This window comes from Musa acuminata, chromosome BXJ1-8 (genome assembly GCF_036884655.1).
Source record: "Musa acuminata AAA Group cultivar baxijiao chromosome BXJ1-8, Cavendish_Baxijiao_AAA, whole genome shotgun sequence".
In the NCBI taxonomy this organism is placed as follows: Eukaryota; Viridiplantae; Streptophyta; class Magnoliopsida; order Zingiberales; family Musaceae; genus Musa; species Musa acuminata.
The window spans coordinates 41,258,506-41,329,032 of record NC_088334.1 but is presented as its reverse complement, the minus strand read 5'-3'; the positions used below and the strand labels follow the sequence as shown (position 1 = coordinate 41,329,032).

At 37.4% G+C, this 70,527-nt stretch overlaps 9 protein-coding genes across 11 annotated transcripts in view; 6 read left to right on the top strand and 3 right to left on the bottom strand.

The window, feature by feature from the left end:
- Nucleotides 1–3,756, top strand: part of LOC135587860 (primary amine oxidase 1-like) — an 8,759-nt gene extending 5,003 nt beyond the window's left edge. The window contains exons 4-5 of the mRNA XM_065079676.1: nucleotides 2,768–3,309; nucleotides 3,386–3,756. Coding sequence (XP_064935748.1) covers nucleotides 2,768–3,309; nucleotides 3,386–3,590 — 747 coding nt within the window. The 3' untranslated portion in view covers nucleotides 3,591–3,756. The remainder of the gene's footprint in view (nucleotides 1–2,767; nucleotides 3,310–3,385) is intronic.
- Nucleotides 3,757–3,933: 177 nt separating this feature from the next.
- On the top strand, nucleotides 3,934–7,454 carry LOC103994656 (fatty-acid-binding protein 1). The gene is made up of 4 exons (XM_009415056.3): nucleotides 3,934–4,361; nucleotides 5,020–5,266; nucleotides 5,905–5,996; nucleotides 7,152–7,454. The coding sequence occupies exons 1-4, from the start codon at nucleotides 4,004–4,006 to the stop codon at nucleotides 7,298–7,300; spliced, it is 846 nt and encodes a 281-aa protein (XP_009413331.2). The 5' UTR covers nucleotides 3,934–4,003; the 3' UTR covers nucleotides 7,301–7,454.
- A 1,701-nt stretch (nucleotides 7,455–9,155) lies between these two features.
- LOC135680344 (uncharacterized) lies at nucleotides 9,156–14,907 on the top strand. The gene is made up of 2 exons (XM_065194224.1): nucleotides 9,156–9,230; nucleotides 14,563–14,907. The coding sequence occupies exons 1-2, from the start codon at nucleotides 9,156–9,158 to the stop codon at nucleotides 14,905–14,907; spliced, it is 420 nt and encodes a 139-aa protein (XP_065050296.1).
- A 1,309-nt stretch (nucleotides 14,908–16,216) lies between these two features.
- On the bottom strand, nucleotides 16,217–20,784 carry LOC135587859 (uncharacterized). Its single transcript, XM_065079674.1, has 3 exons — nucleotides 20,063–20,784; nucleotides 16,543–16,614; nucleotides 16,217–16,454 (listed from the first exon to the last, which is right to left on the bottom strand). The coding sequence occupies exons 1-3, from the start codon at nucleotides 20,726–20,728 to the stop codon at nucleotides 16,452–16,454; spliced, it is 741 nt and encodes a 246-aa protein (XP_064935746.1). The 5' UTR covers nucleotides 20,729–20,784; the 3' UTR covers nucleotides 16,217–16,451.
- A 776-nt stretch (nucleotides 20,785–21,560) lies between these two features.
- On the bottom strand, nucleotides 21,561–25,052 carry LOC103994658 (AP-1 complex subunit sigma-2). Its single transcript, XM_009415058.3, has 7 exons — nucleotides 24,968–25,052; nucleotides 24,219–24,305; nucleotides 23,149–23,240; nucleotides 22,912–23,020; nucleotides 22,792–22,827; nucleotides 22,612–22,698; nucleotides 21,561–21,830 (listed from the first exon to the last, which is right to left on the bottom strand). Exons 1-7 carry the CDS (start codon nucleotides 24,968–24,970, stop codon nucleotides 21,762–21,764), a joined length of 483 nt encoding a protein of 160 aa, XP_009413333.2. The 5' UTR covers nucleotides 24,971–25,052; the 3' UTR covers nucleotides 21,561–21,761.
- Nucleotides 25,053–35,353: 10,301 nt separating this feature from the next.
- LOC135587858 (xyloglucan endotransglucosylase/hydrolase protein 22-like) lies at nucleotides 35,354–36,902 on the top strand. Its single transcript, XM_065079673.1, has 3 exons — nucleotides 35,354–35,964; nucleotides 36,048–36,241; nucleotides 36,342–36,902. Exons 1-3 carry the CDS (start codon nucleotides 35,704–35,706, stop codon nucleotides 36,727–36,729), a joined length of 843 nt encoding a protein of 280 aa, XP_064935745.1. The 5' UTR covers nucleotides 35,354–35,703; the 3' UTR covers nucleotides 36,730–36,902.
- Nucleotides 36,903–51,299: 14,397 nt separating this feature from the next.
- On the bottom strand, nucleotides 51,300–53,112 carry LOC135587856 (probable isoaspartyl peptidase/L-asparaginase 2). The gene is made up of 3 exons (XM_065079672.1): nucleotides 52,555–53,112; nucleotides 52,014–52,100; nucleotides 51,300–51,940 (listed from the first exon to the last, which is right to left on the bottom strand). Exons 1-3 carry the CDS (start codon nucleotides 52,948–52,950, stop codon nucleotides 51,425–51,427), a joined length of 999 nt encoding a protein of 332 aa, XP_064935744.1. The 5' UTR covers nucleotides 52,951–53,112; the 3' UTR covers nucleotides 51,300–51,424.
- A 4,073-nt stretch (nucleotides 53,113–57,185) lies between these two features.
- Nucleotides 57,186–60,781, top strand: LOC135587855 (F-box protein At1g47056-like). 2 transcript variants are annotated; one of them, XM_065079670.1, is made up of 2 exons: nucleotides 57,186–58,993; nucleotides 60,489–60,781. In XM_065079670.1, exon 1 carries the CDS (start codon nucleotides 57,287–57,289, stop codon nucleotides 58,676–58,678), a length of 1,392 nt encoding a protein of 463 aa, XP_064935742.1. In that variant the 5' UTR covers nucleotides 57,186–57,286; the 3' UTR covers nucleotides 58,679–58,993; nucleotides 60,489–60,781. The 2 variants fall into 2 exon arrangements, with proteins under 2 accessions (XP_064935742.1, XP_064935743.1); XM_065079671.1 differs by having other exon boundaries at nucleotides 57,186–59,136.
- A 2,350-nt stretch (nucleotides 60,782–63,131) lies between these two features.
- Nucleotides 63,132–66,147, top strand: LOC135587854 (probable beta-1,4-xylosyltransferase IRX14). Of its 2 annotated transcripts, XM_065079669.1 has the most exons (4): nucleotides 63,132–64,059; nucleotides 64,168–64,725; nucleotides 65,752–65,997; nucleotides 66,085–66,147. In XM_065079669.1, exons 1-3 carry the CDS (start codon nucleotides 63,230–63,232, stop codon nucleotides 65,963–65,965), a joined length of 1,602 nt encoding a protein of 533 aa, XP_064935741.1. In that variant the 5' UTR covers nucleotides 63,132–63,229; the 3' UTR covers nucleotides 65,966–65,997; nucleotides 66,085–66,147. The 2 variants fall into 2 exon arrangements, with proteins under 2 accessions (XP_064935741.1, XP_064935740.1); XM_065079668.1 differs by having other exon boundaries at nucleotides 63,133–64,059; nucleotides 65,752–66,147.
- The last annotated feature ends 4,380 nt before the right edge of the window (nucleotides 66,148–70,527 follow it).

Sequence of the window (70,527 nt, the reverse complement as noted above, 5' to 3'; positions counted from 1 at the left end):
TCTTTTGGTGATAGTAAACTTAGTATACTTTATGATTAAGTAAAAGTTAGTTTTGAAATTCTATACGAAGGTTTATATAAAATTAGTTTAAAATTTGAGTTTGTAAAGACATTGATGATAAGAAATCTTGTATCTTGCAATAGAGAAGTTTGGGGCATATCTCTAAGAAAAAAATTAAAAGATTCTTGAAGGATGATATTTTGAAAGATTTAGACTTTATTGATTTTGATGTCTTATTCAAATATAAAGAAAAATACTATAAGAAGTAAAGAACTATATGAGATATTTACGGACCACTTCATGTTTTCTATTTTAGTGAAGAGAGATATTTTATCATATTTATAGATGACCTAATAAGACATGACTATGTATATCTAATATATAAAAAGTCTTAGGCTATATCGCTAAAGGTTTTTTTAAAAAAGAAGACATTAATTATAATGAAACAGCTTTTTCGGTTTCTAGAAAGGACTCATTGAGGATCGTTATGACATTTGTAGCCCATTATGATCTTGAGTTATATCAAATAAATATAAAAATAATATTTTTTAATGAGAATTTAGATGAGAAAATATACATAGAATAACATAAAGAATTTATAAAGAAGGGAATGGAATGTTCGGCTTACAAATTTAGGAAATTTATTTATGGCCTTAAACAAACTTTCGAATAATGATATATATAATTTTATAATATAATTACTTTCTTCATATTTAAGAAAATATTATTGATTAACATATATATCTGAAGGTTAGTGGAAGCAAATTTATTATATTAGTCTTATATGTGAATAATATTTTACTAGTAAATTTATTGCATGAAATCAAGATATTTCTTGCCAAGAATTTTAAGATGATTGATATGAATAAGACAACTTATGTTATTAGTATTGAAATATTCAGATATATATCTCAAGGATTGTTAAGACTATCTTAAAAAAGATGTATTGACCGAGTCTTAGAGAAATTTAATATGCGACTTTGTTCATCTAATAATATAATATTACTAAAGGTGAAATTCAATCAAAACTAGTATCCTAAGAATGACTTAGAAAAGATTCACATGAAAGATATTCCTTATATATGCATAGTTAAACATATATTATATACTCAAATTATTGGGGGACCATATATCAATTGAAATGTTAGATAGATACTCGAGCAATCTAGGAATAAAACATTAAAAATCTGTAAAAAAAAGTAATGAGATATCTATACAGGATAAAAGATTACATACTCATATATAAGAGATTAGGTCAACTTAAATTAATAAAATATTTAAATATTAAATTTATAAATTATCTCGATAATAAGAAATCTACTTAAGGATTTATATTTATATTAGCTAAAGAGGTAATTTCTTAGAAAATTATAAAGCAATCATTTATTGTATCATCAATAATATAAGCTAAATTTATAATATTCTTTGAGGTCACGAATCAAGTTTTATGGTTATAAAATTTTATCTACAAATTTGGTGTGATAGACTCAATTGTCAAGCCAATAAAAATATTTTTTGATAATATTATAGTAGTTTTATTCTCTAATAATAGTAAGTATTTTAGTGGTTCTAACTATATTAAGATAAAATACTTTGCTGTTATATAAAGAGTCCAAAAATAACAAGTATAGAACCTTAATATCACTATGATGATTGATGATTTATTTACTAAAGCATAAGGAACATATTCTTGTAATGAGGCTTATAAGCAATTTATAAATATATGATGATATATATTTAAGTGAATATATATTTTTCTTTGTTTACTTAGTTAAAGTTATTTATTTTTATTATCTTGTCTATATTTATGTATATGCATATTACGAATATGATAATATGATTGTTTAATAAGATAAATTATAAAGATCATTATGGATTATATTAGAAAAAATATATAAAGATCATTGTGATATATAGAAGAAAGTATAATATTGATGACATATAATTATTATATTTATTAAATTTATTGTTTTGTTGTATAAAATTCATGCACATATGTAAAATATTTTTTAAAACTTTTAGAATCTAATTTAGATAAATTAATTTAAATAAAATTTTATTTTATTTATTTTAACTTTATTTTTTTATATCTTAAAAATTAATAGATCAGAGAATGTTAGACTGTATGATCATGTTTAATTGAGTAAGATATATTATAGATTTAATTATATTCTAATTATGGTTATTAGTTAATAAAAATAAATTTAATTATAGTAGGATTTCTTATGAGATGATCTTAATAGAAGGGATTTTTTCTAATTACTCAAAGTAAGATTTCTTATGAGATTATCTTGATGAAAAAAAAATTTCTAATTACTTATCTTAGGTTTTTTGCTCTTGTTTATAAATAGATAAAATAAGACTATATATGATACGTTATCTATTTTCAATTTCTCATTATCCTTATTCCATCCAGATCTATTTTCAATAGGTCTTATCTCGTTACTATTATCATGTAAAAGATAGGAAGAAAAAAAAATATTAATCTAAGTCTTTTTATAGATAAATATCGTTGTAGCTTTTGGATCAAGTCTAGTTCCGTTATAGATTAATATAACTGTAATTTTTAATCAGATGATAATTCATCTATTTATAAATCAATTAATTTTTTTTTGAATAACATCTAGAGATAGATACATCTAAGTTTTTATATATGATTATTTGATTTTAATTTTTAATATTAAATTTTTTTTACAAAAATATGATTATAAATTTTATGCTCATATAATTTTTTTAATCAACACACGTGGCATCTCTATGCATACAGGTGTCACTGACGGGCATCCTGGAAATGAAGGGCACGCAGTACACCCACGCAGACCAAATAAGTGGCGACCAGCACGGTACACTGCTGGCGGCAAACACCATGGGCGTCTACCACGACCATTTCGTCACCTTCCACCTCGACCTCGACGTCGACGGTCCGGACAACTCCTTCGTCAAATCGAAGCTCAAGACCGTGAGGGTGACCGACGACAGCTCGCCGAGGAGGAGTTACTGGACGGTGGCGAAGGAGACGGCGAGGACCGAGGCCGACGCCCTGGTGGAGCTCGGCGCCGAGCCGGCGGAACTGCTGGTGGTGAACCCGAGCAAGAAGACGAAGATGGGGAACGACGTGGGTTATCGTCTGATCAGCCACGGTGCGACGGCGGCCTCTCTGCTCTCCGACGACGATTACCCTCAGATCAGGGCGAGCTACAGCAAGAAGCAGGTGCGGGTGACGGCCTACAACAAGTCCGAGAAGTGGGCGGCAGGGCTTTACGCCGACGAGAGCAGGGGAGACGACAACTTGGCTGCATGGACCGCGAGGTACGTCCTTTCACTACTAAATTCTATGGAGGATTGGCGAAAGCTCGAAGACGAACCATTTGTGCGTTATTTGCAGGAATCGAGTGATAGAGAACACAGACATCGTGCTGTGGTACACAGTAGGCGTTCATCACGTACCATATCAAGAAGACTTTCCGGTGATGCCGCTATTGAGCGGCGGCTTCGAGCTACGGCCTGCCAACTTCTTTGAGAGCAATCCATTGATCAAGACTCCAGCTTACAAGCAAGTGCATCTGCCCAACTGTTCCAGGAATTCGTAGAAGCGGGCAGAGCGACCATGAACACCGTGGAACTTGGCATCAACGTTGTACGTATGATGAAGTTATCTTCACCTAATGACTAAAATACCCTCACCCACGAATGCGGACTCAATTATCATATTTTATATGAATAATTTTTAGAAATGCAATTTCCCAATTAAACTCATAGCGTTTACTATTGGATACAATTTATGGGTACACGTGAGGATAAAATAGCATTTTGACTCGGCAATAGAGCTTTTTGACATGGTTTTATATCTGAAATTAAATATAGGGGTATTTTGGTAAGGAAAATAATCGACAGGGGTATTGGTGTTATTTGGTAGATTAGTTAGGGTAGTTATAATCGGAAAAAGCAAAGAAACCTTCTCACCTACAGCTCCTGCTCCTCCCAAATCCCACGCGCACTAGCGATGGGCTCCCTCCGCTTCCCGTTCTCGCTGCCTCGGCCCCCGAAGCCACCGCGCGGGTCCACGGGTGCGACCTCGTTCCGCCTAGCCGCGGCGGCCATCGGTGCCGGAATAGGCTTTGCCGTGGGCTTCTACCTCGAATCGGCCGCAGACACGTCCGGATCCCGCCGGAAGCCGTGGAGCCACGCCTCCCCCATTTGGGCCTCCCTCTCCCTCGCTGATGGCCCCACGGGGACCTCCGTGGAGCCGAGGACTGGCGCGGCCTTCCCCACCGTTTTGGACGGCGGCCGGCGCCTCACCGGGATCGGGCTGCGCAAGACCAGTGTCTTGGGGCTCAAGAACATTGATGTCTATGCATTTGGTAATTTTTCTGAAGAATCTGTCGGTTAATTTTGGAAATGTGCATAGTTTTGGGATCGCAATTGAGGTTTGTTTGTTGATCTAGATTTCTTCGCCTCCTCTTGAATGTTTAGCTTTCAAAGTTTGTCCTGTTTCTTCTCTTGGCGACTTCAATAAAAATTGTACCTTTCTGGGCTTCTTCTTATATTTTATGACTCCTTCTGAACTGGAAATCGCCCTTGTTTCTTTGTCGTTCTTCGCTTGTGATGTGTAATGGAGTTCATGGAGGCCTTGGCATTTCAGTTTCAATGCTCGACGACTTATTTCAGTTCCATTTGGTTAAACAAAAAAAAAAAGAACTTTTTATGGAATTGGGTTGAACAGGTTCGAAATATTATTATTAGGCTGCTAAATTGGCGATTAATGTCTTTAGCAATCTTTTTTGGTTTGTAATTCCCAATATCTACCTCAAGCCACCGATGTTATGCATCTATCAGACACACCACACTAGTAGGACACTTCTTCATCAAATTAGATCTTCATCATCCAGAAGCTTCTCCATTGCAATGATTTATGTCATGAGTTGCATGACAATTCACCGGCCAATTCGTTTGAGTTGCAGTGGGTGCTGTATCTGATCAGAATGTAGCAGTGAATTGTCGATTCTCTAATTCATGCAGGAGTTTATGCTGACGACAGTGATATGAAAGGATTGCGTGAGAAATATGGCACATTTTCAGTTTCTGAACTGAAGGAAAATAAGGAGTTTATTTCAGATGTCCTGGATCAGGATTTACGCATGACAGTTAGGCTTCAAATAGTATACAACAGACTGAGCATAGGCTCTGTGCGGAATGCATTTGCAAAGACAGTAGGAAGTAGGATGCAAAAGTTCAGTGGATCAGACAACATAGAATTGCTTCAAAGGTACTCTTTTTCTGCTTGTTTCATCGAACTCATTATATTTTTTGTATTATGAAATTTGGTATGGGAGACAATTATGAGATAGACCCATCAGTTTCTTAAATCATTAGATTTAACTTTTTATGATTGTAGTAATTTACATCCTGCAAGAAACCAACTGTCATTAGTCAAGTGATTTATATTAGAAAAATACAAATGGATGATATGATAGGTTTATTTATCTAGAAGATATGAGGCAAATTTTATCTTCTGGAAACTAAGAAGACATTAGGATATGAAGCTGGACACTGAAACATTCTTTCTGTCTTGCTGTAATTTTTGCTTATTCTGCTGTACTATTGCATTCCTTCCAAATTTAGTATTTAAATACATACTTTTTACTTTGACTTCGTGCTATCTATCCATTCAGCGACAACTTCATTTAATATTTTCTTTTCTGTTCATGTTGTAAAGGAGGTGAACATTGTAAAAAAATGTCCTGCATTAAGTAATTTTGTTGTAAACTAGAACTACGGAACATAGTTATATTGGACAATGACCTGAATATAAACCAGTTAATGAGATTCAATGTTTTATTTGAGAATAACTGTTATAAGTTGCTTTATATCTCTCTGTTGATCATTAAAATTCACCTGTTGCAGGTTTACTTCTTTATTTAAAGATGAATATAAGCTCCCAAGGGGTTCTGTGATAGATCTTTCAAGGGAACAAGGTTACGTTCTTCAAATAAAAAGTAAGTTGTATTATTATCAGTAAAAAATTGATATTTGTTGGTCTATTACTAATGTCTCCTATCAAGAATGAAATAAGCTATTATTTATATGTTCCAAGACAATATGGGATGATTGCTGTTTATTGTTTTAATGGGTGAAATCAATGAATATACAGCATATTTTTAGTCATCAAATGCTTTAGTCGAGTAATAGAGCTAAATTTCAGTACCTATTGATGTAGATTGGATTGGCTACCTTCTCTTATACTGGGTTCCATAAGTGCTGTGGTTAATTTATTATAATACCATTATTTTTTTGTAGGTTTCTTCACACTTGTTTAGCTTTCTCTAGGAAATTCATTTAAGTTGGAGTATATCAATTGGTTTTTGCATTGCACAATGGACTTTTTTCACTTTTTTATTAGATCAAAGGAGAATAAGTCAAATGTCTTGTACCTTTGGATCTACTCTTGAATATGTAATATTTGCAGTCTTTATTTCACTTCCTCACTTCCTGTTGCGTCAGTTGCATTCTTATATTTGGTAGAATTCTCCTGTTAATGGGCACTATTCAATACGACTTCCTTGAAACTGACCACATTTGTTGCATCCTTGTTATATTTTTTATTTTCCTAAAAAGATTTTCAGTTCTGAAAAATTGGTTTGAAGTAATTCCTGCAAGACAAACAACCAATGTCCTCCATAGTCCATATAATTTGCATCTGACTGGTCTGTTCAGTTCCTTTTTACATTTTGCATGTTACCTTTCCTTTCAGAGGCTTAATCCTTATATGACATTTAACCGAGTTGGTTTACATGGCAATCCTGATCTCTTACATCATATAATGTACATTATCTTGTTTAAGGTCAATATTATCTCGGTTAACACATAGATGTTTCTAGCTGTGCTGCAGATAAAATTTGTGGATAATTGGTTTTTTTTGTGCACAAATATTTGATTTTATGTATAGTCAAAGGACTAAGAAGTTCACTTCATGTATATCCAGAAATAAAGCCCTGTCCAACTTTTTAGTACTTATTTAGTGATACTACTTGAGCACTGAAAACATTCACATGAGGAACACATTATATATTACTTTCAAGTGCATACATGTTATTTGCCCATAGGATTATTGTGTTTTTTAGTTTTTAAGCTTATGATACTTGTCTTTGCAGTTGGTGGGAAGGAAGTGGGGGAAATCCAGAGCAAGCTTTTGTGTAAGTCAGTGTTGGATCTATACTTTGGCGAGGATCCATTCGACAAACGAGCTAAAGAGGATATTCAGTCTGGTCTGGCTTCCATTCTGCAGGAGAGATGTGATTAACAGCATTTTCTTCAACAAAGATCTCAAATATTGAATACAGTCCTTTTGTTGTCTACAGTCGATTTTTGTATGAGAAGTAATTTACCTAATTCCCAACAATCAAACATGCTTCAAACCTTCTTTGACGTGCGTTATCGATTATCGTTACTTCTGACATGCCATTGTCTCAGGCCATGAACTTAACGTACCTTCGTTAACCATATGTTATGGTTAAAGTGTGGTTACATATACAGCAGGGTGCATACAGTGATACAATGTGACTCGCTTGTACATGTCTTCACAATGCTCTGTCATTGGCAGCAAACATGAACTGGTGACCAACTTCCAAGTATTCTCTTTTTGATGATTTATGTAAGATTCTTTTGGGATATGTTCCTGCCACCTGATCCAGTTGGATTTACTCTGGCTCTGCATAAATTTCCATCAGGTTTTACATGAAGCAACTTAATCTTATGGATGTTCTTGAGAGGGTAGAAACTACCGTACTGTTGATTTTCTGTTTTCTGATAGCTTTCTGTGAATTTGTGCAGGAGGAAAGAATTATTTCTACTTGGATCATCCATTGTTGCATGGCTGCTGCATGACCAAAGTTGCACATGAACTGCAGGTAAACCATGGTCTCATTTAATATGCAATCACACACAGAACATGTGATGTTTTAATGATCATTAAAGCTTATGTGATACATCATGATAAAATCTTCGAAAAAGTTTATCATGGCAAAGATGATCGATAACCATGATTGAATTACAATAAAATCTTTGAAAAAATTGTCATGATGATCTATATAGGCTTGGCTGATAGGCCACAGGATCAAATTTCTTTCTCTATCTATTTTTTTCCTTCTACCTTACAAAATTCTTGTGATGATAATAATACTGTCTTTTACTAGATTTTATAATATATGGAAAATGTTACTCTGTTAAAATTCAAGGTTTGGTCCCTTTTTTTTTCTACAGGATTTGGCTGAACTTGGTTAGGGTTTCGGAACCCAAATCAAAGTTGAGATTTGGTGCAGGTTGAACCCAAATGCCAAAGTGGTAGACCTAGAAGAATTATAGTAGTAATAAACTTGATAGATTGATCTCTTTCACATGTGATTGAGGTCCCAAAATGTTGTCAGATCCCATTTGTTTGGTGTGACCCTAAGATACAACATGAAGTAGGTGTTCTCCATAAGACAGGATGAACAACCCTGTGTGCCCCATGGGTGTTCTACAAAAGAGAGACAAAAAGTTACACCTTGACTGGGAAGAGACTACCCTAATTGAAGTTGGTAATTACTTTGAACTTTCGCATAATAAGCCCAAATCTACAAGCCTCATGTGTAATTAGTATGATAGTGGTGTAGTGTTGTTTAAAATCTTTATTAACAATAAAGTAATAAAATATAGTCTTCACCAGTATTTACTCTGCATGAAACATTGAGAGGTCATATTCTTTTATTTTTCTGGTCTTTCTCCTTTTTTTTGTGTTTTAACAGGAGGATTAAATCATTGAAAGGTGTCTCCCCCAAATTGTTCTACAATGTGAAATCATCTAACATAGGAATTAAAAAATTACATACTCTAATTCAGAATCATAATAAAGGAAGATTATATATATATATATATATATATATATATATATATATATATATATATATATATATATATATATATATATATATATATATATATATATATATATATATATATATATATATATATATATATATATATATATATATATATATATATATATATATATATATATATATATATAACGGTGTGGGTGTTACTTAGTAGTATAAAGCGCTGCACTACCTCTCGCCGTCAAAAGAGAGTACTAATAGCCACAAGTGTGGAGAAGGCCAATGGCGATGGCAGCGGCGTTGGTGGTGTTCCTGCTCGCCGCCGGCGTTGGGCGGTCGGAGAGTGCGGTTTACAAGGTGGGGGATGCCGTGGGGTGGACCATCCTGGGGATTTCTTGATCTTTGGTGTTTGGTGTATCTTTAACACCATCCTTTTGGAAATCTTTGAAACTTCCAACCGGGAGAACACCATTGGGTAATTTTTGTTTTCGGTTCTTTACCCTTTCTTTTTTCTATAATTCTTGATCCTTGTTTGATGTGGCTACAACTCAGTTTATTTTGGGAAATGCTTCAGTGAGATCTTTGTGATTTATTATGAACAACAAAGAATGGGGTCAATCTAAGATGATGAACCAGTTGTTGGAAGTAAACTTGTTCAAGTATCAGTTCATTTCATCAAAAGAAATATTCATTGCATTAAGAGAGAGATTCAAGAAGAAAAAATAAATTAAAAATCTATAAAAGGATAAATCAAATTGATTATTGGTTTTTGAAATAGTTTCTTAAAAAAGTGATTCATCTTGAATATAATTAATGTAATATATCTTTGGGGACTATATAAACCCCATATATTGGGTCACGAGAGAAAGAGAGTTTCTGAAATTATAAAGTATTTTTTTTTAGAGAAATATAAAATATCGAAGCTTGTCCTACTCTTCTTCTGTTTCATAACTCCATCCCCTCTTCCTATCAACATCAACATTTGGTATCAGAGCATAGGTTAAGCTATGACCTCTTCATCAAGTGTTATCTAACTCCAGATCCCCTGATTGACAAAAGAAAATTATGACATATGGTGCATCCAAATGAAGGTTCTTCTAGGCTCTCAAGATTATAAGAGTTTGTAGAAGATGAATTTGCTGAACTAAGTCCAGCAGAAGAAGGAGCAATAAATGCAGAAGGAAGAAAACAACTCAAAGAAAGAAGGAAGAAGGAGAAAAAAACTTTGTTCACAATCTACCAAAGGCATGATGATACAATGTTCGAGATCATCGCTCCAGCAAATACTTCAAAGGAGGCTTGGGAAATGCTTCAAAAAGCATTCGGTGGTATTGATAAGGTAAAGATACTTGTAGACGAAGTTTCTTTACCTTAAAGCCGAGTTTGAAAAATTACAACAAGGTACTTCTAAAACTATTTCTGATTACTTCTTAAAAATCATTTCTATTGTTCATCAAATGAGACGAAATGGTGTTGCGAAATTTGATTTTAGAGTAATAGAAAAAATATTGAGATATCTAGATCCGAAATTTGATTTTATTGTTGTTGCGATCGAAGAATCTAAAGATTTGAAAAAAATGTCTTTAGAACTTATGGGTTTCCTTCAAGTTCATGAACAAAGGATTACAAAAAGAGGAGAAGACAAAACTATGGAGCAAGCACTACAAGCTAAGTTTGCTCTTGAAAATAAAGAAGAATCAAATTCTCAAAGAGGAAGAGGACGAGGACAAAGAGGAAGAGGAGACAGAAATCATACCAATCAAGAATATCCAAATAATGAAGATGCTAGAGAAAATTCTAGCCAAAGAGGCCAAGGTTATGACCGAGGCCGTGGACGTGGCAGAAACTCTAAAAGGTCTGAAATACAATGTTATGTTTGTAAAAGGTATAGACATTACTCTATGAATGTTATTATAATCCTAACAATCAAGGTGATAAGGCAAATTTTGTTGAGGAAGAAAAGAACGAAAATCAAGTTTTGCTAATGAGTTATGATAGTTTGAAAGAGGATCGGTCTATGATATGATATCTAAATACAAGAGCCTCAAATCACATGTGTAGTATCAAAGAGTTATTTTCAGAAATGGATACAAGTTATTCCGAGAACATTACATTTGGTGATTTGTTTCAAAGACAAGTAAGAGGTAAATATAAAATTCTCCTTGAACTTAATAATGACAAGGAATTATGCATTTCAGATGTTTATTATGTTCCTGATATGAAAAATAATATTCTAAGCTTGGGACAATTACTTGAAAAAGGTTCTTATATTGAGATGAAAGATATGACTCTCTCAATTTGTGACAAGAATAAAACATTGATATCATATGTGAAAATGGCAAAGAATAGAATGTTTCCTCTGTATTTAAGTATTTTTGATCAATTAAATTATTTTAAAGCTGATATTGAGGATATTTCTACATTTTGGCATCTTAGATATGCTCACTTAAATTTTGAGGTTTTGAAACTTCTAGAGAAGTATAATATGGTGACAGGAATGCAAAAAATTGATTACCCAGCAAAATTGTGTGAAGTATGTGTCATGGGTAAGCAAGAAAGAAAACATTTCAAAGTGAGAAAGACAAAAAGAGCATGTAATCGACTTAATCTGGTGCACTCAGATGTTTGTGGCCCTATCAATCTAGTATCACTTGGAGGAAGCAGGTATTTTCTTACCTTTACTGATGATCATAGTGGAAAAACTTGGGTTTATATGTTAAAAGAAAAGAAAGAAGTTTTAAGTAAATTCAAAGAATTTAAGGATTTGGTTGAAAGACAAAATTGTTGTAAGATTAAATGTTTAAGAACAGATAGGGGTGGTGAATATATATCAAATGAATTTAAAAGTTTTTGTAGAAATAATGAAATTTTACATCAATTCACCATGCCATACACACCTCAACAAAATGGTATCTCAAAAAGGAAAAATAGGACTATCCTTAATATGGTCCAATGCATGTTAAAGGAAAGAAAAATTCCTAAAGAATTTTGGGGTGATGCTGTTGCTTATGCAGTTTATTTGCTTAACAGGTTTTCGACAAAGTGAATTGGTAATATGATACCAGAAGAAGCATGGAGCTTACAAAAATCAAGAGTTGATCATTTGAGTATTTTTGGAAGTGTTGCATTTGCTAAGATACCAGAAGAAAAGATAACAAAATTGGAGGATAAAAGTCAGAAATGCATTTTGCTAGGTTATCCAAAGAATTCTAGTGGTTACAAACTCTACAATCCTATTACAAATAAAGTTGTGATGTCAAGAGATGTTGAGTTTGATGAACAACATATTTGGAACTGGAAAAGTGATGAGTAACATAAGAAAACTATAGCTGAAGAAGAAGATATAATATAAGCAAGCACCAAAATGGCTTTACCGGAATCATCACCTAGATCAGCTAGGTCGCATGATTCAAGAAGTCCAATTATAAGAAGGACAAGACCAATTCAGGAGTTATATGATGCGACTCGAATGATTGATACTAACAATGATGAACTTTCTTTATTTTGTCTTTTTGCAGGATATGATCCATTAACCTTCGAAGAAGCTTATAGAGATGAAAAATGGCGACAAGCTATGAATGAAGAGATTCATGCCATTAACAAAAATAATACATGGGAGCTTACTACACTTCCAAAAGACCACAAAGCTATCTGTGTTAAGTGGATCTTCAAAACAGAAAAAAAAGCAAAAGGAGAGGTGGAGAAATACAAGGCTAGATTGGTTGCGAAGGGATATAAACAACAATATGGGATTGATTATGAAGAAGTATTTGCGCCAGTTGCTCGATTGGAGACAGTAAGATTACTTATCTCTCTAGCAGCTCAAATAAAATGGAAAATTTTATAAATGAATGTCAAATCAGCATTTCTTAATGGAGTTCTTGAAGAAGAGGTATATATTCAACAACCCTCTGGTTTTATTATTCATGAACAAGAAGACAAAGTATACAAGTTAAAGAGAGCTCTTTATGGGCTTAAACAAGCCCCACGAGCATGGAATTCTCGAATAGATGCTTATTTTATTCAAAATAGTTTTTCTAAATGTGCACATGAACATGCTCTCTATAGAAAATCTAACTCTAATGGAGATATCTTATTTGTATGCCTGTACGTAGATGATTTAATATTTACAGGCAATAGTAGCTCTATGATTAAAGATTTTAAGCACTCTATGAAAAAGAAGTTTGAGATGATTGACTTGGGCTCAATGACTTATTTCCTTGGTATCGAAGTTATACAAGATAATGGAGGAATTTTTATCTCACAAGAAAATTATGCAAAGGAGGTTTTAAAGAAGTTTTCTATGGAAGATTGTCATCCTACAAATACACATATTGAATATGGCACTAAGTTGACTAAGGAAGGTGAAGGTAAATACATTAATCTAACTTATTATAAAAGTCTAGTTGGATGTTTAAGGTATTTGACATGCACTCGACCTGATATACTATTTGGAGTTGGTTTAATAAGTAGATATATGAAAGTTCCTAAGACATCTCATTTAAATATAGCTAAAAGAATTTTACGATATATTAAAGGAATAATTAGAGTATGGAATGTTCTATCCATCATCTATAAAGTTAGAGCTTATTGGATATAATGATAGTGATTGGGCCGAAGCTATGATGATCGGAAGAGTACAATTGGATTTGTATTTTTTTTTGATAAAGCTACATTCACTTGATCTTCAAAAAACAATGAATCGTTGCTCTATCAAGTTGTAAAGCAGAATATATAGTAGCTTCTTCTAGTGTTTGTCATGCAATCTGGCTAAGAAGATTACTCCAAGAACTTCATATGCTACAGGAGAAGTCAACTAAGATTTATGTTGATAACAAGTCAACTATTGCCTTAGCCAAGAATCCAGTCTATCATGAAAGATCGAAGCATATCGATACAAGATTTCATAAGAGATTATATCAAAAATAAAGAAGTGGAGCTACATCATGTCAAGACAAGTGAACAAGTGGCTGATATACTTACAAAACCTCTCAAATTTGAAATATTTCAACAACTTCGAAAGAAACTTGGCATGCTAAATGGAACAAGTTTAAGGGGGGAGAATGTTGGAAGTAAACTTGTTCAAGTATCATAAAGAGGTTCATTTCATCAAAAGAAAGGTTCATTGCATCAAGAGGGAGATTCATTACATCAAGAAGAAAAAATGAGTTAAAAGTCTATAGAAGGATAAGTCAAATTGATTATTGGTTCTTGAAAGGGTTTCTTGAAAGAGAATAATTTATCTTGAATATAATTAATGTAATGTATCTTTGGGGACTATATAAACCCCATATGTTGGGTCATAAGAGAAAGAAAGTTTCTGAAATTATAAAATATTTTTTTGAGAGAAATATAGAAGACTGAAGCTTGTCTTACTCTGTTTGATAACTCCATCCCCTCTTCCTATCAACATCAACACCGGTCATAGTAGACTCTCTCCAAGAGGCTCATACATGCAGACCGATAAAGAAGGTGAAATGTACATACAGCATCAACCCAATCCACATGGAAGGAAAGGAAAGGCTATGCATGATGAGCAAACCAAAGACTTGTTTCGAATCTGTCGCAGAATGTTTCTATCAATTCTTTGCTCTCATTTACAGTAACGATCGATCTTGATATAACTAGAAAAGCCAAGTAAGCAGATGCAAAAATCTCTGATTGCCTCTGCAAAAAATCCATGTCTCAGCAACGCATTGTGTGTCTGTCGGCAGTGTTCGACTACAGCAAGAACATCCATAACGTGCTTGAGGTGAGCAAGGCGGACTACGATGCATGCACCGCTACGTCTCCGATGGCCACATACACCTCCGGCAATGACTCCATCGCCATGAAGACCAAAGGCCACCGCTACTTCATCCATCTGTGGCATCCCGGGCCACTGCAGCGCCGGCCAGAGGGTGGACATCCAAGTCTCCAAGCCATCATCATCTGCTGCCCCTTCCACCTCCACCTCCGCCCCTGCTTACCCTCCTTCCCGTGTCGGCAGCAGCAGCGGAGGCATCTCCACGCCGGCAGCTGCCCCTCGGTCTAGCAGTGGCCCAAGGTGTGTTGCCAAGGTGTTCGTTATCGGTCTTGCTGTGTTTTCCTTTGCTGCGGTGTGTCTGGTGGCCTTGTTAGGCAGTAGTTGTAGTAGCGGTGGGTGCCAATGTGAGGAACAATCAAGAAAGAAATGTTCATCTTAACGGGGCTGATGTGGTAAATCTTTCTCTGGAATTAGAATAATGACTTAAGTTGGTAATGTCAAATTTTCTCCTACTGAATGCTGGTTGGTAATCTTGACGTCGAATATAAGATAAAGAGTGTTTAGTCATAATGATAGCGTCCAACACACACCCGAGAGAGAGAGAGAGGGCAGCTGTGGGAATATAAACGTACAACGCGAACGCAGTGTTCACCTGAATACGATGAAGATGCCGCAAGGCAATTCTAATCATCCCGCCACAGCGGTTCTTCCGGCCGTTCCATCGCCACTCCACCTGTAGAGGTCGCGGTGATGGTGCCTGCAACGGAAGGATCGGGGATGGTCCGTCGGAGAGCAGATGCACCGCTTCGCCGACGGAGGCCGCGACGAAGCCGCCTCCGTTGCCGCCGTCGGCGGCGTATGGCCCCGCTGCCGCCCCATGGCGTAGCTGCAGGAAACCAGGGGATGACACATGCCTCGCTGCCGGTGGCGGTGCACGAGAAGGAGAAAGAGAGAGAATGGAAGTTGTGGGGGTGGGGAGAAGAGGATAAGAAGCGCTTGCTTGGGTTTGGATGTTGCGTAATTCGCTGGGGGGGGAAGAGAGGACTCGCCATGGGGTTTATGGTTGCGTTTTGGCTTTGTGTTACTTTTGCCTCTTATTCTTGCCTTTCTCCCTCTCAGGGCATGAGGACACATCACTTTAGCTTTCTTCCTTGGTTGGCTTTGGATGACCTCCTAAATGATGCTTTCATGCTGCACGTAAACAATCAAAAGGAAAACTAAGAACACAATCGAACATCACAATTAGAATAAGACAATGAATTAAATATGCCTGCAAAGAACTCCATTACTATCCATCCCAAACGCAACGATCCTAATTCAAATTAAGTAGATCGAATAGACAAGTAATATATAAAAGAAATCCGATCCACTGTTACAACTCTAAATCCAATTATCAGATATACTAATCAGGCTTAAACAGATCAAATAGGCATGGATATCCCTAATCACAATACCAGTTGCGAAGTGCATGGATATGAATTGAGACCAACTGCGAACAGGGATGTGTTTGTTTTCCCTGCAAGTTTGTGCATGATAACAGATATACTTTTTGTTCTTGCAAGTGGCCTGACCATGGTAATATGATAGATACCAAAGGGGATAGAATGGAGGCTAAGCCATTCAATAAACATTCAAACACACAATCAAATCCTCCATGCTAACGTGATAATAATAGTTGATGATCACCTGTCCCAATAGCTACATGCACCGATTAATTTACAATGATTTCCTTTGTAGGAATTCTAGCTTACAAAGATGCTCTGTTTCCCTTCATATTATGTATACTTTCATGAAGTGTCCACTGGAATCCCCTCTGCTGCGAGCAACAGACATCACTGAACAAGGAAATTTGGATCCATGTGGCATCAGAAGTCTATGGTAGATTAAGTCCTCAAAGTAGATGATGCTTGTAAAATTACTTACCTCAGGGTAGCAGTCTTGACTAATGACTTCCTGGGTGTTTGGATTAACAGTCACTGCACAGGAAATCTTTCCCTGCAAAAATGTACATAATAGCAGGTAATTACCCGATGCTTAAACAGAGAACACATAGTGAATCGATAGTTACTCTAAAGTGCCCGAAGAAGAAAATGATTAGATTGAGCAGCACAATTTTGGGAGAATATGAAATGTAAAGGCCACAATTTCTTGTGACACCTTTGATGGGATGACTCATGACCTAAAAGATCGATATATTTTCACATGATACGTGATTCTTCTTTTCCCATCAAGGATAACTAGATACTTAAATGTGTTCAGCACATTTTATTAGCAAAGTGTATTATTTGAAAAGAGATGGGCTCTTCTGTAAATGGTTTGCTCTCTTTCTCCTCTTTTTTACTTTCTTTCCTCTAAATTCTACTTCTCTCTCGTTCTAAAATCACTTCAAATTCTGAGAATGAAAAATCCTTTGTTACGCGCATTCACCCTCCAATGGCTCGCCTGTTGCTACTACTTGATAAGGATCTATTCAATCAGATAGCAAAGAAAGCAACAAAGTTGTCACCTGGTTGCTCAACTGCCAACAATCTCACAAGCATGTTGCAACAGAGTCTTAAGGATTAAGCCTCAGGGAGAGAATATTCTTTTGAAAAGGTTAATACTTAGGAGGCACACCTTGAGTCGGCAAGAAGATATTGAGATGATGTAACGCTAAAGCTCTCAAGGCGTTCAATTATGTACAAAGATGATATAAATTTTAGGTTATGCATGTAAAATAGTGGCCTTGTTTCTCATTGACGATGTTTCATTTACACATCCCGGGTATGAGCTTAAATTTGCCTTTTTGTTTAACTACTCAAAACATATATACATATATATTTGGTTGAATGTAAGACACATTTCCAGAATGAAGCTTAGCCCCCAACTTATCCATCTTTTGTTTTGCTGTCTTGTATGCTTGCTACTTCAATTTGGAAACAATCTAAAGTCCAACTTTAACCATCCAAATTAATCCAAAGCCTATCATCTGTGAATTTGGGGTGAGGCTTGGTGCCATGGTAAGATTGCTCCTTTGAAACTTGAGTTACCAGTTACGAAAACTGCTTGCAAGGATATGGCAGCATATATTAACCAGGAAGCTTGTGCACTGATCACCCTTATTGCCTACATATTACCCAGTCAATTTCTCCAATTATGCCCTAGTAGGCATTCTTATTCCTACTGCAATGGCAGGGGCCAATGCAGCAATCATCCAAACATTAGTCTCACAGAGAGAGTTGCTCTTTCAATCTCACCAAATCCTCCATCAATGACACTAGAAAATTTTGTTGCTTCAAAGTCCTGCACAGGGCATTAATTCCTTCAATTTCGCTCCATGTTCACAGCCAAACAGAAGATGTTAACCTGATGCCAGGCAACAAAAGCAGCACGTACAATCCCTGATTGCTTTGGTTTCACCTCTCACTAATTCTAATCCTAGAATAAGTCTTACAATCCTCACATGACTCATTACTGATTGAGAAAAGAGACAGGGGACAGTTCTAATAAGATGATCCAGATCCCAACTTCTGAGAAGCTTATCATCTTAATTTTTATTTGAAGGTTAATATTCAATAAAAGAACCCTTTCAAAATCCATAGAGAGTGTCCATATTTAAAATGATGCAACAGTGGCATGAACTGTACAGCACAACTAAGGAAAACTAAAAGATATAATGGTCTAGGACAAGAGCAAGGAGGTAACGTAAGAGCAAGGAGGGGTTCTTGGAGTAAAGAAACTGTATTTCGTTTTTAAAGATTTAATAATGTTGGATGTGAAAAGAGGAAGGAAAAAAAAAAAAAAAACCCGCACCCACTCTGGTTACAAGGCACCACCAACAACTAGGGATGATAATCTCAAAACTGATGCACCTCATGAATAGATGATAGAAATACACCATTAAGGGATAAATATCAGATTCAATCAGGCTACAGGAATTACTCAGGATAAAGGCCTAATACCTCCTTGGCAACTAATGTGAAAAGGATGAAATTTCATTATAGAATAACATCTTCATTAGTTTACCCTTTTTCTCCTTGTTGATTTTTAGTAAGTGAAATATGTGAGATGAGCTAATGCCAATAAAAAAATTCAAATCTTCTTTTAGCTAAGCTTAAGTTGGGTATGCTCATAATAAGTAGCTAAAATTTTCAAATCTTCTTTTAAGCTATATTTAGATTAGGTATGTCCATAATAAGTTGGTGCCAATAGCTTGACATTATGCGCTGAAGGAAGCACTGGGTTTTGTCTTTTGAGGATCAAAAAGTTACTGTTTTGAATAGGATCACATGTTGTGGATGAGTAAAGGAAGTCTTTCCATCTTAAATGTTAGCAAAGAGATCAGAAAACTGATGACATTCTAGTTTCTGCCATCAGAAAATTACTTTCGAAGATCCCTTGACTAAGATATTAAGATATCATCATCACGATGAAATATTGGTTAGTAGAACAAACTACTCGAACAGTGTTAAGAACCTAGAACACTTTATGACTCAGAATGGTTGCATAAATTTTTGAAATCACATGACTGATGCTTATTAGAGACTATGAGGTCACAAACAGTTAAAGTGCATCTGCTTTCTAAGTAAGAGGAAAAGCATATTGAATAAGATGTTCCAGCAGTAAACTAGGAGTGATGTAATCAGTAATTCACAAAGTTGCTCATTAAACAGTGGGAGGTAATTATTACATTTCTGTATTGAATTAATGTATCATATCTATGTTATTCTATGAAATTGGGCTATGACAATGAGATATTGTTTCTTATCTAAGAAGTCTCAAGCAATCATAGAACATGACGAACAAAGAATGGAGGGTAATTATTAAATTCTGTATCGAAGTAATGAATCATCTCCATATTATTCTATAAAATTGGGCCATGACAATGAGATATTGTTTCTTATCTAAGAAGTCTCAAGCAATCATTAAACATGACGAACATAGATTAAGACCATTGTCCTCAAACTTTTATGAACTTGATTGATTGGAACCCATCCTTCTGCTAAGGATATCTACCAATGGGGACAAAAAGATTAAACATGCGTTTGTTTTGAGTTAGAAATATAACAATGAATTAGATGACCAAAAAAACCCTTTCTCAAAGCAACAAAATATCTCCTCAGAAATAAAAGCCTGCTTGTCTTTTAACTCCTATCCTCCAAATTTTAGCTTGTCTGATGCTATAGTTGCTGGTCTTACACCACCACAATGAAAATTTGCTCATATGACTGAAAAATGACAATTCTTTAAAAGGATCATTAGCTCTGGCAACCCAATATATCTAATGTTATAATTAGGTTAATTTCTTTTCCTTCAATTCAACTACAAGAAACAAGAATCGGATGTCATTGGGTCATTATGGCACAATAATTTCATAGAAAGATAGAATATAGAGGAAAAGATAACTAGCAAATCAAACAATTGAGATGAAAATGAACAAAGAAGAAGTATTCGCAAAGTTTACCTGAACGGGGACGTCGATGAAGAAGAGCCGCATCCTGCCATCAACCTCGGTGACCGTGTTCAAGGGCAATGATCCCCTCGCGAGATCCTCGATCAGAGAGATGGCATCATTCAACACGCGGATCCCATCGAGCTTGAGCTTGGCGCGAACGTAGGAGACCCCCCGCGCCCTAATGTGACCACCTTCGGCCGTGACGGAGCCGAGGGGCCTCCCGCGGTACCCGATCGTGACAACGATGGAGCGGTAGTCGAGGGCGAAAAAGTCCGGGTTGCGGACCCTGAGGTCGACGCCCAGGGAAATGTCGAAAGCCGCTTCTGGCGGAGGTGTGATGTGGATGTCGTCAAGACGGAGGCGTGCAACGGTGAGCTCCGGATCGGAGGGCCAGAGGAAGAAGGCGGCGGAGAGGAGTAGAACGAGGAGGAAGGCGGCGGAAAGGAGGGTGGAGGAGGATAGGAACGAGCCGCAGCAGCGGAAACATCCGCAGCGGCGCCGGCGGCGACGGGAATAGACAGGGAGGACGACGAACGCCGGGGATTCCGGGAAGTAGGGTTCCTGGAAGGCGGCAGAGGCAGCGACAGGCACGCCGTAGCACGGCGGCGTCGGAGACGGAGGAGGTGGATTAGGGAGGAGTGGCGCCGCCGGTCCTCCGGTTTTCTCCATGCCCATCGTGTGAAAGGTGCGGTTCTCCTCCCGACTCACTTCGACCTCCTCCTCTTCCAACCAATTATATGTCTTTGTTCGTGTGCTGCTAATTTTCCTTCCGTATTTCGTTGTCTCTCATTAGTATAATCATACGGAGGATATATACTTTCTAATACTCCGTCGTTGACAGAAGATTCTACCTACCCATTAATCGCAAGCCAGTTAGGATGCTGCTATGGGACCACGTCTCTCATCGCTGCGGATACCAGGACGGTAAATGGCTGGGTAACCAACCAAAGTACGACATGGTACTGGTAAATAGGTCGCTACGTGGGCCAATCGGGTTCTTTAGCTTAGGAAGGTCGCCCTAAGAAAGCAAGTCTTAAGGAGGCAGGGCCCACCAGGTTGCGGTTACATGAACGGTCCGACACGGATGCAAACGTAGTAGGTAGATTTTATGGTGTTTAAGCAAACAGTTTAAACTAATTTCTAGTCAAAAGAAATGACTATTTGTTATATAATCGATCAAGCCTATCGAGCGTACTACAAAAATTGTAGCTTGTAGATTTATTCTTTTTACTCGAGCTCAAATTATTGGAGAACAATCTGGGTGGGTTTAATCGAGATCTGTTTTCTGTTTGGGTCAAGTAAACATCTTAAATATATCCACCGATCCAAAGTCACAAAAATGAAAGGCCAACAAAATGTCATTAATCAGAAAGATTAAATATTTATATAATAATATTGCTCACAGATTAATGGATGTCAGCCTTGTTGCTAGATATAACTGGCTAATTTTTAGGACATAAACACAGTTTCAAATGATAAGTTTCATCTTGCCAGTCTAATCACAAGATTGGAAAAAGAATGACACATATTTGCATAAAATTGTATAACAACAACTGAGCCAGGCAGCAAGAATCATAATTATGATAACACTTAGATTAGACAAATAAATTGAGGCTGTGAATTGCTTTCTTCTTCCATGGGCTGACGAGGTCAAAAAATACATCAAACAGTAGAAAACCATCCAGCTTACCCTACTTGGCAACTGCAATCACATTGCTTGCGACATCATGTTGCTTATTGAACTGGCTTCTTCCTTGGCAGTTTCCACCGGTGAGTCCTGCAAGCCAGATTTAAATTGCTCAGGAACAATATTAATTTTTCAATTATGCCACCGGGGGTGGAAGATATGAAACTCCATGAATTAGTGACTTTGATTACTGGTACTAGTTCAGTGCAAATAGCATCATCAGAGCTTTCAATCATGAGCAATGTGTATATTAGCTCATGGTTTATCTGGCTCAAGATCGCGAAAGAAGAAACTTTACCATAAAGAGCTACTTTATGATAAAAGAACTTACTCATAGATAATGAGATGATAATCTGGAACTAAAATTTAATGTTCACATACAAAACGACCTTAATGGTCAACAAATCACCAAAATACAACAGAACAACACAAAAGGTAAATGCTTTGTTACAATCTTTGGTATTGTATGAAACAATGCTTCAGGATATTTTGTTTAAGCAGACAAGCTAGCAGGAGTATTTCAAAATTAAAAAAAAAAAATCTAGGAGATCCAAAAGGGATGTTAAATGACTTCTCTGATGAAATCTGAACTGAAAGGTCATTTTCTTCATGGGTATAAGTAGGCCCAAACCACCAAGGCAAATGAAGATAACAGTTGAAAGGGACGGCATTGGTAACGTCATTTTGATGATAGAACGTTCCACATGCTGTCTTTGTTTTGATTGTCTTTCTTATTTTGAATCTTGCAGGACCATATCATTAATTGGTCAATTTATCATCAATGACTTGATGGAGTGGATATACATGGCTGATGTGCAAATTTGCTTGGAAGTTAAAATGCTAAGGAAACACATCTTCCAGTAACAGTTACCTGTGCAGCTATAAGACGTGCAACAGTTTTCTTGCTTGATTCCTGAAGTTCCCCAGCAATCAAAATTTCATCCAGGATATAGTATGCCTGCAAATATCTTTTGGTCATTAATAAAGAAAAGGAAGAATTTGGAGAAAACATGAGAATGCTGATCCATCTACTGTAAAGACATGACAGTACCTTATGGAAATTGAAGATCAAATCAAGCTCACATACCTGAAGGAAGAAAAGGAACAGTCAAAGTTGTACCTTACAAGTACTATAGTAGAATATTTAGTGGAAAAAACAATAGTGACTCACACTGCCAAAATAACGGTCTAGTATCTCCACAAAATGATGAATAATCTCAAGAATTTCCAGTTCGTTGTCATCTGGATCAATGCATATGCAGAAGTATAGGCTGGCATATCTGTAGATGTGTTTTATGAAACAAGATGTGGAAACTTATTGGAAAAAGAGAACCATCTAAAATTATCAAAACATAACACCATCATATGAAGCAACAGGTTAAAAATAACTAAAATGATGCTATCATACCTTCTGTACACAACTTTGTATCCCTTCCACTCAACAAAATTGCAAAGCTTTGGGCCTCTTGTCGGAATAAGGCCACTAAGCTCCCGGATGACCTTTTAGTGAAACAAAAAAAAATATAGGTAACATACACATTGTATACAAAACTGCACAAACCAGTATAAACAATAAGACCAAATCTTTTAGCCTTTTTGCTTTGTCTCTTCATTTATATTTTCCAAGCAAGAAAAATGTACGCTACACTGTACCAACAAGCAACAAGACTTATCACCATCTAGTTGCTAGATGGTTACAATCTGGCATGTTTATTCTACATAATACATAATATATGAGGAAAAGCATTTAAAAGAAAAGGCAGCATAATTTAACATTTCCAAAGAAGTGCATGATGAGTGTATAATAATGTCATGGGCAACATGGCTGGGCTATATAAACTACTAAAAGCAAGATTTCGTGTTGTATGTTGCGAAGATGAACGTAGAAGACCTTGAGCTAGACAGGAAGTTATAGACTAATTGATCCTATCAGAAATATAAAAATTAACCCATCTGAGTTGGGTTTGCTAAATAGTTTCAGCACCAGTTCTAGAGCATATGAAGAGGCTAAGATTTATCATAGTAATACTTGCAATCCTTGTTCAAAAGAGCATACAGTAAGTGATTATCAACTTTGGAGAATACCTAATAGAGTTACAAGGCTCGAACATGTATGTCTTTTTATTTTTATTTTTATTTTATTTGGATAGGAATCTATAGAAAAAGGGTTTATTCTACCATATGAAGTCTAGAACCTCGGTTCTTCCAAAAGTTGTGGAAAGGACTGATAATACTTTTGCATCCAGATTTATCAGATTCTCTGAGTACTCCAACATTCTATCAGGACAGTTGGTTTTCTTCTTATGCAAGACCATCTTCTATATAGCTAAGTAATCTAAATAATCATAAGAATGAAAACAATTCTAGTCATAAGAAACATGAGTCCATTTCTGCATTGGATAAAGAAAGGTATCTTGGTCAAGAAATAATGATATTTGAGAAGAAATAAAACAGTATGGTTTTCATAGATAACATTACCGTGGATCTTTCCTTTTGCTGATATGGAGAATACCATTTTGTCAATCTCACGTTCCCTTGTCGACTAATAAGAATTACAAAATGGATCTGAAAAGAACAAAAACAGTAGTAATTGCTTATCTGATAAAGGTATCTAAGCAAGGACCAAAACTAGGAAACCTGATTCCTCCGCAGAATTAGATTTTAAATTACCAACCTTTATCTCCAAGATTTTAACCAAACAAGTACAAGGCTTCACCAAACTCCGTCAACTACAGATTCACTGAAACCCTAATTCTGAAACCAATTATGCAAATACGATCATAGTCAACATAATGATAACAGATTCTTCTGGTAAGTAATAATTTCATTCAGGTTTTAGCGACTGTAACAAATAAATGCATTTTTTTCAAGATTTCTAACTGAACAAAATACAACACAGACGACGTCAGAGAGAAAAAAAAAAGAGAAGGAGAGGGACTCAGATCCGCAGTTTCCGAGTCGGTTCAAGTAAAACCATTCGCACCAAGAGAGGTCCGGGAAAAGAAAGGCCCTAGAAATCGAGGCGTTTCAGCAAGATCCCGAAACGAACGAAAGATTTGGATATCAAGAAAAAGGAAATGAACGCAAAAATCGACGAACTGGGAGAAATTCGTGTAGCGACGAGCCATTTGCACAATATAATGATTATACATGTCAATATAACGCGAGAGAAAGGCAGATCAACCGAGGAAAGAACGAAAAGGGATATCAAGAAACCGGAGACGAACCATCGTCGATCGGGATCTCCGCTCCCCTTTCTTCCTTGGAGCAATTTTTGTGCGCGAGCGACGAGATTTAACGGATGTAATTATAACGCCATATCGGCCGAAACGTCACATATCACAATGCCTTTGCCCGTTCTTTTACTTATAACATCATTTATTTGGTCTTCATTCATATGTTTTTTGTCCAAAAAAGACCCTTTTTATATTTTTATTTTTTACTTAAGGTCCTTAGAAAATTTTCTTTCCCAGAAAGTCCTCAAGAGGGTTTACCAGAAATAAACGAAGGAAAAAAAAAGGCCTCGATGATGATTATTACTAAAACAAATATTCAAATAATTATTAAAACAAATACTCAATCGCCAACCCTTTAATTGGATTCAATGTTAAATTTTCGTTACAATACATGAGGTTCCAATCAAAGCGGGTCTGAAGTGATAGTGAGTGCTAAGTAACTTAACTCCTTGTCTTATGCATAGCAAGTGATAGCATGAGTAAATAAATAAGAACATGTAGAAATTGTAAGATCATAACATGTGGAACTTTGTTCTACTTTGGTTGCTAAGCTGACTTGAAATGTGTGTTATCTATCAGCCATCAAGCCCCTGTTTCATGCTTGGGCTTCATCTGTGTACATTGACGAGTTTGTAAGATGAGTTTGCTTTGCATTAGGAAGTGTTTTGCAAAGAGGAGGTTTCTCAGGTTCAGCTGTAACCTTCAAATGATTGAGATCCTTGTTTTTGTTGGAATTAAAGTTGTGAAGAAGTTATTTGTATCAATAGTTAAACTACATTTAGTGCTGCCTATCAAAGAATAAATCAAACTGATTATTAATTTTTTTAAAAAAATAAAGATGAAAGATTCATATTAAATATAATAAATATAATATATCGATGATGACTATATGAATCTATGGAACAAATATTTTTAGAATAAAGACTTACCGAAAAAAAAACCCTATAAGACAAGTACTATAAATCAAATTTACTCTTGAGAATAAAATTGAATCACAATATAAAAGAGAAAGGGATCAAGGTGGAAAAAAAGGAAAAAGTGATAAAAAATCATATCAATTAAAATATCTAAATAATGAAAGTGATGAAAAAATTCTAATCAAAGAGACCGAGATTATAAGCCAAGGTCGTGGACATGAAAGAAATTTTAAAAAATTTAAAATATAATATTATGTTTGCAAAAGATATGGACATTACTTTTTTAATTATTATTATTATAGTCTTAACAATTAAGGTGACAAAAAAAATTTTATTGAGAAAGAAGAGAAGAACAAAACTCTGCTACTCTATATTTAGGAGCTTTAAATCATATTAAGTAATTTTTTTTCAAAGTAGATACAAGTTATTTCGGTAATATTATATTTTAGATATTTATTATATTTTATATAAAAAAAACATAAAACATTATATAAAAATAATATATATTTATTATATATATATATATATATATATTAGATATTTTAGATATTTATTATATTTTATATAAAATAATATATATTTTAGATATTTATTATATTTTATATAAAAAATGAGGCAATGACAAAGGTTATGATATTAAGATTAAAGATATAGGTCCTTCAATTCATAACAAAAATAAAACATTAATCTCACATATCAAAATGATATAGAATAGAAAGTTTTATTTATATTTATATATTTTTTATTAGTCAAATTATTTAAAAACTGATAATAAGGATAATTCTATATTACGACATCTTAGATATATTCATTTAAATTTTAAAACTTTAAAACTTCATAGAAGTATAATATATTGACGGGATTGTCAATAATTGATCATCTATCAAAGTTATATAAAGTGTGTATCATGAGCAAGTTAGAAAAGAGTTTTCTAAATTAAGAAGAATAAAAAGAGTATGACATCAACTTGATCTAGTGCACTAAAATATTAATGACCCTATTAGTCTAGTCCAATTTGGAGGAAGCAAGTATTTTTTTAACTGATCATAAGCACAAAACTTGGGTTTCATGTTAAACAAAAAGAAAAAAGACTTAAGCAAATTCAAAGAATTTAAGAATTTGATTGGAAGATAAAGTGGTTGTAAGATTAAATGTTTAAGAACATATATGAGTGATAAATAGATATTAAATTAACTTAAAAGTTTTTATAAAGATAATAAAATTTTACATTAATTCATCACGTCAAACACACATCAATCAAATAGTGTCTTAGAAAGAAAAAATAGGACTATACTTAATATAGTCTAATGCATGTTAAAAAAAAGAAAAATTTTTAAAAGATTTTAAGGAGATGTTGTTGCTTATGCACTTTATTTGCTTAATAGATTTCAAAAAAGGTGAATTAATAATGTTATACTAGAATAAGTATGAAGCTTATAGAAATCAAGAGTCGATTATTTAATAACTTTTAAAAGTGTCACATTCGTTAAGATATGAAAGAAAAAAAAATAAAACTTCAAAAGATTTGAAATTGAAAAAGTGATTAATGGAATAAGAAACCTACAACTTCAAAAGAGGATGATATAATACAAATAAATACTAATGAGTCTTTACCTAAATCATCACCTAGATCAAGTAGATCATATGATTCAAGAAGTCTAATTATAAAAAAGAATAAGTCATAGCCTCTATTGAGCATGTAGGGGTATAACAATAAATGTTGCATATATTAAAAATCGATTGACCACCATGAGTATTAATCTGAGTTCCTCTACTATCGACAAGCTTGATATGAAGTTCAAAGAAATGCCTTCTTATAACCTTTCAGCAACGACTCCAAAAGTCTCACTAGCTCTACCTTTATCTTATTGGCAAGTAAGCTATGTTGGAACACATTCCTCCACATCAGTCCCCATCTTCGACCAATAGGAGACTCTCTCAACGAGAACTAATGTTCGATGAATACCCAAATATCTAGCCTAAAAGAAATCGTAACATTCTATAAAAAATTCATGCTCGCTCGAGGAATATAAACTCTATTTCCTTTAGTATAGACGAGTCTCTCCTAGACCCAAATCATCATGTTTTTCCCTATTTTATTAGTTGCATTAGGGTTATTGCTTGAAAATCACTATATAATTTATCTTTAATCCTAGAAAGCAAGTTGGAGTGCAACTGACTTACTTGCCCTCCACCTTTTAGTTATATGATATTCATTAGCTCCACTTTCCTACTCAAAGCATTGACCATGATATTTATTTATCTGAGCTTGTACTCCATGGCTATATCAAGTTTAGCCGAGAAGTTCTACTATTGAACTTACTTTTACGAGATTTTTTTTAAGTTTGAAAGTAACTCAACACGATGTTGTTCGTCCTTAATGCAAATCACATTTCGAGAAGGTAGTGTTACCCAACATGTAGATAGTGGACTATCACTATCATCTCTTTCTTATGTATTGGATGCTATCACTCGATCTCATTGAGCTTGCAGCTCTCATAAGCCATCGGGTGACCTTCTTGCATAAGTACTCTCCCAATAGTAAAGTCTAAAGTATCCAAATGAACTTCAAAAAGCTTTCCATAATAATTTAAGTACTAATTCTTCCAATACATTAGCCTTTAGGTCTTAGAACATATTGCTCCTTCTTTAGTAACTCTATCAATCGAGCTACATGTTTTGAGTACCCAATTATGAAGCACCGATAATAGTTGATGAAACCAAGGAAGGATCTTAGCTCTGATATCTTCTTTGATGTTCATCACTCCGCCATAACTTGCACCTCTGATTTATCTATCCAAATGGAACCTTCATTGATTTAGTGCCCTAAGAACAAAATCTTCGTCTAAGTAAAGTAACACTTATTCCTTTTCACAAACAAAGTATTCTGTCTAAGAACCTTAAAAATTGTTTAAAGGTACTCAATATGCTCCTTAAGCATTTGCTATAAATGATGATATTGTCTAAATAGATGATCACAAACTTATCTAAATACTCCTTGAATAGTTGGTTTTGAGAGTATAGAATGTGACCGGAGTGTTGGTTAAGCTAAAGGGTTTCATCAAGAACTCGAATACTCCATACTTGGTCACACAAGTAGTCTTTACTTCATCGCCTTTAGTAGTACGTACTTTCCAATAACTCGATCGAAGGTCGAGTTTAGAAAAATACTCTATTTTACCTAGTTGGTCAAACAAGTATATGATAAGTGAGATGAGATACTTGTACTTTATTGTCACATTGTTTAGAACCTGATAGTCAATATATAATTGAAGGCTCTCTTTCTTTTATAAAAGAACTAGAGCTCTGAATAATTCTTTAAACTAGGATAAGATCACTACCTAATAGTATAGTTATGAGGTATGGTGGTCTCGTTGAAGGCTTCACTCCTGGCTTTAGCTTAATGTGATAATCCATTCCTTTACGTGGTGGTAGAGTTTTCAGTAACTCGAGTGGTATGACATCTATAAACTCCTTCAAAACATTCATCACCATTATAGGTTCTTGAATGACCTCCACGTCAAGTGACTCCAGTTTTACTATAGCCACGAAAGTTAATTAATCTTTTTATACCCCCCTTCTTGAGTTGTAATGTTGATATTTGTTGTGGATCCTTAGTTTCTCCTTCAGAAACTAGAACCATGCATGAATTGTCACCTCCCATTAGGCATAGGAAATTTAAGAATGACAATGACACTAACTTCGCTGCATGCATGAACTCCATTTCGAGAATCACTTGGATCCAATAGCACTATCATCATGTTTGTTCTTTCGCTCCACATCATGTTCTTGATGGGACCGTCTTTGCCAGCCTAGAGATCCACTTAGCCTTTGAGTTCACGGGCTTCATATAACTCGGGCTCTTCTCTAGGTTTAGCCTAAGTCATATTGCTTCTCGGTTAGCAATGAAATTGTGGATAGTGCCCGTGTGCATTATTGCATAAGTTGTTCAGTTGTTTAGCTTAATGTTCATGTACATTAGCTTGCTACTTCTTGCTTTCTATGGCTTCATCTTCATATTCTCTCCCACTTGACCTCGTAACGCATTCAACAAATGCATTACTCCCATTTGGAGTCCTTGTGACTCCTCTGTTGGGAAATCTTGGGGGCGACATCACATGCGCAGCGGAAGAACAAGAAAACAAAATCCCTGATTCCTAAAGAGATGTTCGTCGTCGTGCGAAGATTGGTGCGCAAAATCCGCGAAACTTAAAATTGCGTATAGAGTAGATTGTGTTACCTAGGAAGATCGTATATCCCTGCTTTCTTGCAGATCCTTATGAGAGGGTGGAAGAGGTCAAGCATCCTCCTCTCTAGCGGTGATCCACACAGCAGGGCTGTGACGACGCTCCTCAAAACTCCAGGCCTGCTCTGAGGTGGAGAGGGGGAGGAGAATAGGAGAGGCAAGCAAAGGTTCTAGCCTATGAGGCTCTGAATCCCTCCTATTTATAGAGGTCCCCTGTCAAACCCTAATGGGTCCTCCCCTAGTGGGTATTGGATCTGCATCCAATAAGACAAGGGCTCCGTTGGATATGTCATATCCGAACTTCTACTCATCGCAATGCCTACCATATGTGTGTGACCCTCTAGGCCCAATATCGAGCTGGCCGTGAGTCATACTTGTCAGAACTCCTTCTAACTCAGTGAATTATTATCTCTGTAATAATTCACTCGACTCATCGACTACGGACGTACTAGGCCACTACGCCGTAGTCCCCAGACGATACAGGGGAATCCAATCTATTGGACCTGTCTGTCCTCAGTTACCGTGTACCTATAGTCTCTCATCCATCTAATATCCCAGAGACCATATATCAAGCATGGTGCTGTCAGACCTATACGGTTTCTACTCGAGTCTCGCTCTAATCGGATTCTCCCAAAGAACTCTTTCTCTCTCAACCCGAATGACCCTCGCTAGGGATTTGTCTGAGCAAGAACACATGAGATATTCCTATCATGACGTCGAAAGCGGATAATCCTCTATCGACACTCAATAGCCCTCGTAACGTCGACTACCACTCCCAATGACCAACTGTACTAGATCTAGGACAGCTAAACCTATAAGTCTGGTATCAAAGAGTGGAGCACTCATACAGGACATCCTTGGTGTCTCAAGTCTAAAGACCAGATACACCACTAGGACTATGGAATCACTGTATGACAATAAGGCATCATCAACCATCCAGCATTCCGTAAGCGGATCAATCAGTGAACTCATTTTCCAATGAGCACCTGTACTGTATCCCTAGTGTCCCTACATGAGCAACTATGAGACCAGCTGTATCCATCATATGGACGGGTATACAGCATACCAATCTATCCGGTTATCACAATGTCCCTCTCGAGTAACCTATGACCGAGATTATTTAGGATCTGTGTTTAAAGGTGAATCGATCTCATTATCGTGATCTCATCACTATCCGATTCCCATTACACAAATCCAAGGACATCACAATATATATATACATATATGCAATAGTTATAAAGTGATATATACCAAAATATAATAAGAAAAAAGATTCTGTATCAAGTCACACATGTCATTACTCACGTGATTGGCTTGCTGGGCACCTATGACTAGCATCCTCTTCGTCACTATTAGATTCTAAACTACTCTAATAAGGGTGACAACCTTGTCCTTGTCCAATTTGGGGGGTGAATTGATATTGTTAATGCCTTGAGTTTTTACTTTTGTGGGCACTCCCTCACTATATGAAGTTTTCTGCATGAGAAGTATTTAATAGGTTTTGAGGCCTTATATTTTGAGCTTGGCCTTATGTAGAAACTAATTTTTTTTGGCTCACTTTCAGACTCCTTCCCCCAATAATACTTGAATATGCAGTTTCTCAAAGATTGTTTTTTCTTTCTTTAGTCTTCTGACGAAACAAAGTCAACGAGTCTTTTCACAACTACATTTGCCCTGATCACATCGATGACATCCCTTCGATGCAATTCTTGTTATGCCCACAACTTCAAGTCATTAAGGAAGATGAATAGCTTATCCTTTTCAGATATGTTTTGTGTGTTCAACATCAATGTAGAAAATTACTTTATAGAGTCCTGAATGAAAGTACTTTGGTAGAGCTGTCTCAACTTTCTTCTTGTGATGAATTCCATGTTCTCAGATAAGAACTGATTTCTCAACTCCTGCCTTAAGTCCTCCCATATGTCCACCCAACAGGTGACCTTAGGTTTTGTGGTGGAGTAATATGGCTATTGCTCCCTCCTAGGTTAAGAGCCCTCTTGAGCAATGTAAATCTTGATGTGAGTTCTACACAACTTTATATAGGTGTTGCTTGGAGTTTTTGGTGTCTTCTATTAATCGATTGACTAGGGACTCGACCTTATTGATCTGCGATTCTACTTTCTCTTGTGAGTTATTTACCCTAAGAAGCCTTCGTTAGCCTCAGTAGAGTTCTTCTAGACTCACTTTAAGAACGTCAAGGTAGGTTTCCGTAGTTGTAAATCTCTCCTTATGACTTCTTTTCCTAATTGGTGTTCTGAATTGCGCTTCATCTATTCATAGAGAATAGCCAACTTCTCGCTCGTCTTGTTTATTGTCATGCTCCTCTTAAGTAGCTCTAATAGCTTGAGAGCAAGTTTACACTTGCAACCCACCTGCAATTACTTGCGGTAATAGTCCGGCTTGCCCCATTTTGCTTGATTCGCCATGATACTTTGTCATGGCAAAATTATGAAACTTTTGATATTTGCTTAAATTGCTTACCTGTTCTCATACTACAATATTATAGACTTAGCTGAAATTGCCTAAATCATGAGACACCTTTGTGACAATATCACGGACTTAGTTGGAATTGCCTAAGTCGTGAGGTACATTTGTGCTAATATCACGGACTTAACTGAGATTACCTTAGTCGTGAGACACCCTTACGTTATCTGTCCATAAAGGACCAACCTAGTGGCAACCTCACTCAAGTCCCGAAGGACCTATAAAAGAGTAAATTAATTAGTTCAAAAGCGAGTGATAAACAAGTCTCAACATCACGCGAAGAGGACAACTTTATAAGTAATTTCATAAACACTCAATGTGTAAGAGAGAAAAGATAGAAAGAAGAAAATACGAACTTTAAAAGACAAACGAATAATCGTAAATCTATAAATGACTACTCACTATGTGCTAGATGCGATAGCAAGTTCTTGTAGACTGAACATAAGAACTTGTGAATTTAATCCCAATACCACCTCAAACTCTTATCCAACCTTGTACCACTTAGGAGGTTCCAAGGTACTAATATGATTGATGTTTTGCATCGCACTATAACCTACAGAAATAAGCCATGATACACGAAAACTAGATCATTTTAGGGTAATTTTGTATATCTGGCGAGTAGTCGCTCTATAGTGTTGCAAACTATTCATGCTCATAATTTTTAATTAAAATATATAAAAATAAGATAAAATATACTACCAAATATATGTATAAACAATAAATGATTCATTGATTAATATACTCACAAAACCTCTCAAATTTAAAATATTTTAATAACTTCAAAAAAATTTGACATGCTAAAGCAAACAAGTTTATTATATCAAGAGATAAAATACTTCACACATCTCTTATATAAGAAAGATTTATATTGAATATAATAAATATAATATATACATAGGACTATATAAATATCATGAGACATAAAAGATATATTTTTAAAAAAATTATAATAAATTTATTTTGAGTAAAATAATAAAAATACTTTGTCTGATACCTTTTATCTTTTCTTCTTATCTATTTCAACAGTTTTTCCCTGTTGAGTTTCTCACCGAAGAAATTGATACAGTAGTGATATGAGCTCGTACATGTATGATAATTATAGGTCTTTGGCTTTTCTTTTCTTGAATACTACTACTGCTACTACTTGCGTTTTTTCTGCTCTTCATGTTGTTGGCAAGTGAAGTTGACAGATCGGTAGTGGAAGGTCAGTTGTCAGCCACCGGAAACCATGGCCGTCGGTGGATTGTTCGTTCTCCTGTTGATAGCAGCCCATACTAGCAAGCACTAGCTGTAGATAGACATGGGTTTTCTAACACTTAAATTGTAATGAATATTGAAACCTGTCTTTTGCTATCTTATTTATTCTTCATATGTTGACTGCTCTCTAACTTCTTCAGTTTAGTATATAGTATAGTAGGATTAAGATAATATCGATAGGAGAAATATTTATCCCGATATCAACAAAGAAGAACGGATCTCAACCAATAAATACTAGTCTCATAAGCTGAACCACAATAAAAAATCATAAGGAATATACAATATCATTAAATATTCTCTTGGGTCAAATTTATCTTAAGACTACTGTTACAAATATCGTCAAACACCCCATCTCATCTAGAACTTCCCAAGTCACTTTCTCGATCACATCCAGCTCCTCACACACATGATTTCGGATTAATTCGAACATCACCAGCATCCATCTCAACAAGTGTAGATTAGCAAATGTTGGATCAGTTTCGTGTGTTGGCAACAACATCTTAATGCAACTTAAATATGTTTTGTAGTTCCTGTTAGTATATCAATTCTTTGTGATTAGCCATGGAATATGGTTGAACAGTACCTGTCACATCTTGAATGCTTGGGATCACTTGGGCTAGCCAACCCCTAACCTACTTGTCATTTCTTGATGTCTATGTTGGCCATGGATGCTTCTTAACAGGTAATTTGTATCTCTTGAATGCTTGCTATCACTAAACATAGCCACCCACTGACCTACCTGTCATTTGTTGAAATATCATTGACACTGGATTATCCGATGTCTTAAATCTTCAAATCAGTTCAAACAAGTTGTCCAAACTTTGTAAGATATAAATATTTTGTGACAGTTAACTAATTTTTCATGATTCATCAGACAAGTTGCATCACAAATGAAAATATCATCCATGAAAACAGTGATGACTGCATGAGACTTCACTTAAAATAGTTAACAAAATAAATAAATTATTGTGTGACAACTTATCAATCTAATATCAATGGTTCATCTTCTTTTCAGCTCAGATTTACATGCAGATGGAACAGATTCCATACTTGCTAGAGGTCACTCTTGTTTCCATCATAATTTGGATGATAGCCATGTCCACTTCATTATGGTACGATGTCACACTCAACTATACTTAATCCAGAGGAATCTATCACCTTCTCTTCAGTCTTCTGAAGGATTTTTAGGAACCACAGGAGAGCAAAAGCCCCGTGAATGTCTCAGATAAGGTCTACGTTTCACGAACACTAAACATACATATCTGCCTCCTCAAATGAAAGGGATTTAGATGAGAGACAAAGGTTGACAGCCCAGCAGTAGCTGTAGGCACTGAGAACACCACCAGTTCCCAACCATGCACGCTTCCTCGCTTGTCCAGTTTTGGTTGGCCATCCAATCTTGAAGCTTGACGTCGTACCTGCCACATCGGATAACTCTCAACTCTCTTCTCATGCATTACTGCATTCCTTGGTCAAACTTTGGAAGCTCTAAGTTGGATGTGTGTACACGAGTCTTCGATGGGAGTTTGCACGCACAAATGCTTCGGAGTTGTTGCCAATGATTCCAAAGATTTAACAGGAAGACACTGTGATCCATGTTTATCACGTAACTATGTGAAAAGGATGAGAGTGAGCAGAGATATTCCTGTTTGCATCACCAATTATGCAAGCTCAGAAAGAAAACGATGGTAGCCGAACCATGCAAACACCTCTCTCAGCCCATGCATATCTTCTCCACACACTATATATACCTCCTACTTCTCCTTACTCCCGGCCACAAGACTCACTGTTGTGTTGCCTCATCATACTTTCTACTCTGAGACATGGGGAGACTGGTTCTATTTCGAGCTTGGTTCCTCGCGGCCCTCGTCGCCGCCGCGTCGGCTAACTTCTTATCGGACGTGGAGATAACCTGGGGAGACGGTAGGGGGAAGATACTGGAGAGTGGCAACCTTCTCCAGCTCACCCTCGACAGGGCCTCCGGCTCGGGATTCCAGTCCAAGCAAGAGTACTTATTCGGGAGGTTCGACATGAAGATGAAGCTGGTGCCGGGGAACTCCGCCGGCACCGTCACTACCTATTACGTAATCCATCTCTCTCCCACAGCCGACGATGGTACAGTTGTCTCTGTTTCATGTGTGCTCAAGGTTGATTCTTGTGTGTGCAGTTGTCGTCGCTGGGGCCAACGCACGACGAGATCGACTTCGAGTTCCTGGGGAACGTCAGCGGGGAGCCGTACGTCCTCCACACCAACGTGTACTCGCAGGGGAAGGGTGACAAGGAGCAGCAGTTCTACCTCTGGTTCGATCCCAGGCTGGCTTTCCACACCTACTCCATCCTGTGGAACCCTCAGCAGATAGTGTTGAGTACCGCGACACTTGAGATTTAGTACACGAAAGCTATGGATCATCAGCTCTCATATATGGCCATGGCTGATGCTTTGGTCTGCAACCGTCTGCAGGTTCTATGTGGATGGGACGCCCATAAGAGTGTTCAGGAACAGCGAAAGCTTGGGGGTGCCCTACCCAAAGAGCCAGGCCATGCGCCTCTACGCCAGCTTGTGGGACGGCGACGACTGGGCCACCAGGGGCGGCCTGGTGAAGACGGACTGGAGCCAGGCGCCGTTCGTGGCGTCCTACCAGGGCTACGCCGCCGACGCCTGCGTGTCGTCCGCCGGCCGGCCGTCGTGCTCGCCGTCGAGGGGGAACTGGTGGGACCAGGGCCTGGACTCCGGCGCACTTCAGAAGCTGAAGTGGGTGAGGGACAACTACATGATCTACGACTACTGCCGCGACACCAAACGCTTCCCCCAGGGGTTTCCTCCCGAGTGCTCCTCTCCACGCAACTGATGCCTGCGACAACCAGTTTGCTTGCTTGCTGGTTTGCACATCTCGCATTTGTTTGATGAAGGAAGATGACACCCGTGCATTCATACATATATCAATCATGTACTAAAATAATCTGCTGCTTATGTAAGTAACAGATAGTATAATATGTACGGCTAGTTGTATTTCTTGCTGTATTTTGAATCATTGGTTCAAAAAATCAACATGTAATTGTCAGGGCAAGGTAGATATGTGGTGAAGAAGAGGACAGATGCATGGAGGAGCCTCCGTGATACTAAATTGTGAGAAAGAGAAGGAAAAGGACTCGTTTAAGTGAAGTGATAAAAGAAGGAAAAGGAATCGTTTAATTGAAGTGATAAAAGAAGAAAATGATGTGAGAACAAGATAGAAATCATCAACAAGTACAACATTTAGTGTTCTAAATCGATAGGAATGGCCAAGTGTGAGAACCTTGCAATTCAAAGATTAATCTCTTGTGGATGTCTTTGTGGTTTTCTGTGACATTGGGTGGAACAGAGGTGCAGCAGGAGTACCGTTGATCCCCCCTATGAGATGCGTACCACTACCACATATGTGGTGTGGATCGTCGAGGGGCTTCACGCCACACAGGTAGTGAAACAGAGGATCTGAACAGAGGAGCAGCTAATCTGCAGTTGCAGCACAAGCAGAAAAGTAACTGGGCGCCTCATTCCTCGAAGATAAATCCTCTGGAAATTAATAATATATTTTACATAGTAAACCTTATGTCAATCTATTGTCCATAATAAAAAATAATTAAAGAATGGACATCATCAATCAATTGTATCAAACATATAACCTCCGTATGCTAGAAACATGAGATAAAGACTTCTGCCCCTCTCTCCCTCGAATATTTAGAGAAAAAGTCAAAGGAAAATTATTGGAGACAATTAGGGGTAGCCTCATTGCAGAATATTTCATGTAATATTTTACCTCTTTATGGTTAGGTATAAAAATTTATCTTCAATAAAATGAAAATTGAGAATCATTTTTGACCACTTACGTCCACACTCATCTATCTTAGATTACTAATTTTGAAGTCATAGGGATTGAGTCAAGAAACCTCTCTCGACCTCTATAGGTGGCACCTTAGGAGCTAGATATTTCCACCTAATAAACACTTTGGACAACCTTATGTATATGAGTCTAAACTAGGTTTGGTTAATCAGGACCTCTACGATATCTTCTTGTAATATTTTTGGCGTTAGAAGGAGTACTTGATGTTGTAGAAATGTTCGCTTGTCAAACTTCTCAATGAACACTCAAGTGAAGAGATTTTGCCCCAGATCTATAATACTTTAACCCAAAAGGACAATAGCTGCCCTTTCCACATATAGGTATATTTACCTTAGCATAAACGCTGATGTGATGTTGGCATATATTCGATAACCTAGGTCTCTCACCCCTAGGGATGACCCTAAGCCAACTACTTGTCCCTGTTGTCCCTGCTGAGGTGTTCTTAAATCTCACTCAGCAAGTGCAGATGCTAATAGGTATAATACAAACCATCACTCCGTGTTTATCCCAATTAGCCTAACAAACGGTGCCACTAGCTTAGTCATGGTCCCTGACTCAATCACCGCTAGCACTTGTCGAGGTTCCCTGACCTAATGCGGTACTAACATCCCATGAGAGAGCACTCGATCTCCAATCATGGAATTTAGTGAACCACACCACCACTATACCATGCTTGAATCCGATGCCTAGTTAGTGGTGAATTTTTGTGGATCCAATTGTGATAGATAAACTGACATTTGAAGGAGATATGATTAGTGCTTTAATAATTAAAGGGGAAAGTGATGGCTGATCCCACCTTGAGTTGGTTGTCGACCACCTAGAAAATCTAAGTGGAACCAATTTCAATGAACTTTCGTCTCATATCCTTAGAGGCTTTCAATGGTAGTGCCAACCCAATAGACTATATTGCAGCTTTCTGTAACAAAATATTATTATATGATACTTTGAACATCCTAATGTGCTGCACCTCTCCGACCATATTAAGAGACCCAACATGAGAATGGTACACCCCACTTGAAACCATTTTTCATCAATTCTTTTACTCAACTTGCGAGAGAGTTCAAACTTTTCTTCCTTGGGAGAATCTCCTCGCGGCCTTTAATAACAACACTCCTCAAACTCAAGCAGGGGAGGAAGAGACACTCATAGACTTTATCGCTTAGTTCACGAATGAGATCTACGGTGTGGTAAATACCCATCTATCACTCATAATATAAACATTTATGATGAGGCTCAAGTCATCTCGTCTCTTTGGTTATTGATAGAGAGACCACCAACAACTATACCTAAGGTATTTCAAATAGCCAATCAATATAAAATCATTGAAGTAATAGTTTCAAGCAAGTGTGAGGAGTAGTATACGAGACAAAAGCAAAAGCAGCTACAATCAGCCTTGACCTTGAGCTCGTTGTGGTAGAGGAGAAATGAATAACCTAAGTTATTTCGCCTAAGGTCTAAGCTGACCTCTCTAAATATGACTAGAAGTGAAGTTTTTCGACAGATAAAAGAGAAGAAACTCTTAAAAGACTCTTATCTAATAAAGACTCCATTAGCGAAAAGAGACAAGTCTAAGTATTGTTATTCCAATGGGATATGATTATGATATGGAAGATTATTGTAATTTGAAAGAGCATATTGATGAGCTCATATGTTGGGGACACCTCGGGTGATTCATTAGCTTCGAGAACCCTCACCTCGACCTTAGGGGTTGATGAAGAGGCAAATTGATATCATCATTGGTAGACCTGCTTGGGGGGAGGCATAGCTCCTCGGGTCATAAGAGTTGTGCCCAAGCTACCACCAAAAAATGCTTAAGGACGAACGATGACCTAGGGATAACCTTCAAGGAGGAAGAGATAAAGTATCTCAATATGAATTATGATGATACCTTAGTGGTTTCTATGAGAATTAAAGAAGGAAGAGGTAGAGTATCTCAACTTGAATTATGATTATGCATTGGTGATTTCTATGAGGATGATTAATGCTCAAGTAAAGAGGATCATAATTAACATAGGTAGCTCTACTGAAATTCTTTACTTTGATACTTTCTAAAAACTTAGGCTACCAACTAACGATCTTACCTCTATAACTTATTTGTTGATGAGATTTATTAGCAACTCTATCTCTCCTTTTGGAATTGTAAACCAGCACATCACATTCGAAGACGAGCCTTGCTACAAAGCATTATTGGCTAAGTTCATGGTGGTGGATATCCCCTTGACGTATAATACGATTATAGGTCGATTCGTACTAAATAAATTAAGGATGGTGGTGTTGACCTATCACATGATAATGAGGTTCCCGATGAGGGCCAACATTAGAGAGTTAAGAAGCAACCCAAGGGAGTTATAGTAGTGTTACCTAATGGCGATCTCTCTACCAAAGAAGGCTCAATTTGAGATGCCACCTATAGACCTTTGAGACTTCGCCAACTTTATCTCACATCCTAAACTAATGGAGCCACTGATTAAAGTGCCCATAGATAAAGCCCAACCTGATCGAACTATTAAGGTCAAGGCAACACCTCTCGAAGAAAGATGGGTGCAACTCATTAACTTTCTTCGAGAGAATGCTAAGGTCTTTGTGTGGTCACCAAAAGATATGCTGCGAATCAACCCTAACGTAACTTTACATCACTTGAACATTTCTTCTAAGGCATGATCAATAAAGGCCTCACAAGTTTTCTCTTGATCACTAGTAGACAATTAGTAAAGAGGTAGATAAGCTAATAAAGTAAAATTTATTATCAAGGTGTAGTATCCTAATGGCTCACCAACCTTGTACTTGTTAAAAATTCTAGTGAAAATTAGAAGATGTGTATTGACTCTACTAATCTCAATAAGGCATGCCCAAAGGATAGCTATCACCTCTCTTGAAATGATCAATTGGTTGATGCTATCTTGGGTTATAAGCTTCTCACCTGTATAGATGCATTCTCAAGATATAACCAAATTAGAACGACATTGGAGAATTCGGAGCATACTTCCTTCATTACAGATTGAGACATTTACTGCTATTGAGTCATATATTTTGAGTTAAAAAATATATGAGCAATATACTCGAGGATAGTAAATAAGATGTTCAAACATTAGATCGAAAGAAATTTTAAAGCTTATGTGGATAACATGATAGTGGAAAACAAAATGATCAACTCCCATCTAGTGAATTTGGTCAAGACCTTTCTTATAACAATCTGGGGATAGTTGTCTATATTTCTTTTGGGTATTAAAGAACCTAAAAGATATTTTATGGATTGAGGAGTTCATAGGTATTTGAAAGTTGAAAGACCACCTCCCCTAATTATCACATCTCACTTCCTCTAAAACTCTAAGCCTCTATCTCATAACCACTGGCCTAGATATCAATTCGATGTTGGTAAGAAATAACACAAGAGTTCAAAAGCCCACCTACTATATCAATCACATTTTGAGCGGACTCGAGAAGTGATACTCCCTATTAAGAGGCTTGCATTTGCACTAGTCTTTACGATAGGGAATCTTCACCCCTATTTTCAAGCACATGTTATACATGTGATTATAGACCAACTACTCAAATAGGTTCTCTCTTAGTTTGATATATTGGGTTAGCTATTGTGATAGTTAGTAGAGTTTGGTGAGTTCGACATCCGATATGTTTTGAGGATTGACATAAACGTTGACAATCACACCCCACATGTATAGACACTAATCGTGGATGGTTCCGCCACCTTAGGTGGAGATAGTGTTGGAAAATCTGGGATAATATCATATATACAGTAGAAGAATAGAAACAAAAATCCTATATTTCTATAGAAAAATAGTCTCTTGTTGTCATATAAATATTAGTGCGTAAAAACCCACGAAACCAAAAAACTATGCGTATAAGAAAGTTGTGTTACCTAGAGAGATCGTATATCCCTGAATTCTTATAGATCTATGAGAGAAAATTAAGGAGGTCAACTATCATCCTCTTTAGTGGTGATCCACATGGTAGGGGCTACGAAGATGCTCCTTAAATCGCTTCTCAAATCTCCCTACTACACGCACTTCACAATTAAGAAGGGGTCAACTATTCTTGTTATCCACACACCCCAAGCAGGTTTGCTAGTTGAGGAGGAGAGGGAGAGAGCAGAATAGAAGCTGGCAACCAAAAGAGGTCTAACCTATGGCCCTTAGTTCTCTCATATTTATAAAAGCCTCATATCAACTTAACCTTAATGGATCCTATCCTATTGGGCACTAGATCTCCATCCAACTACCCAATATCCAATAATAAGGGGTTTATTGGATATCCAATAAGATAAAGGCTCCAGTGAATATCTTATATCTCAACTTTTACTCGTCGTAACACCTACTATATGTGTGTAACTCTCTTGGCTCAATATCAATCTGGTCGTGAGTCATATATATTAGAACTCTTTCTAGCTTGGTGAATTATTATCTCTATAATAATTCACTCAACTCATCGACTACAAACGTACTAGACCACTACATTATAATCCCTAGATGATACAAGAGAATCCAATCCATTAGACCTATTTGTCCTTAGTTACCATATATCTATAGTCCCTCATCCATCTAATATCTCAAAGATCATATACCGAGTAAGGTACTATCAAGTCATATGATTTCTACTCAAGTCTTGCTCTAATCGGATTCTTTCGGAGAACGCTTTATCTCTCAATCTGAATAATCTTAGTCGAAGTTTGCCTGAGTAAGAACACGTGAGATATTCCTCTTATAACACTAAGAGATGATGATCCTCTATTGATACTTAATTATCCTCGTAAGGTTTGTTGTCACTCCCGATGACCAGTTGTGCTAGATTTAAAACTTCTAGGTTTATAAAGCCGATATCAAAGAGTGGAGTACCCATACAGTACATCTTTGGTATTTCAAATCTAAAGACTAGATACACTACTGGGATGACGGAAGCACTGTCTGACAATGATGTATCATCAACTATCTAGCATTACGTGAGTAGATTAATCAGTGAACTTATTCTCTAATGAACACTTGTACTATATTCTTAGTATCCCCATGTGAGCAACTATAAGACCAGTTGCCTCCATTATATAAACGGGTATATAGCACACTAGTCTATCCGGTTATCTCAATGTCCCTCTCGGGTAACCTATGACCAAGATTATTTAGGGCTTGTGTTTAAACGTAAATCAGTCTCATTATCATGATTTTATTATGATCTAATTTCCATTGCACATATCCATGGACATTATAATATATATAATAGGTAATATAAAGTAAAAAAATATCAAATTTATAATAAACAAAAAAAGTGTGTATCATGTTACACGTGTCATCACTCACATGATTGGCTTGTAAGGTACCTATGACTAGCAATCTCCTACTTGACTTAAAACCAATCACCTACGTATCTAATCCCTATTAGACCCTTATGACTCTTTGATACATGAGAGGTATAATATGTTCCATTGACACTTTGATATAATAGAAAGTAAGTGAATCCTAATTCATATTTTTTAATAGGTGTAATCTATCCCGTTGAACATGGGAGGATGTATGATAGAGTGTCTCTCTTGATTGCTTAAAAATAACATTTATTCTATCTTGGGTGTTAAACAAATGAGAGAACATTGCTTTCATACAAATTGTTAAGATCTCAATGATACTAAGAGAGGGGTTGAATTAGTTTAATAATATTTTTAGTCAATTTTAAATCTTAATTAAAAATTTAACATGTTTTGGAAACTTGATTGATCATATTAATGTTACGAGTAAAGATAATAAAACTAAGTCATAAGTAAATAGGCAAACTATTTTATAGTGGATTGATCTTCCCGACTTATGTCTACTCCCAATTTCTCTTCCCTCGAGGTCATCGATTTTCACTATTAATCTTATTTATAATGGGCAAAGATCAACTACCCTTGTTATAACTCTCTTTTTTCAAGCTATGAAGATAAACTTTACACTATCTTTCTACATAAGTGTTAGGACCGAAATTGACACAGTTCATGTTCAATAAAAATTGATATCAGAAAAGAGTTTAACTTGAAAGTACATTCGTAAGCATAGTAGAGTAAGAAATCAGTTTGCAATATAAACGAAAAGCATAAAGTAAATGTAAACCAAATTTATAGTGGTTTGATCATTGAAACTTGCGTCCACTCCCGATTCGTTCTCCGTTGAGGCCATCGACGTCTACTAACGATCTTTTTTCATTGGGCATAGACCAACTACCCTCTTATAACTCTATTCTCCTTTTGACAGGCTTAGAAGAGAACCTTTTTATAAAGTTTCCCTCACACTCTTCCTTAAAATAGTCTCTAAACTTTAGGAGGAGGGATTCTACACTTTACAAGGGTTTACAACTTTAGAATCATAGAGTTTTGTTCTCACTTTTATGCTCTTCCTAAGTAAAAATCTGTGGGGTATTTATAGACCTCAAATAGCTTCAAAAATAAAAGCCAAAATTTAAATCATTGAGATTTCGAGATACTAGCGGTACCACGATTTGTGCTGGGTTATACCATCGCCTACAGCACTGACACTAGATGGTACCATTGCCTGACATAGTCTCGGAGATTATGATTTGGAGATCGAGCATTTAGTGGTTCCACCGCTTGGACTGACGGTGCCACTGCTTGACCCAACTTTTGGGTCATTGAATGAGCCTCCAAATGAGCCCAAATTAGTCCCAATTTAGGCTCAATTGGCCCCTGATTGAGTTGACCTAATTATATTTAAAATTAACTCAATTATAATCTAAACTACTTTTTATCTAAACTAATTATTATAAATGATGAATCATATGTTTGTCCAGCATGCCATTGGTTCATCCGGCGCTTCGTCCGACTCTTCGGCTCATCGTCCTCTCCTTCCACGTATTGCCCAATCAGCATATTGACCTCCTACAACATCCGATATTCTTAGGCAATATTTGATCCTTCTGGTTCGATGCTTGAACTCATGGCACGAAGCCTTCTACTAGCACATCGATCAATCTTCTAACATTATCCATTTCGGCCCAATAATTAATTCTTCCCGCTTTAATCAATTTATCTCTCCTTGATCGAAGCTACTCCTGCATCACTTAAATGCATATTAGATCATAACTTTATCAATTGATTTCGTTATCAAATTTTGAAATTCAACATTCTCCCTCTTTTTTATGATGACAACTAATTGATGATGAAGTTTAACTAAACTTTCCCTATCAATATGTCATATTGATATAAACTTTTGAAATCATAAAATCATGACTATTTTATCATTGCATACATCATAAATATTAAAAGAACCAATTAATCACATTGCATGCATCTTAAAATCATAAGTATTTCATGTATAATTATAATTTCAAAATATCAAAGTATATCATGCATGATCTTCATCATAACTTCTCATTGTATACATCATTATAATATCATGAGTATTTCATGTATAATTTCATATCATCATCATAACTTCTCTCCCTTTGTCATCAACAAAAAGGAGAAAAGTACAACTAATAAATTTTTGAAATATGTAAACTAGTAAGATAGCAAGTTTTGATCATGCAAGCTTATAAGTTTTTGAAATATAAAAATTAACAAAATTTTTGCTTCTCTTGAGATGTGCAAGGTAGCATGTTTGCTTTTCTTTATGATATTCAAGCTAGCAAGTTTTTGAAAAAGAATGCAAGATAGTAAATAGCAAGTTTTATATCATTTTAGAACATGCAAGCTAGCAAGTTTTAGAGATGTACAAGTTTAGTAATTCTTGGCTTCTTGAGATAGGCAAGAGAGCATTTTTGCTCCTCTTGAGATTACAAGCTAGCAATTCTTGCTTCTCTTTTGAGATGAGCAAGTGAGCAAGATTTTTCTTTCTTTGCAAGCTATGAATTTTTATAAGTTTACAAGTTTTTGCTTCTTGAATTATACAAGCTAGCAAATCTTTCTCCTCCTTTGTCATTATCAAAATGAAGGAAAGAACACAATGGTGTAAATGTTTAAGTCATCACACGAAAAATATTAAGAAAAATCAATTTGGTACTAAGGTATACAATTCATGAATACAAAAGAATTATACATAATAAAAATTATGTCATAAAGATAATATCAAATATCATATGAATACCAAAAGATATGATTTAATTTGACAAATCTCCTCTTAAATAATAAAAAAAAAATCACAAAAGATCAATAGTAAAAGATCTTCAAAAGAAATTTTTAGTCATGAATTTCGAGAAATCAAGAAAAAATCATGATTCATTTGGATAAATATTCTCTTTAATAAAATGTAAGAATCATACAAGAATAAAGAGGAAGGAGTCTTGATTCATACAAAAAAAATCTCAAGTTATAATTCCGAGAATTCAATATTATGATATAGATAAAACTCATTCAAATTCAAATTATCAAATCATCAAAATTACTAAGAGATTCAAAATGACATAAATAGATTCATTAATCTCTTATTGAAAACTCGATAAGATTTTAGGATAGAGACGTTTTCAAGAATGATAATGCATTCCTCTATGTGATTGATTTCATGCCATTGTTTTCTAAGCCAAAACCATGCATCATCGTTTAAACCTGAAAATTAAGCATCATCATGAAAAATCATCATGATCAATAGTATGACATATTAAAACATCTTTAAATAAAATATTCAATTTATTAATAATCATTTTAATTCTAATGGTCTTTCTTTTATTATTATTTGTTGTAGTAATATATTTTCTTTCTTAAGTAAATCTAACTTTTCATACTTAGTGCAAGGAATTAATATGCAATATTTATGCTCAAATTTTTAATTTTTTAAAATCACTAGAAAGAGAAGCATGATCTCCTTTGTTTTAGCATTTTATATTTCCTACTAACTAATTAAAATCATCAAACAACTAATGAAATGTAACAAGTAATTTCATAGTAAGGTAAAGGGGTTTTGGTTGAACCACTTACCTTATTATCGAAAGCCACCAAGGCTTAGTTCGCCATCTCTTCTTTGTCGATTTACTCCTCATCTTCGAATGCACTCCAATCGTCCTAGATCACCTTAAATACCTTCTTCTTCTTTTGTAGTTTCTTCTTTACTTGTGGATATTTATTTTTGAACTGTCTCGGTCGATTACATTCATAGCAAGTTATTTTATATTTTTTAAGTTTATTTTTACTCTTAGATTCTTATTTTATGAGCTTTTTTAATTTTATTGTGAGGAGTTCAAGTTTATTATCACTTGAGTTTTTGCTTGAGTGATCTTCTTTTATTCTAAGTGTCAAATCCTTCATGTTCTTTAGAATGTTGCTCTCATGTTCGTCATGTGCAATGCATGTTCTTTCATAGATCATTAAAGACCCGATAAATTCTTCAAGCGAAAAATTATTCAAGTCTTTTGATTCTTGCATTGTCATTACTTTTGAGTCCCAAATTTTTGGAAAGGATCTTAGAATTTTATTTATAAGTTCAAGATTATAAAAACATTTACCAAGAGCTTTCAAACTATTGACGTTATCCGTAAAACAGATGTACATGTCAACAATAGTTTCGTTTGGCTTCATTCGAAATAATTCAAAATCATGTATCAAAAGATTTATCGTAGTTTCTTTTACTCTATTTGTGCATTCATGAGTTACTTCTAGTATATGCCAAATCTCATGTGTAGTTTCGTATAAATAAATATAATTAAACTCATTTTTGTCTAAAGCGCAAAATAGAGCGTTCATAGCTCTAGCATTTAAAGAAAAAAATTTCTTCTCTAAATCATTCCATTCGTTTATTAGATTAGAAGACTTTTAAAAACTACTTTTAATAATATTTTATAAATTTAAATCCATAGAAAGTAAGAAAACTCTCATTCGAGTTTTCCAATAAGTATAGTATGTCCATTGAACATAGAAGGATGAACGATAAAGTGACCCTCTAGATTATTAGAAAAAGCCATCTCTCTTGGGTGTTAAACCAACAGAGAGAAATGTGACTATGATACCAATTATTAGGACCGAAATCGATACTAAGATGGGGGGTGAATCAGTACTTTCATATGAAACATCAGTTTGAAAATTCTTATTCTATGCAAATCAATATCGACAAAGAGTTTAGCTTGAAAGCGCATTCGTAAGTGTAGTAAGAGTAAGAAATCAATTTACAATGTAAATGAAAAATATAAAGTAAATGCAAATCAGATTTATAATGGTTCGATCGTCGTGACCTATGTCTATTCTCGATTCCTCCTCCGTTGAAGCCATCGACATCCACTAACGGTTTTCTTTTAATGAGCGAAGATCAACTACTCTTTTATAACTCTTTTCTCCTTTTAACAGGCTTAGGAGAGAACCTTTACACCCCCTTTTACAAATTTTACCTCACACTTTCCCTTAGAATAGTCTCTAAACTTTAGGAGGGAATATACACTTTACAAGGGTTTACAACTTTAGAATCACAGAGTTTTGTTCTCACATTCATGCTCTTCTTAAACAGGAATTTGTGGGATATTTATAGACCCCAAATGACTTCAAAAATTAGAGTCAAAATTTAAATCTCTAAGATTTCAGGGTATTAGTTGTACCACCACTTGTAGCATTGACATTGGGTGATAGTAGTAGTACCACTACCTGATATAGTCTCGGAGATTACATCTTGGAGACCAAGGCTCTAGCGGTTCCATTGCTTGGACCAGTGGTGTCACCACCTAACCCAACTTTTGGGTCACTGAATAGGCTTCCTAACGAGCCCAAATTAGTTATAATTTAGGCCCAATTGGCCCATAATTGAGTTGGCCTAATTACATTCAAAACCAACTTAATTACAACCTAAACTACTTCGATCTAGACAAATTATTACAAAACATAAATCATATGTTTGTCCGGTATGTAATTGATTCATCCGACGCTTTGTCCGACCCTTCGGCTCATTGCCCTCTCCTTCGGCATATTGTCCAATCGACATATTATCCAATTGGCATGTTAACCTCCCACAACATCCGATATTCTTAATGCAATATCCGATGCCCGAACTCATAGCACGAAGCCTTCTATCGGTACATCGACCAATCTTCTTACATTGTCCATTCCGGCCCAACAATTAATTCTTCTTGCTTTAATCAATTTACCTTTCCTTGATCGAAGCTAGTCCTGCATCACTTAAATGCATATTAGATTATAACTTTATTAATTAGTTTCATCATCAAAATCTAAGATTCAATAATAAAAACTCTCAGCTCTTATAATTTAGAATTATAACTAAACTCAATAAGAGGAGACTTAAATTATACTCAAAATAAGAGCTTACAATACTTTATTAGCTCAGGAATAGATATTCCATCAATCAAGTCTATGTGAGGTAATTATAAACCCCAAAAGGCTCAAAAAATAGAGTCAAAAATTTAAATCCCTAAAATTTTATGATACAGGCAATTCTACCATTGACACTACTAGGCTACCATCGTAACTTTTGATATTATAAATCTAAACTCTAGTGATACTATTCTCACAAAATTTAAATTCTAAGTAATACTATCGTCGCCTTAGGTGGTACCATTGACAAAAAAAAAAGCTAACAAAGTACAAATAGTGCTTGTTGATTGACTTAGGCAATACTATCATATGAGCCTAATAATACCACCACCCAGGCCTAGTTTAGGCTATTGATTTGGCCTTCTAATATATCCAATTCAAATTGACTTCAAGCCCAATAACTTTCTTGACAAGTGGACTTCTTTTAGCCTAATACTAACATAAATTAAGCTAAAATAATCTTAATTAAGACATTGACAAATCAATCGCACATCCAGCATATTTATAAAACTTTTGGCATGTTGTATGCTCTTTTGGAATGTCGTTCGATCTTTCAAAACTTCATTTGAACTTCTAATACATCGCCATTTCCTTTGGTCCATTCTACCTCATGTCAACTTTCTCATAACATTCAATTTTCTAACATAATATCTGATCCTTTTGGCACAATGCTCGAACCTATAACATGAAGTATGATCTCTGGTATATCAACCAATTCTCTAATTTGACGTCTAATTTTTTAATGTGATAATGTTCCTGGCACAATGTTTGATTCTCTTACTTTGAGTCCATGATCAAAGTATTTTATACATCACTTATCTAAAAATTATATTAGTCCACTAAACTCATTAATCAGTTTTATCACCAAAATTCGGGATTCAATACCTCCCCCCTCGTTACCGGCATGGAGGTTGGAAAACTGACCCCTCTTCGATGCATGATATTATGGCTCTTATTGTTATCGCACCTTGCTGCTCTCTAGAGGTGGTCAAAGCTATCTTTGCCATCAGCAACCATGGCCTTGACGATGAGATTATGTGGAGCTTCAAGAGGGAAATGTTCGACTCCATGGAGTATAGCTACCTCTTCCACAAGGTTGGAGGTTTAAGGAGATGACCAAGACAATGATGACCAGGAGCTATGGAAGTCAGGAAACCGAGCCCCATTATTGTTCACTTTCACACCCGAAGGAGAGTTAGGTTCACATTGAGGAGGAACGACCTCTTGCCGAGGGACAGAGGTCATCGATTCAAGGCGTAGGTTGGGTGCGTAATGCATAAAGTCAAAGAATTAATTGAAGATGCATAAGTTTAATGTGTCAGATAAACTAGATGTCACACTTTGAATCCCTCTTGCAAAAGCCCTCGAAACATACCTTCGGAGGAGGGGATAAATGATCGGAAGGACATCGTCAATCAATCATCATCTAACATGTGATTTTAATATGATGTCCAAGCTATAAAAAGAAGACAAAGGCCATCTCTTCACTTATTTGCCCATATGGATAATGATGCGAGGTAAGCGGTTGTAAGTTATCCTCCTCTTATTGCGTCCTGATAAAATATTTCATGGAATATTTTGTCCCTATGACTATATATAAAAATTCATCTTCAAAATAATAAAAAATAAGGATTACTTTTTGACCACTTAAAAAATAAGTTCTTTTATGACTTATATATAAAAATTCATCTTTAAAATAATAAAAAATAAGGATTAAGTATAGAAATATCTCAATTTTTATGCATGTGACATATTAGTAGTTCCACGTTTTATTCTTGAAAACAATTAAAATAAATCTATACACACGAGTCTACATCACGTCAAATTGATCGGGACATTAATTATATTTTTTATAATAATATTAATAAAAAATAATATCCTATATTAATAATGTTAATTGATTAGATATGATTTGATTTGAGGATCAGATAATGTAAAAAAATTAATGATGATGTTACCACCGTTTCATTGTCTGTCAGTTCCATATGTTTGGCATTTCTTCCCGATTAGGATTTTTTCAATATTAAGTCAGGCTGTTTGTTCATGTAACTCGGTTTGGTTATTGGCACAGGTTGGATTCTGCACGTACCAATGTACAGAGTGATGAACAAACGTGAACGCTTCGTCTTCCTCCAATTTTATATAGAAAGTGTGCTGGGTTGGTACGTGGGACAATCATCATCGTACGATTGCCATGAGTTCCACACTTGTGCACTCATTTTCTCCGGCTTTTTAGGTAGTGGTTGTTGATTGTTTTGCATCCGGAATATGAATCCATCCAACAAACTGTCACCATAGGACATACGCAACCATGGAGAAGAACCTTTATTGTCTAGTTATCATCATGCCCCCAAGCAGCACAGACGCAGATCAATTAGCATTTCTCCAGGGACATTGGGGAAGAGATAGAAACAGAGAGGCGGGCGGCTACCATATGCCCACCTCCATGAACCCATCCTGTGTTGCAGATCCTCTAAACATGCCAACCGTGTTGAATCCATACGCCACCTCCCCATTTCTCGACACGGCGATGAGCCCGGCCTTGCCCTCGTCCAGCCTCTCCTTGATGGCGTAGTCCACCGCCTCCTGTAGGCTCAGCCCCTTGTACTCCATCAGCGCCGCCACGTCCCTCGCCAGAGTGCTGCGGATGATGGCCTCGCCCTCGCCGGTGCACGACACGGCGCAGACGTCGCAGGCGTAGGTGCCGGAGCCGATCAGGGGCGAGTCCCCGATGCGGCCGCTCATCTTGTTCATCAGCCCGCCGGTGGACGTCGCGGCGGCGCACCACCCGTTGTTGTCCACCACCACGCAGCCCACCGTCTCCGGCGCGTACATGTTGATCGGCAGGCCGTTCATCTGCAGACCGCCCTCCGCCTTCGCCCCCATCAGTCCCGCGATGGCGCTGCAACTATCCACGCCGGGGATCGGCACTCTGTAATCGAACTGTTCCACGTAGAGCACATCAATTAGCACGGTGTTCGCTTCTGAGATGTGATCGTGCGCATGTAACAAATACCATGATACTGTTGGCCTCCTTCGCCAGCTTCAACATGCTCACATTCTCCTCGGTGATAAAGTAGCTGTTATCCACCATTTCAACACCCTGCAAAAGTAGCAGATCAGATTCAACAAGCCGACAACCACGAGTTTCAGGCCAGTGTTTTCTTCACCACGTCAAGATTCCAATGGAATCTCTGGCGCGTGCCAAGAGGCGCATGGAATCCCGGGTCCATTTCGGGGTGTGCCGAACGCGGACAAAGGCGTTCGGTTGGGTCGCACAGGCATCGAGTGGTGCAGGTTTGCATGCCCCGTCCTCGTGATTTGGACTCGTGCGCCTCCGTATCTGTCACGGTTGAGCGACACCGCTCATCGTGCAGATTCCATCTCAGCAATATACGCTGAATGATTCTGTACCGATGTGGTTATGTTTGTGATTGAAATCGGACGGTCAAGATCGAGTTACGCTACACAGAGAGATTGATGTCGGCCGTTTGATTGGAATCCAACAGTCGAGATCGTGTTGTCAGCATGAAAAGGGTGGTAGAGAGATGGAGGACCTGTTCACGGGCGAAGTCCTCGGCGCCGTCGAAGGCGAGGTAGGAGTGGGGGGAGCGGTCCATGACGAGGCGGGCGAGGGAGACGGGGTTCTTGACGGTGGAGAGGCCGGAGACGGCGCCGCAGCGGCGGCCGCGGCCGTCCATGATGCTGGCCTCCATCTCCACCGTGCCCCGCCGGGTCAGCGCGGACCCACGGCCGGAGTTGAACACTGGGTCGGTCTCCAGCTCCCGGACCACCATCTCCACCACGTCCACGGCGGTAAGGCCGGCCTGCAGGGCGCCGGCGCCCAAGTTGAGGCACCGCGACAGCACCCTTCGAGCCTCCTCCTGCCGTACCGCGGGCAGGCAGGGGTCGACGCCAGCACCTCCATGGACGGCGATTGCCCAGCTCCCCATCTCCTCTACCTCTCCTGGTTCTTCTACGATGGCGCCATCGAGGCTGCAAGGGCGGGCTATTTATAGAGGGCGGGGCGGACGTGAAGGGCTTCCATAGCTGGAGTTTAGAGAGGTGGGAAGAAGCTCCCCAAGTTGTGGGGGGAAAGAGAGAGAGAGAGCGCCTTCCACGGATCGGGGGTGGGGGAATCTAGTCGTTCCCTTTCTTACCTAAGGTAAAATCTTGTGTGCAGGCAAGTCTAGATTCTCCAGCCGACAGAGTATCAGCCACGAGATTCTTCCTTTTCTGGGTGTTTTTATCTGATATATCGGTGTCCGGGCCAATGCCTCCATCTTAGCCGTCAGTTGCTCATCGTATGGATCTCGTATAAGCTTCCCGTGATGCCCTAATGCCCATCCCCTTGGCCCGGCGGTTGTCAGCCGCCCACCCATCCGATGACAAGGACAAGTACAGAAGAATCCTCCTCCCAACAGTACAATTATTGATCATTGAGGCTAGTCTTAGTTGATACGATCAAGAGACGTACTTTAAGGTTTTAAATATTAATGATTCTATCGTATAATATTTGGCTTCTTGAAACATGCATGTGAAAGTGATGGAGAATCGTCAAGAGCAGGAATGATAGATTAGATTATCCTCAAATTTTGCCCCATATTAGGATCCATTAAACGCTTGTGTTGCATCACTTAAACCTGACTAGGAGATATCTTGTCTCGTCCAAGACGAGGAACATGGAAACAAGGCATATCTTCGTCAAGGTGAAGTACCCTCCGTCGCTTGAATTGGTGGTAATCGTGTTTCCTGTTTCGTCCGATTTATACGAAGGGCACAACACGTCAAATTTTATTGTGAGTGCTTCTTTCTTTCACGAGTAAAAGGATAGTAGTGGTTTGATGATTTTTTTTTCTTTATGTACGTATGTCTACCTTTTATTTATCTCCGTTAATCTATTTTTCAACTTGGATGGTATGTTGATGAGATTATCATATTATTGGCATGTGAAAAATAAGACATGAGTTGGAAATATTGTCGACGGCCGATGACATCATCAATATTTTACGTGATGCTATTGATTACGTCAGTTTTGAATAGTCCTATGTGAAGAGACATCAAATCATATGGGAGTTCACTTAGGTTTATCCTAAGAACATTCAATTCTCATACATATCTATAAAATCTTTACTGTTTTTAATCATTCAAAATATCACTCTATAACTTTATAAAATCCAAGCTCAACCCAAAAATCATTAATCATCACCTAAAAATTTATAAAATCATAAAATCAATCATTTATCACCTGTTTTTATCAAGGATAAAAATCTCTATAGGATAGGTTGTAACACTTGTCTTTAAAAAATCTAATCTCAAGAATAATGAATTGATCCAGAACCTTAAGTCAAAACAATACCTCTTCCTTCTCTGTTCTAGTTCAAGTTGAGTTGTAGCAAGGTTCTTATTTGATTAGTTTTCTCCGGTTTTCTCTTCTAATTGTTTTGATTTAGCTAACACAAAGATGATAAAACGATAAGCATATATCAAGAAAACATATATGTCATGAATAGAACAAGTGGTACAATCCTTAAACTAGTTAGTGATACATGTCCTTCATCTTTTCTCCTTTTTTTTTAATTTAATATAAATCCTTTTCACAAATCTATAAGTACTAAAACTCATCCTTTAAAATCTAAAAATCAGGTTTCAATTTCATTTCCACTTTATTCTTCAAGAAAACCAAATATGGAAAAAAGGGACATATGTCATTAGATAACCTAAAGATTATGCTACTTTTATTTGCTCTATTAATGACATGTGATTCCTTAGGTATGTTTGTCAGTTTGTCATTTTTGTATTAATTAAACCTAATTAATTAGAGAAAAAAGTAAAGAAAACTTATCAAATGAGAACTTTATTGTAACTCATCTTGGACTAGAGATGAGAAGGAAAGAGGAATTGAAGGAGAGGAAGGAGATTGTTGTTTTGGCTTAAGATTTTGGACCAATTAATCACCTTTGGGATTAAATTTTTCTAAGATAAGTGTTCTAACCCATTATATAGAGATTTTTATTCTTGATTTCCTTTTATTTATGAGCAATTTGTAGGGTTTTCTTTTTTCTAATGGCATGAACCCTATTTGAGTTATAAATTTGCTAATCTAGATTTTTAAAAATTCTACCCTATCTATCTTGTTTTAACTATAATATTTTAATTATAAAATTTTGATTTAGGATAAACTTATTTTTTTAGAAAGTAAGACTCTTATATCTTTTTTTAATATCTTACTTGAATGATTTAAAATACAATTGCCTACTCAAATATTTATTTCTTTTAATCATTTGGATTCTGTAAAATAAAGAAAATATTTCTCTAATATTTTTACATAAAATTATTTGTAATCTCTATAGTTAGTTTCAATTTGTAAAAAACATACTTTATTTGAAAATAAGCTCATATATCGTTCAAATACTATCTTGTTTGAGTAAATTAGAGTATAATTTATTATCTAAATATCTCATACAATATGCCTCCATTGAACTTGATTTCTAAATATCTAAATATCACATATTCTATCAAAATAAATTTATTTCTAAATTTATCTATTCTTATTTTTACTTTTTGAACTTGATTTTAAGAAAAATTCTTCTATCAATTGAGTGTTACCTAAGTCATCCATGAATAGATAGAGTTTCTAGATGATGGAGACGAATATTAATGATTATCTAAAAAAAGATAGATCATGATGTGTTATGATCTCACTTCATATATGTTTCTATGTACTCTTTGGATAGGAATAAAATGAATGAAATGTGACATTTAAACTTATGTTTCAGATTTGTTCTTGATATGCTTATAAATATATTTTACTTAATGCTCTTTACTTTATTGATATGCTCATAAGTATTCTTTATGCTTCTCAATACTCCATGGATATACTCATAAATACGCTTTACTTTATTGTTACGAACAAATCAATAGAAATGTCAAATATAACTCGAGCTAATAATTTGTATCAATATATTGAGTAGTTTATATGTTGCTTTTTACGTAACAAGATGACATCTATGATCCTTTCTATCTAGTAAAATGACATCTATAATTCTTATATCTAATAAAATGACATATATGATTCTTATATCCATGTCTTACACTTTGATTTTAAGTTCATATGATTTATCATCTTTTTTGTTATAGATATTTTAGTCACTTGTTTAGTTTTATTACTCACCCTATTACTATATAAAATTTTAAAATTAGCTTGTTATTTATTGTGATGTTAGGGATTGGGTTGAGATAGTAGACTGTAAGAAGTTTTTTTTTTTGAAGTCTTTGATGATTTAACATATATTATTATAAAAGTATACTTTGCTTATAGTGTATTTTTAAACAAATTTGAATTGATGTGTGTTCTTCTTATATAGTTTAGAATATTAAGTTTTGAAGTTTTATATTGTTATGAATTTACGATAAATGATTGATTTTGTGATTATATAAATTTTTACTCTTGTGGGTTTATATGTGATTATTAATAATTTTTGAGTTAGTTTTAGATTTTTTAAAGTTAGGAGTGACATTTTGAATGATTAAAAAACTACACAGGTTTTATAGATGTGACTGAGAATTTAATGCTCTTAGTGTCCTTAAATATTATCTTGAATTCTGAGTTTGAATTATGAATGAATCATAATTTTTATGATTTAAGATAGATTCATACCTTTTTAATATTATTTTGGGGGTGTACGATAAAGATGCTCATATAAAATCGGGAAGATAAGTAAAATTATATCGTAAACATACCTAATAAAATTTCTTCGATACTTAAAATTAGTACAGGATTAAAAGAAAAAAAAAAGATTAGGCACCGAAATGATTATCCAATTATTGAATTGAGATAATGATTAATGTAGAGAACTATTATGCTGAGTTACCTAATTATTATTAAGTGACAGATTATCAAATAATGATTTACCTTAACATCAGACTATAAGTGATCATCTTAATCAAATCAATTAATCCTAAAAATAAACTCCTAATTTGGATTTCAGTTACATTATATCTCAAACAGTGATTTCAGAGTCGAACGGTCTCGTACTGACTCTGTATCTATCGGAGTTCTGATGTGATTTCCGCCACAAGACTCGGTCGGTCATACCGATTCTTATTTATTTTTGGGAAATCTATATATACATATCCCCTATTAAAGATGAGTAGTAGTTTGCACATTCCTTCTCTATCCATTCATTCAAATGTTGATATTAGCGCATATATCCTTCCATTTTATAGGGGGCTCCTTTTTAAGTATCCACATTAAGCTCCTCCGATCTCTCTTTCAGACTCTGCGCCATGCCAACCTCCCGTCCGCAACGAGACCACACGCTGGACCTTCCCGACGACTGCCTGGCCCTCGTGGTCGGCTCCCTCGGCCCCCGCGACCGCAACCGCTGCGCCCTCGTCTGCCGCCGCTGGCTCGCCGTCGAGGCCCGAAGCCGCTGCCGCCTCGTCCTCGACGCCCGTGCCCCCCTTCTTGAGGCCGCCCCCGCCCTCTTAGCCCGCTTCGACGCCGTCTCCAGCCTCTCCCTCCGCTGCGATCGCTTCTCCGACAGCATCGGCGATGACGCCCTCGACCTCATCGCCCGCCGATGTCCCGCCCTTGCCCACCTCAAGCTCCGGGCCTGCCACCGCGTCACCGACCTCGGCATGTCCGCCCTCGCCTCTCACTGCCCCGCCCTCCGCCGCTTCGCTTGCTCTTCCTGCTCCTTCGGCCCTGCCGGTATCGACGCCGTCCTCCGAGGCTGCCCCTTCCTCGAGGACCTCTCCTTCAAGCGCCTGCGAGGTCTCGCCGACGCGGTCCCCCAGGCCGTCTGTTTCCCGGCCTCCTCTGCCCTCCGCTCCCTCTGCCTCAAGGATCTATACAACGCCCAGTGCTTCACCTCGGTAATCGCCGGCTCCCCTAGCCTCAGAACCCTCAAGATCATACGCTGCTCCGGCGAATGGGATCCAGTCCTTCAGAAGATCGCCGGACGGGTTCCCAAACTCGCTGAGGTCCACCTCGAGAAGCTCCAGGTCGCCGACCGCGGCCTTGTCGCCCTCACCTCCTGCCTGGCCTTGGAGGCGCTCCACCTCGTCAAGACCCCCGAATGCACCGACGCCGGGGTCGCCGCCATCGCCGATAACTGCTGCATGCTCCGCAAGATCCGCATCGATGGGTGGAGAACGAACCGGATCGGCGACTACGGCCTCATGGCGATCGCCAGGGGTTGCCCCCAGTTGCAGGAGCTTGTTCTGGTCGGGATCAACCCAACGGCTCTAATAATCGAGCACATTGTGAGCAGCTGCCGCAGTCTCGAGCGCTTGGCGCTGTGCGGCTGTAAGACAATTGGCGACGCTGAGATCGCGCACATTGCCACCAAGTGCACGGCTCTGAAGAAGTTGTGCATCAAAGGGTGCCCTGTCTCTGACCGTGGGCTGGAGGCTCTCGCCCGAGGTTGCCCCAGCTTGATAAATGTTAGGATGAAGAGGTGCCCGCGAGTGACCTGGGAAGGTGTGGAGTGGTTAATGGCCGCCAGGGGAGGGTCATTTGCTGTCAGCCTGGATGCAGTCACGCTGCAGGAACCGGATGTGAGCATGAGCGAGGGTGGGATGCAGGAAAGTGGGATCGAAGAGCTTGCGTCTCTCACCGAACACATTGTGACGTTAGATCTTCCCTCAAGCAGCAACGATGGATCCACTCTCTAACCTCGAGCATGAGGAGCTTCTTATCATCTGTTGGCAGAAAATAGTCAAGTAGGAGTGACAATTCTCTTCAGCATTTATGCTGGCTAACTGATGATGGGATGGAGAGACAAATTGGTATCAGAGCAAAGGTTACCGTGGCTGGTCGTCGTCATCAACATGCTCCTAATATCGAAGAACATGCTGCTCATGATGTCATCGAGATATTGAAATCGATGAGTTGAGGAGTAGGCATATACAACCAAGTCCAACCCATCCATCCCAACATCACTAACTTCTCTCATCAAGATCATCGACATGTTTTCCTTTCTTTGCTAAGTAAGTGTACTTGTCACACTTCTTTTATCATTTCTATACATTTTTGCAAACATCTTTTTCATTCTCTTGTAGATGATCACTTCTGGTGGAAGAATTTCAATAATATGTCTTTCGGAAAGGACAGAATGATCCTTTGTACATAGGTTGTTACCTTTCTACTTGCTTAGAATCTTTGCTAGAAGAGGGTGATGTGTAGAAGTGGCACATACCTTTTTGTGAGTGTTGAACTGCACATATTTTGAATTTCTTTTGTTTGTTTACCAGCTTAACTTGTGATACCAGGGTCGACATCCATTACCTAATAATCAATATATTTCTCGGAGTTGTAATCAGTGCAGATTGTTATGACATGTTTAATATTTCTTCTTCATGTTGTTGTCTGGAGGTGTCATGTACCTGCATGATCAAGTCAGTTTTAATTTTTTTTTCCAAGTATGAAATGATTTTTTGGGTACTTGGACATGTACAAATTAAAGGTCTGAATTAAGAAGTCAAATAAACAATACAAAGACATACCTATGCACTTATAAACGTTAATGAGCTTACTTATCTGTTGATAGAGCTCAATACCTGCTATCTCAAATAATTTTGATTTCCTTGAATAAGTAGCATTTGGCAGAGTTTTGATTTTTGACCAATAGGGAACACAATTAAGATGAAATTTATAATTTCTGCTGGCTGGCTGTGCTTTCTTCAACGGTCCAGCTGAGAAAAAGAGAGAACCAAGGACAGGGTAAGCTATCGCTGGAAGAACCAGAAAGGAATCTGGTTAGAACATTTCTGATTCATGAAGGAAAAGAAAGACTTTACAATCTGGAACAGTATTTATTATATCCACAGATCATACAGATGACACCACGATACTCATATGAACATTTCTTTAGATTCTTTTAAATTCTTGAATGGTAGAACAATGTGCATGCATTTCCTCTTCCTTGTTAGTTCCATAGCTGAAACCTTCTATAGAAGTTGACATAGTGTTGTTTTAAGTTTCCTAGATGATGTTTATTGGAAGAGCGACCTGCTTTGGACAATTAGGAATTTCATGAAAACAGCAATATGAAATCCTACTGAAGTAGGAACACAGAAAACTGTTATAGATCTAAATATGCTCCAGTTCTGATCCTAATTCTGGATGTTCAAAGATATTAGATTTATACATCAGACTCATTTGGTAGCCTTTTAAGTAATTTGTGTGCAGTATAACATGGTTATAGTTTTCTTTACAATTTGATATCTAGTCGGTCAGTGAAATTTCTAGTCACCACATGTCTATTAATAGTTCTTGAAGCCCAAGTTCCTTGAAACTTGATTTTGGCCTGAAGCGTATGTTTGTTTGATAATATGCCAAAGACAACAAAGTGAAGTTCCTCAAACCAAATAGCTAATTTTCTTTTCTTTTTCTTCCGTAAATGAATGCAAAACTTTCTTCGAATTGTGGGTCTTTTATTATTTCATTTTCAAGTTTCAATCTAATTTGATGAACCAAATACAGGAGCTTAAATCACTTTCACCAAGAGTGCAGTTTTTTTATGGTTCACTTTCATCGAAGCAAAACGCCATTAAAGGCCCTGCCGTGAAGCTACTATGGAAGTCCAGACTTGTTGATTTTGCCTGGTAATATCAGTCATTATTTTTCTTACAAAGTAGTTGAATGATATGTTTGATCATATTTCATCTGGAAATGATTTCTTGGGAGCTACACCGGAGAATTTTTTATATTAAAATTGATGTGAAGTCCCTTTTCAATAATTCAATTCTTGATTGTGGCATCTGATTCTATGTCCAGCATTTATTTCATTTTGTAGGAGTAGTAGATAATGTTCCTGCTGCTGACCTTTGACATTTTGCTTCCACATCACTGCAAATTTCTAGATTTTGAGTTTTATCCTGATCTCAGGTGTACTCTTTTAAGTGGTTAGGACATAGCAGCCACTGAAAGCTATGGAGAAGTGAGAACCTCTTCGTAGACTCTCCAAATCAGTTCTATTGAAGAGTCTGTTCATTGATGGAACACCAACTTTTAATCTGTCTTGTTTTGTGCTGCTTAGAGCTGTGCAATTCCCATATGCCTTGCTTGTTCTCAGTCCAAGTTCATTGACATAGTGATGCTGAACACATCAAAGCACAGAGCATGACACATGATTGTGCTTCAATCTTCGTTGATGTGGCCATTTAAATCCACATCACTTCCAATTATTGGGGAATGTCAATTTTTTATTGGATTGTTCTGATTACAGAATCTTGATGGATGCCATTCCATTGATGATGGAAGGTGTGAAATAGTTGCATCAGTAGACAATGAAGTCCAGACAGTTCCAGGGAATCATCACACATGTTTTGCGGGACTCAAACCCTAATCCACTGGTGTTTGAAATCTATGAGCCCACTAATCTGACTTCCACATGGTTAGCAAGCAGCAGCAAATGTCTGTAGGAAACTTCATGGCAAGAATCCACATGTATGTCTTATTTGTCTTTTTGGTTCACATTAGATCTCCTTTGGTATGTGTGTCCATTATAGTTATCCAGAAATCAGATTTTTGACAGTTATTGATTGTAGGCATTAATATGATTTTGGAATGCTAAAAAAAGGAACAGATCTAAGACCTAGAAATCAGATCATATATATTTTTTAAAATTATTTTAAGTGAAAATATGGTTCTATAAATGGCATCAACATTGATGTTGTGTGTGGAACTATTATTGCTTGTAACAACAAAAAGCAATCAACTTCACAGTGGCTTTTGACAACAAGTTGGCTTGGAATAATTGAGCACGTCGACGGGACAGCCACCGACCCTCATTTCTTTGTGAGACGAGGACGGCTTACCTCTCCAACATTTATTTCATGTATTATAATGGTTGATATGATATATCTTTAGGAAATCTAATTACTCAATAGGATATCTATATTTCAAGTCAGTCTCATCTAGAATTGATTGATGGGTACCTTAATCTCCATAGGTGTGGATGTACGAGAGAAGTATCACATGAATAGTTGGTGGGTCGATCAAGACAGGTGAGCTAACATTTATTTTTTTGCTGTGGTCAAGTGTATGCACTAGGTTTTCACCTAAACTTCATTTAGAAGAGATTATAGAATGTTCTCAATTCTATAGTTGTTCGCAGTCCAATAAATTTGACAATCGAGTGTGCATGCAATTTGACTTGTTCGATCAAGTCAAACTAGAAAATTTTGCTGAGATGATATTTAAGTCAAATAAATAAATAGTTGACTCGGGTGTTGTTACTCATTCCATAGATATCGAATATCACATCTCTTCGGACCATATTTAAGTTTTATTTATTGATAATGGAATATGACATATCACATCATATATCGATCAAAACATCGATTCAATATCATATTGGGTTCATAATCAGTTCAGTTATTGAGTTAAGCATTAAAGGAGTGTTACTAAATGTACCTCGTTTTTTATTGCAAATCTTACTGAATCACTTCAACCCTAAACCCCAAGGCTTGGAGGATGCTCGACTTCATACGATCATAATATATGCTCGTGAAAGAAAGAAAAAGATCATCCGGAGAAGCATCAGAATTGTATGAGATAGCATTTGAAAACTAATAATTTTGGATGTATTATTAGTGATGAACCTCTTAAATAAAGATCAAGCTCTTATGTAATTGTCCGTCTCTCCTCGCTCAACACTACTAGAAGACAAAATGGCACGTGGCACATGGTGGTGGTATGTGTGAAAGATGAAAAGGCGCGTTAAGGCAAGTCAAAGTCAACCTCCATCTGAGCGATCCGGACGCAGCCACCAAATCCCATTTCACCGTGTCCCCGACAGCAAAGGAAGCCTCCTGACCTGTTGCTGTACCATCGGCAAGCCCCCACCAACTCTCTCGCCCCCCAACCTACGCCTCCATGATGGCTCTCTTCCCCCGCCTACTCCTACTCGCTTCAATCCAAAGCATTCCACTGCTCCTCTCTTCTTCGAGACGGCTCCACCCTCGCGACTCATAGTCCCCACCTCTCCTCTTGGCTTCCTGCCTTCCACCAAATCTTCTCTCCATTACTGTCCCATCATCCTTTCTTTTCCCATCTCCATTTCATCGAGTAATTTAATGCGACACCTCTCAAGTTACCAACTATATTATTATAAGGATCATTATTTGCACCTCAACCTTCCTTGCCTCCGCTGCTCTACGTACTTCTTCTAACTCGCAGAACCCAGGAGGAGGAGGAGGAGAGGGGAGGAGGCGACGGATATGAAGATGTCTTTGCTTCAGAATCAGATCAGCCGCCGCGGAAGCGGCGGCGGTTACCGGCCCCTGGATGCTGGTGGCGGCGCAGCGCAGACCGACGGCATCCTCCGCTCGCCATCCGCCCTGTTCTGGATCGTCCTCCACGGCCTCTGCTGCATCATCAGCCTCGTCCTCGGCTTCCGCTGCTCCCGCCTTGTCTTCTTCTTGCTCTTCTCCTCCCCTTCCACCTTCACGACCTCCTCCACAGCAACTGTCTTCACCTCCGCCCCCATCCTCCACACCACCACCACCACCATGACCACCACCACCACCACCACTACGACCACCACTACCCGCACCGAGACGTTGGCCCTCTCTCTCCCCACCCCGCCCCCGCCTCCTCCTCTGGCGGAGGCGTCCCTCGCGGTGGCCAACAAGACGCGGAGCCGCGTGGTGGTGGGCCGGCACGGGATCCACATCCGGCGGTGGCCGCACCCGGACCCGGAGGAGGTGGTGCGGGCGCACTGGATCATCGAGCGGGTGCAGCGGGAGCAGCGGCTGCAGCACGGCGTGCGGACGCCGCCCCGCCCGCTCATCGTCGTCACCCCGACCTACGTCCGCACCTTCCAGGCGCTCCACCTCACCGGCCTCCTCCACACCCTTCTTCTCGTTCCCTACCCGCTCACCTGGCTCGTTGTCGAGGCCGCCCCCACCGGCGTCCCCTCCAACGACACAGCCGCCTTCCTCGCCCGCTCCGGACTCCCTTACCTCCACATCCGCTTTCCCGAGCTCGTACCTGACAACTGGCCCGACCGCCGCCTCACCGAAGCCCGGATGCGCCTCCGCGCCCTCAGGTCCAACGATTCTCCCTTCAAGTCATCCCAAATCCAACAGTAAAGATTGGATCTTGGTCTGGAATTCTGTCAAAATATTGGTTCTTGATTTGGTTTTCCTGGAAACAGAGTGGTGGGGGAGAGGAGAATGGACGGGATCGTGGTGTTCGCGGACGACAGCAACGTGCATAGCGTCGACCTGTTCGACGAGGCGCAGAAGGTGAAGTGGATGGGCGCGGTCTCTATCGGAATCCTAGCCCACTCGGGGCGAACCGAGGCGGTCGGCGACCCGGAGCTGAGCGAGGAGGAGGACAAGGAGGGGAACTCTCCTGTGCCCATCCAAGGCCCGGCCTGCAACTCCTCCGGCGACCTGGTCGGGTGGCACACCTACAATGCTCTGCCGCACACGGGCGCCGCGTTCGTCGGCGCGGGCAAGACCATGCGGGCGGCGAAGATGGAGTGGGCCGGGTTCGTGCTCAACTCGAGGTTGCTGTGGAGGGAGGCTGAGGGGAAGCCCGATTGGGTTCGGGATCTCGATGCGGTGGGCGAGGACGGGGAGGAGATCGAGAATCCGCTGGCTCTGCTGAAGGATGCCTCCTTCGTCGAGCCTCTGGGGAATTGCGGGAAGAAGGCCCTGCTCTGGTGGCTCCGCGTCGAAGCTCGCTACGACAGCAAGTTCCCACCAGGGTGAGTTCACGAAACCTCTGCTTCTAATCATCCTCTCCATGAGAAGCCAGATACTAATACAAACATGTTCTCTGAAGCTTCAGCTTTCTTCTGATGGTTATCATTACTATCCTTCCACACTTTTACAGTTCTGCATTGCTAGATCGAACCTTTGTTTGTGACTCTCTGCAATGTTTTGGCACATGAAAGATGAAACTACATTTTTGATTCTTAACGCACTTCTACTAGGACTAGTTTGTGGTGCTTCTAATCTGATTACTGCTTGCACATAAAACTGTGTTGCTTAGGAATTTGTTCTCTGTATCTTTGTATGAGTTTGTCGGAGCATCTTTTGTTTTTCTATCTATTGCAAGATCAGTAGTCTTGTAGTAACCAAAGGAATTATGGGGTGGGATGGTTCGGGCATGGGGAAGACATGACCAATGCTTCAACAGGATCATTTTACAGCCTTCACGAGATCAGACTGTACTAGGAAACAGGATTCTTCATGTGTCGGTGGGATTCTGTGGCGACAAATTTCTGCTTCCATACTGCATACCTCAAGCAGATTAAACCACATTTTTGTTCTGTGATAGTTCTGCTAGATTAATCTATCATTAGATAGATTCATAACAATGCTGTTGATTCATATGGTCGTCGCAAGTAATGTATGAAAGGTCTTTAGCAGCAAGAGAGTATATTAGGACATTATAATTAACATGAGAGTGAAAGTGATCTTCTGAGGGTGTTATGTCATTAGTGAGGTCTTTATTTCTTGCACCACAAGAGCAAGAGCATCGGTTTGGATTCAGCGATATCCAACTTCGCTGCTGACAGAATAAGATAATTTATCAAAAATGCCATAAAGGTATTGAATGAGAAGTCTATAACCCTGTGAATCACAAAACATATGTTTCATTTTATTCGTCTCACCGGAGATCACCTTTTTCTCGTCATCTTGATCATATTATCTTATGCAGGGCAGAATGATCCTTTGCTATTCAATTTAGGTCATATTACATTGACTTTGCTTCTTTGTGCACGCAGATGGGCAATAGATTCTGCTCTGGAAATCACGGTTGCTGCAAAGCAAACTCCATGGATCGATTCACCTCCTGAGCTTCCATCTGAAATGATGGCGATCGATCAAGATATGTTTGGGATGAAAATTTCAAGGAAGAGCATGCCATCGTGGACTAGTCACATTTATCATGACAAAGAGAAGCACGATTCATCATCGGTTGATGCAGACCAAAACTAGTAGATGAAATGGCACCAAAGCGTGCCAGAGAGGTCTGTGTATATGAATTTTAGATAGTTCTCGATCGTTCCTGCAACTTGTTTGCTTCGAAAAGAGTAACATCAACTGTTGATGACCAGGCGTTTTTCCAGCTTCGCTGCAAGAACTATACAAACACAATGGATTGCAGCCTTTGATGACTCTGTCTTTGTATTGCTTCACTTGGTTATCCTTGCACTGCTGCTACAGTGGCTGGTTTCAGCATTTGCTAGTTGAATGGTGGAGCACTCACCATGCCATAAAGTTTTGCTAATTCTTTCTATAGTCCCTTTTTATGTTTTGGTACTGCAAAATACTTGAGAAACATGGTGAATACTACATAATTAATGGTTGCAATAGCAAGATATAATTTCAGCATGTTAACATGTTTTATGTCATATGTGATGCATATATACCTTCTTCTCTTTTGTTGTCCTACTGCTTAGGAGATTTGCATATCCATCCCTTCATTCTTTCAGGATTCTTATCTTTTCTTCTAAAACCTGTTGAAAAATATTCTGAAAAATGATATGTTTGGATAATTCATAGAGTTGGGATGATAGAGAAGAAGAAAAAGAAAAAAAAAAGAAAAGGTATTGATGACTAAGGAAAAAAATTATTTCATCACAATCACTTCCAATCTAACAGTCTCATCAATCCTTTATCACAAAGGAAAAACCATGTTTATCTATGAACCCCTTCATTACAATAATGTTGAACATTCTATAGAAAAGATTAAATTAAATAAACCTATGAACGATCAAAAGCTGATATGTAATGCATATATTAATGTGTATTTCTTTATAATTTACAGAAGCATACAGAATTAAACCATCACAAAGTCCACACCGCAACTATTACATCCAACACAAACATACAAGTAGAGAACGAGGATTAGTTTTGGCACGTTAATTCTAATGCATGAGAGCGTACGTGGACTTGCAGCGTCGTCAGGTCGGCGAGGTCCTCCCCCATGCGCAAACCCGACCGAGGTGGCCGACGATGCAGGCGAGGGCATGGCTAACCGACCGCGCCACGAACCCGATGCACTGCTCGAAGGGGTCGCGCATGCACGCGTGCCAGCCCCGCGGCCGCTGCCGAAGGCGCCACCAAATCCTGGTGATGCAGTTCTGGTTGCGGTCGGCCACGATCGCCACCGGCTGCAGGTACGCGGACGCCGCGTGGTTCACCAGCCGGTTCCGGATGTAGATGGCCGAGGAGTCGAAGCCGCGGGGGGGATGGCGGCTTCTGCCGGCGGAGGCGTGGGAGGAGGAGAAGAAGCAGAAGGCGGGGCGGTAGCGGTGGAGGAGGAGGATGTCCCGGAGGCTCGTGTAGCGGTAGTGGTCACGGTGGGCGTCGAACTGGCGGTGGCCTTGCAGGGGTTTGGATATGATAACCTGTTGCATCTCTGTCTCCATATCTACGAGCTATTTCTTGTGCTTAGTTTATATAGTCGGGTGACATGACAAGGAGAGGGGAGGAAAGGAAAGGAGTGGCCATCGATGGCCTCCCTTCTTATTTGTCTTCGTCGATGGTTGGCTTGGACGATTCAAGGGGAGGAGTGCAGGGATGGAGGGAGGGAGGGAAGGAGAGAAGAGAATTTGGAACCTCAACGGTGGTTGTCCAATTGTTTAGGTTTTTTGTCGGGGATTGCTAAATGTGGATGTTCTTAATCTTTTGACCCGGGCAAATTAGTTTCTCTTGTTTGTTGTGTGTTGTGACATCAAAGTGCCAATTGTTCTTCTAAAAAAGACTTTTAAGATTAAGATTGAATTTAATCTAAGTGCATCAAATTTAATTTAATCACTAATTCTTGAATTTAAGTTTTATTTATGAATTAATACCTTGATTAATTTTACATTTGATTTATGTGGATTTGATGAATGTATTTATATAAATTTTAATTTAATCATTTCGATTAGTGATTTAAATTCAACGAAATTGATAGATCGATTATTCGATCAAATTGGATCGTGATAAAATTATCGATTAATCTCATATTAAAAACAAATAAGATTAAAATTAATCTTATTAAATAAATAAGATTAAAATCATAAATATGATTTATGATTTAGGTTTGAGTTTAACAAAATTCAGGTACCTATCAGTTCTCTTTGGGGATTAGATGTCTGAATTAGATCGGATGAGCTTTTATGTGGCATAGTTGACATTAACACTATCTAATTAAAATGGAAGACGGTGGTATGATCCTTGTTTACATGGTGAGGGAAAAGATTTGTCGTTCTCACTGAGACCCTCCCAGAAAACCGGGCTCTGAGAGCTCTGCACTTACTCGATCAAAAGATGCCTGCAATGAGTCCGTCTTCTGCGATTGGGCCCTGCCACAGTCTCTTATGCATTCTGGAATCAGTGTTGGATAGGAAGCTAATCATACGACACCTTTCTTCTTCATAATCACATGTGTTTGATGGATCATATCAAGCTCTTTGTTCTGTCACCATCGAACAAAGCTATGGGAATAGTTTAACAGGTGAAATACCACGAATGGCAGAACGCATTAAAGTCAAAAGTCTTCGACTGGAGTTATTCTTTGGCAGCCTCTGGACTTCTTTTTAGATTGCCTAATGGCTCTCTCTGCAATCACCGTTTTGCCTATGAAATTGATGAAGATGAATCTTCGTATTGCCAATGACATGTCGGAATCTGCTGCGACAGCAATGCGTCCATTAGGACGACGCCTCGATAGATAACAATGTTATCTTATTTAATTAGATAATATATATTATAAATTTAATTTAATTTTGATAATAATTATTGATTAATAAATAATTAATTATAATATATTTTTTATTAGAACATTTTGATGAAAAGAATTTTTTTAATTATCATCATAGACTATTTGGAAAAGTACATGTTCTATGACGACGATATACCAAGATTATATATATTCTTAATCTTTCTTAATCTTTAATCCATCATTTATACAGTCCTATAAAAAATAAGAAGAGAAAATAAGACTAGTTCTCCTCCTATATTAATGTTGCTGTAACTTTTGAATCTAACGATGATACACCTATAGATCAAATAAAGGATTTCTAAATGGCATCGAAAGGTATAAATCATAAATCTAATTTATTGTTATTTAATTTTAATTTTTGATATTAAATTTTTTTTATAATAGTAGTATAATCATAATTTTTATGCTTATAATTTGTATCAGAGTCATGTTTTAAAATTAAATATCTTAGATATGTTTATTAGCACCCTTCACTTGCGAAAATGTATTATTCGATTTTGATTTATGATTCTTGAATGATCCGTGTGTATTGTCGATCCACTTTTCTATTTAGTCCATCCTATCACCTGCTTACGTAAAGTTCTTTATATTTGATTGATAAACTACTATCGACTGTCGACAATAATATTATTAAGGGCTATGGCTTTCGATAATTGCCAACCCAATTACAAGTAGTGTTTGCATATGGAATGGAAGCATCATAGGGTGTGGCAACCCTATAATGACTGAATAGCATCTACTGGTTGCGTCGGCATCAATTAGATATAAAAAAACTAGCGATTACATTAGTCAGAAGCATGTGCATAGACGTGCCATGACAATTGTGAGGATCGCTAGGTGATGCGTGTATACAACCATACCGTGGCGACTATGGGGGGCATCAGGCAACATGTGCACATAGTCGCACGTGGGCACGATAACACAACACTGCATTACGATCAAAGAGATATTCGGTCGACAATATAAGTACTACTACCATGTAGACAGTAAGTAGTGCATAGGTGGTGACCACACACCACGACAGCTATATGTCTCATGCAGCGAAAGGGAAATTATGGTTTTAAATTTGAAATTATAGTTTTATTATTATAAATCTTTTTTAATTCTAATATATATCCTTTCATAGGTTTGTCCTTTAAAAACTATATAATTCTATTGTGTATCCTAATAAAATTATAGTTTTACCCCTGAGAAATTAAAATTTTTTAACTTGTGTCCTCAAATATAAATTGATCAATATAATTTATTTATTTAATCAAATATTTTGATGATTATATTTTGACTACATGATTGGATTTAGATTCGATCAATTAAGTTTTGATGAGAAAGTCAAATTTTGATTAACTTTTGACTTACTTAGGCTAATGTTTGGTCAAAATTTGAGCCTACCCAATTAAATAGGATTAACTAGTCTAATATAAGATTTTATATAAAAAAATATAAATTATGGTTTTCTTTTATAATTTTCTCATATAACCTATTATTGTATATGATAATTAAATTATAATTATTATTTTTGGGTATTTGTTTAGTTATTCATATGTACATCAAATATGAATTGATATTTATTTTTTACATAAAGACCATTTATATTTTATCATGAATACAATTATCATATAAGTTTTTATTTATGCTAATTAATATTTAATAATTATTATGATTATTATTTTATTATTATTAAACTGTTTTAACATAAATTAGATTAAATAATACTCAGGAAATATTATTTATATTATATGTCTCTAAGTTTTATCGATTGTCGAGGTAACCTATAATGGCATGCTTA

Bases quoted from the DNA above. Each gene is read 5' to 3' on its own strand.
- LOC103994656 (XM_009415056.3), top strand. From the start codon at position 4,004: ATGGGCTCCCTCCGCTTCCCGTTCTCGCTGCCTCGGCCCCCGAAGCCA. The intron at 5,267-5,904 runs GTACTCTTTTTC...CACCTGTTGCAG, and splicing joins AACATAGAATTGCTTCAAAG to GTTTACTTCTTTATTTAAAG. The intron at 5,997-7,151 runs GTAAGTTGTATT...TTGTCTTTGCAG, and splicing joins TTACGTTCTTCAAATAAAAA to TTGGTGGGAAGGAAGTGGGG.
- LOC135680344 (XM_065194224.1), top strand. From the start codon at position 9,156: ATGGCGATGGCAGCGGCGTTGGTGGTGTTCCTGCTCGCCGCCGGCGTT. The intron at 9,231-14,562 runs GTGGGGGATGCC...TCCATGTCTCAG, and splicing joins CGGAGAGTGCGGTTTACAAG to CAACGCATTGTGTGTCTGTC.
- LOC135587859 (XM_065079674.1), bottom strand. From the start codon at position 20,728: ATGGGCATGGAGAAAACCGGAGGACCGGCGGCGCCACTCCTCCCTAAT. The intron at 16,615-20,062 runs GTAAACTTTGCG...ACATTTTTGCAG, and splicing joins TCATCGACGTCCCCGTTCAG to GGAAAGATTTCCTGTGCAGT.
- LOC103994658 (XM_009415058.3), bottom strand. The intron at 23,241-24,218 runs GTAATGTTATCT...TTTCACTAAAAG, and splicing joins AGCAAAAGGAAAGATCCACG to GTCATCCGGGAGCTTAGTGG. The intron at 23,021-23,148 runs GTATGATAGCAT...ACACATCTACAG, and splicing joins TACAAAGTTGTGTACAGAAG to ATATGCCAGCCTATACTTCT.
- LOC135587858 (XM_065079673.1), top strand. From the start codon at position 35,704: ATGGGGAGACTGGTTCTATTTCGAGCTTGGTTCCTCGCGGCCCTCGTC. The intron at 35,965-36,047 runs GTAATCCATCTC...TTGTGTGTGCAG, and splicing joins GCACCGTCACTACCTATTAC to TTGTCGTCGCTGGGGCCAAC. The intron at 36,242-36,341 runs GTTGAGTACCGC...AACCGTCTGCAG, and splicing joins TGGAACCCTCAGCAGATAGT to GTTCTATGTGGATGGGACGC.
- LOC135587856 (XM_065079672.1), bottom strand. From the start codon at position 52,950: ATGGGGAGCTGGGCAATCGCCGTCCATGGAGGTGCTGGCGTCGACCCC. The intron at 52,101-52,554 runs GTCCTCCATCTC...CTACTTTTGCAG, and splicing joins AGGACTTCGCCCGTGAACAG to GGTGTTGAAATGGTGGATAA. The intron at 51,941-52,013 runs GTATTTGTTACA...TACGTGGAACAG, and splicing joins AGGAGGCCAACAGTATCATG to TTCGATTACAGAGTGCCGAT.
- LOC135587855 (XM_065079670.1), top strand. From the start codon at position 57,287: ATGCCAACCTCCCGTCCGCAACGAGACCACACGCTGGACCTTCCCGAC.
- LOC135587854 (XM_065079669.1), top strand. From the start codon at position 63,230: ATGAAGATGTCTTTGCTTCAGAATCAGATCAGCCGCCGCGGAAGCGGC. The intron at 64,060-64,167 runs GTCCAACGATTC...TCCTGGAAACAG, and splicing joins ATGCGCCTCCGCGCCCTCAG to AGTGGTGGGGGAGAGGAGAA. The intron at 64,726-65,751 runs GTGAGTTCACGA...TTGTGCACGCAG, and splicing joins GACAGCAAGTTCCCACCAGG to ATGGGCAATAGATTCTGCTC.